Below are 63,829 nucleotides of genomic sequence, written 5' to 3'. Positions count from 1 at the left end.
TGAATCCACCCTGCGTCACCACCGGCACGAATCCATTGCTCGAGTGCGAGTGACTCATGCTTTGGACGAATCCGGCGTGCGTTGGAGGAGGATGAGGAGGCGGTGGCGCTTGTGGATGAGTCCCCGTGTCCATCACAAAGCCTTCTTGCGTGGGTGGAGGCCATGCCTGATTCTCCTGATTGCCTTCTTGATTCTCTACAAACATACCGGGAATGTACCTCCCATCGCCGCCGCCGCCAGCGCAGAGATTGCGCTTGGAGATTCCGAGAGCTCCCGCCGCGGCGCCCTTGCTCAGCACCGGAATGGCGCCGATCTTCTTCGCTAGGAGCATCATGCCCGCCATAGCCACGAGCTCATCACACCAATAAACCCTAAAGCAATCTTAGGGTTTTAGCAAGCCAGGATGGGCGGGAATGTGGGGAGACGCGATTGAGGCGCTCACAGACCGATCATCGCGGCTCGCAAGAGCTTCCAGAGCTTGCCTAGACAATGCGATTGTGGCGTATGATAATCTTCCAGGGCAAATCTTGGAGCTTTAGATGGCATGGCCATTGCCAATGTCCTGGATAGAAGGCAATGCATTGAGCTCATCGATTCGTGCGGCACTTCCACGCTCGCCAAACACATCCACACTCGAATCCCCGCCCACATTCTCCGCTGGGACGCATTCGTCTCCAACAGGCTCCTCAAGCTCCATGGCAAGCACGGGAATCTCCCACAGGCAGAGGAGGTGTTTAACACCCTCGACGACGATGCCAGGGACTCCTTCTCCTGGGATTTCATGCTCACGGCGTACACTCAAAACCGGCAATTGGACAGCGCCAGGGGCATCTTCGATCGAATGCCCGCGAGGAATCTGTTCTCTTGGACCCAGATCATCGTTGCATTCGCCCAACAGGGGTTTCTCACAGACGCGCAAGCGCTGTTCGAGGAAATGCCAGCACGGGACACGATTTCGTGGACTTCACTGGTTGCGGCATTTGCCCAAACAGGGCATGTTTTTGCAGCAAAACTCGTGTTTGATTCCATGCCAGAGCACGACGTTGTCTCGTCAACCGCGATGCTTGGTGCCTACGCACAAGAGGGAAATGTTTTTGATTCCAGGAATCTCTTTGAGCGCATGGAGCAAAGGAATCTTATGACGTGGAACACCTTGCTAACGGCATATACCCAATCAGGGTATCTCGAGAGAGCCATTCAGGTCTTCAAAAGCATGCCAGAACACAATGTGGTATCTTCTACTGAGATACTCAATGCGTATGCAGACGCTGGAAAGCTTGAGTCCGCAAAGCGATTGTTTGATTCCATGCCGGAGCAAGATCTCGTCTCAACAACAGCTATGGTCACGGCATTTGCCGTAAACGGGCATCTGGAAGGTGCCGAAAGAATCTTTCTCGGGAGAATGCCATTCCACGACATGGTGTCTTCGACGGCAATTCTCTCTCTTTACGCTCAAACGGGTCATGTTGCCAAGGCATGGCTAGTTTATCAGAGAATGCCTTTCTGCAACCTGGCCACCACAACTGCAATGCTTGCCGCATATACCATGAACGGGCATCTCGACGATGCCAAGAGAATCTTCTTCAGCATGCCTCAGCGGGACTTAGTCTCGTCAACGGCATTGCTGACCGCATATGCCGAAGCGGGAAAATATTCAGATGCCGAGAGGATGTTCAACGAAATGCCGGAAAGAGATGTTGTAGCCTCGACCGCGATGCTCTCCACATATGCCCAAAGCGGGCAGCTTCATCTTGCGGAAGCTATCTTTCAGTCCATACCAGAAAAGAATCTCATAGTCTCTACTGCGATGCTCGCCGCGTACACGCAAAACAGGCATCTTGAGCACGCAAAGAAGATCTTTGACGAAATGCCAGACCAGAATCTCGTATGTAGAAACGCTATGCTCAATGCATATGCCCAGAACGGGCATCTGGAGGAGGCCGTGAGAATGTTCCACGCCATGCCGGAGCACGACACATTCTCCTACACGGCGATGCTGTCGGTGTGCTCCCAGGCAGGAAACATCAGCCACGCCAAGAAGATCTTTGACAGGATGCCGACACAGAATGTCGCGTCGTGGGGGGCAATGATGACACTCTACACGCAGACCGGATGCTCCGCAAATGTCTTTGACGCCTTCTACACGATGAAGACGGTGGATTCGCCGGACGAGACTTGCTTCGTCCTGGCACTGCTCGCATGCAATCACGCCGGGAAGCTCTACCTCGGCAAGTCGTGCTTCGCGTCCATGATCGTGGATTACGGACTGGAACCCACCAAGCAGCACTACTGCTGCGTGGTTGATCTTCTGGGCCGAGCTGCCCGGCTCAGCGACGCGCAAGATCTCCTCGCAAACATGCCTTTTGTGCCGGATCCATTCGAATGGAGGTGCTTCCTTGGAGCGTGTAGAAGCCACAGCAGCCTCCAACACGGTGCCAAAGCCGCCAAATCGGTTCTGGGCCTCAACTCCAAGGACTCCTCGGCTTATGTACTTCTTTCCAACCTGTATGGCATGACCGCATAGGAAAATTATTGATCTTTGCTAGTCTTACACTACATTCTTCAATAATAATATTATGTTCTTAAAATTCTTAATAATATTATAGATTTGATCCAAAAAATAAAATACCGTGCCAATGTGTCGTTATTAAATGTAATCACATCATCCCATGGCACCAACTTGTTATTTTTTCACTTGTCACGGGCTCCAAAAGTCAATCAAACCCGTGGATAGAATACGTTTAAAGCTGTGTCACTTCGTGGAATCAATTCGCTTTGGCTTTGGCGTCCTTGGCTTGGCCCCTTCGTCGCAGATCGAGATTGCTGCTGAGGCGAATGGCGGAGACGATCCTCTCGGGGACGAGGCTGATGAGCCACCATAGCAAATGGTGTGCCCAGTAAGGCGTGGCCACCGCCTCGTAGCCAATGCTTCTCAGTGCCGACTTTGCGTAGGCCTCTGGGGACGGGACAGTGAGGGAAGTGTTTCTTATCTTGGCCATCTTCGTCTTCACGTAGAGAGGAACCTGGAAATGCAAAGAAAACTCAAGCCTGGAATCTTTTTCTTCTTTTTTTTCCTCGTACCTGACACTGGACGTCGATCCCACAATGCCTGTACTCGTTGTACATGGATCGAGACAGGATTTCTATGTACCTGGGAAGCGAGAAGAGGATACAAAACTTTTCACTGTTAATCAATGCGGTGGAGGTGGTGGAGCATGAAAATTATTCCCTCTGGCCCCTCAGAACCGAGAACGAAAGAATATCAAACTTTAGACAGGCAACATTGATAAAAAGAAAAAGTGAAGTCGCCGATAAACAATGGGATCTTTCAGACAAATGCACAGAGATGTGTGGCGGAAAAGAAAAATGCGCGTGGCAACACGAGAGCAAGAAAAGAGCACCGAGGAAGAAAGCGATACAATCTTTCAGGCAATGAAGGAAAATTCGCCAGCCTCAATCATGTATGAGTGAGAGAGAACACGAAGAAGGAAAATTCAATGTTGGAAGAACACGAAAGGAAGCTAGAAGAAGAAGGCACTCACCCTTTCGTCGCGGCATAGATGGCGTAGAGTGGATCCGATGGAAGAATCGTTCCAGATCCAGAGCCAATGTTGACAATGGCTCCCTTTCTCCGCTTGAGCATCTGAGGAACAAGGAGCTGGCTCATCCGAGTGGTAGCCACCACATTCACGCGCACCAATCTCTCCAGTAGATCCCCGTCCACCTCGTGGAAGTACCTGGCGTAGGGATAGCTCACCCCGACGTTGTTGACGAGAATCCCCACTTCCAATCCCTCCACAACCTCGCCAATGCTCTTCAATCCCGCCTCCAATTTCTCGCTCGCGAAGTCCAGCACCACGAATTTCACAAGCACGCCACTGTAGATCCGCTGGATGTCCCTCACGAGCTCCTCCAGCTTGGATTCCGTGCGCCCCACTGCCACCACATTGATGCCGCGCGCCGCGAGCTGGAAGCAAACCGCCCTGCCGATTCCATCGCTCGCACCCGTCACCACCGCCCAGCTCCCGTAGCGATGGAGATTCTTGCCCGGCCGGAGCAAGACGATCCAGATCGCGGTGGCGAATTGGATCCCGGCTTTGATCGCGCAGTACGTCCCCAGCAGTGCGAAGACCAGGAAGAGGAGCTGCTCCGGCGGGGCGCTGAGAATGCGGCCGAGCAGCGCATGCATCGCAATTCGTTCGATCGAGAGGAAGACAGGATTCCTCAACAAAGAATTAAAACCTAATCCGGGAAGAAGAAAAATTAACCTAACTAAAGTTCTGGTTTAGTTAAGATCCATCCACCATATTCAACGACCATTTAAAACCCTTTACGAGTTTTCGTTCTCACAGATTTGTACGTGTGGTTGGCAGCAGGCTGAAAATCCAAGGAGAGAAGGAAATAAGAGAATGTGCACTAGCTAGAAGAATTGTATTCTTGAAGACATTTTATTAGAAAAATTTCTTGGTCATATGAGGAAATTGCCGTTGTGCTGCATAGGCACACATAATCACAACATCATTTCTTTCCTTATCTTTCTTTTACACTAACACCAAATCTATCTGGTTACAAGCCAGTTAGGGATTGGACCATTTTATGTTTCTCACGAGACCTCTCTAAATTATCAATTATCCCTGCCTTGGCTTTGAGGTACTTTCCTCTAGAATGGTAGGGTGTCTTCTTAAGGTGCCATAACATCAAGATCTTCAAAGTGAAAAGGTTTATCTTTTTGTTTTTGCCATTATGCTTTTTGTTTCTCTACAGGGATTTTGTCATTAGTCTTGAGTTTCTTTTTCAAGACTCTAAAAGATTTTTTGTTTTCTTTATAATTTCAAACCAGTATAGACATATGGTTTCCAGAGCAAATGCATAGCGACAAGAGTGACAGGAGCAGCTAGATCCTCCTTTCTAGAGCTGATGAGTCTCAATAAGTAAATGTGAAGCTTTAAAGATGCTCTGGATTATGTTTCCCCACAAAAGCCAATACTCATGGAATGAGTTGTGTTCATCAAATCTTAATTGAAAATATTACATCTTTTAAAGAGGTGAGTAGACTAAAATTGATAGGCTGCATAACTCTAGATAAACAATATGCAATGTATACTATGGATGAACTGTGACTCTTTAGCAATTTGTGATCTCTATCATTGACTCAAAACATTTTCACTTGATGAGGATAATGATATGCTTGGGATGGGCTTAGGAATCAATGGAGTCAATTATCACTATTAAGGAGGTTATATGCATGTTTTTCTAGTAAAAAAATTTCATATAGAAAATTTCTCAAAGATATCAACCAAATTAGTGAGCACCTTTAAAACAAAAAACTTCCTTAGATCTTAAGTATCAGTCTAAAATTTAAAATATCAACACACTCACTATTACATTAGTTATTGGTATGATGGAAAAGTAGAAATTTTAATAAGAAAAGTAGATGTATAAGCTCCTTCTAAAAATAAAGTTCCAAAGTCAAAGAAGTACCTGGTTAAAGAAAAAGTAATAGGAGATTCTTGAATATACTTTCTGGTTATATTAATATAAGTTTTGGATCTTGATTAAATATAATTGGAATTTTATTTATAGAATTTTTTAAGAATATTTCCAAATCTTGAATGTTTTTTTATTAACACTCTAACGGCTAAACAACCACTGCCAAAATGAGGTGTCTAGGAAGTAGAAAACTAGCATGTAAGGTAATCTATTGATCTATAGCATAAAGAAGCATAAGGAGAAAATTGTTGTATTTATAATAGGTGACGGTAACCAAGGAGAAAAAGAGGCTGAAAAAAACCCAAAATACATGTCTAGATAGCTGGTTAATGTTCTAACCTTGGCTAGAATGATGTATTGAAGAAGGCAAAATATGGTGTAAAATTTGTGACAAAGACAAAAAAAATAAAGTGATTTTGCAAGGGTGAGGGAGTAAGATTATTACAAAATCAATCCCAATTGCAATCAAGAATAAAGAAGCTGGAAATAAGGAGAAAATTGTTGTGTTTATAATAAGTGAAGGTGATGAGATAACCAAGAAGAAAAATAGGGTGAAAAAAATTCAAAATGCATCTCAAGATAGTTGATTAATAAGTTAATCTTAGCTAAAATGATGTATTGAAGAAGGCAAAGTATGGTGCAAAATTTGTAATGAAGACAAAAGGAATAAAGTGCTTTTGCAAGGGGAGGGAGATTGTAAACAAAATCTGGGATTAATTTTGATTTTTAAGATTGCAACTGTAGATTAAAAAATTTAGGATTTATAAGATATATAAAATTGTACAAGGATTAATTTCCCAATCTATTGAAACTAGCCAGTATTAGTTTAGTGTGTGTCTTTTGCTACTTCTCAAAACAAATTCATCAAAAGAAATTTATAAAATAAAATTTAGAAACAAAATACAAGGAAATAACTTGGATTTTTTCTTGAAAAAATTACTATTGTTTATTTTATTTTGGAAAATTATAATACTTCCAAAGCTTTTCAAATATGGTAAGTCGAAGGCAAACATAAGCACACCAAACTTCCAACAATTATCATAGATTCTCATTATAAAGGAAAAAGCCTAAATACTACTAAATTCAGAGATTAAAAAATTAAAGGAATTTTCTATTTTCTATTTATATTTTCTGTAATAAGATAAAAAGCTTGTTAATAAAAGAATTGAACCCTAGTGTTTAGGAGGGTTATTGAAGAACATAAAACTGGTAGTTAAGAAGTTAATACAAATAATAATAGGATATTAGTATGATATTATAATAATAAATTAAGTGATTTTTTATTAATATATTTATGGGTATTGACTATATTTTTTTCACCACATCCTATGTACATATTGATGAGTTAAAAGAACAAAGTATTTTATTTAAAACTATAAAATAATCAACGCAATTTAGCATTATAGCCTCAAGTTAATATAATTAGCCATTTTACATAGCAATTAAAATACTTCAAAAGGTGAATGATAAATTTTATATTTTATTATAATAGTTATATTATTTAGGAATGACTAATCGTAAAAATGTTGATCACATCCAAAATAACACTTTTGATTTTAAAAATTGTGATTTGTAGCGCACCTTATCTCTCTCCCCTTAAGCCAACTGGAAAAGGGGTGTATTGTGAATAATTCACAAATCCAAAAAAAACTTCAATTGCTTGATGAGAGAGCCCTTAATGGCTATTTTATCCCTATTTATCCCCCCAAAGGGGATCCACATGGACAGTATATCTAAATCTCATCCCATGATCACATGCGCTACACTCACCCCCCCCTTAGAGATGTCAATGTCCTCATTGACTATTGACTAACAACCCCTACTGAGCCAAGGGGAACCAGCCCCTACTGAGCCAAGGATCTACGGTGACAGTATATTTAAATCTCATCCCATAATCACATGCGCTACACTCACCCCCCCCCTTTAGAGATGTCAATGTCCTCATTGACTATTGACTAACAACCCCTACTAAGCCAAGGGAAACCAACACCTCCATTTCTGCACTGAATCTACCAATCCTTCCATTGTATAGATTAGCTATTCCATGTGAGGCAATAAAGATCCACGGTGACAGTATATTTAAATTTCATCCCATGATCACATACGCTATACTCACCCCCCCTTTAAAGATGTCAATGTCCTCATTGACTATTGACTATTAACTAACAACCCCTACTGAGCCAAGGGGAATCAACACTTCCATTTCTGCACTGAATCTACCAATCCTTCTATTGTATAGACCAATATATTGGTTGCGAGGCAACTAATCATCCACCCGTACTGCAGTCCCACAGTAGATACCTTCGTCCGTGGATACTCCAGACAAGAGGAAGGACATACGCATAGATGCCCAATTCGTACAATTTCAAATTTAGAGGTAAGAATATACCTTGCTCAAGGGTATATTATATTTTTAAGTAGCCATTAATTAATGGGAATCAAACCTGTGCCATTTGCTCCGATACCAACTATAGCACACTTTATTTCTCTCTCCTTAAGCCAACTAAAAAAGGGGCAATTACTTGATAAAAGAGCCCTTAGTGGCTATTTTATCCCCATTTATCCCCCAAGGTTCCAAGGATCTACAGTGACAGTATATCTAAATCTCATCCCATGATCACATATGCTATAGATTGCACTTTAAAGAACCCTATTGATAATGGGAAAGTTAGCAATAATCTAGCTAAATAGATAAGATGAAAACTCAATTTGCATATGTCAAAAAATAGAAGTGATATAGTATCATATTGTATTGTAACAATTCCATCTAATCAAGATAACTTCAAGATAATCAATACAAATTCATGGCAAGGATTGGCAAGGTTTCTAAACATCATGGCAAGGCTTTGCTATCCATGATGGCAAGGATTGGCAAGACAAAGCTCCTTATAGTTGGATTGCAAATCATCACTACAATTATGGAAGTAAGTGCAACTCTAGTTGCTTTCTTTCTAGTAGAAGAGCAAGAACTACTTGAGAACATAATGCAAAGGTTTAAGCATTTTCACACTTCATCGTGAGATGTCCTTTGTGTTCTTGTTCTTGACAATTCTACTCCAGCACTCTTTGCAGCTTGTATGATCAATAGAAAAGAATTAGTGGGATAAAAAATAGGAGGTCTCTATATCAAACCTAAATCTCTTCATTGGTGGTACCAAATTAAGTTAGAGGTTTTAAAGATTGATTGCATGCGATTCTAAGAAGTGTTTCGCATCTGTATGGGGACTTTCATGTACTTTATGACTTACTAGGGGATGATTTGAAGACTTTATCTTCAACTAGTTTTGAAAACATTTCAGAGGCTTGTTCCAATATTTAACTAGATTGCAATTTCTTTGAAGAGGTTGGTGATAGATGATCATTGGCGAACAATTAGCAATAGTTTTGGGATGGCATCATTTACTACATATAAATGTTTGAAAAAGTTTTATATTGCTTAGTTTAGCAATTCTGTGCATCAAATTACTTAGACTATAGATCCAAGGGAATTATAGAACATCAAACATGCACTTCAAGAGTTGAGAGGCTTCCCAAATTGCCTTGGAGCTATAGATTACACTTATATCCCAATTAAGCTTCCATTAAATATGGATCTAAAGGATTGGTATATTAAAACAAATGCCTGTGCAAGCAATTGTGGATAGCAAAGCAAGGTTTCTAGACATTTCTACAGCACTTCCAGGCAATGTTCCAAATCATCATGCTTGGCATATATCAGGAATAAAGAGGGAAACTTTGATTGGTAATCAATTGGATGGACCAATATTCTCAATTGAATTTGGGGCCATACTAGAGTATATCATTGTTGATGGAAGTTATGATTGTATGCCTCCTCTCTTAGTGCCATTTCCTAGCATTTAGAGGAAGACAAAATACAACTCTTCAACACATATTATCATTGAAAGGGCCTTTGGTTTGTTGAAGACTTAGTGGCATTTGCTTATTAGGAAGGTCTTTTACAACTATTTAGGCATCCTTGCAAACAATATCACAGCTTGTTGCATTCTATACAACATAATCATTGTAATGAACGAATATTTTTATGAAGAATTTAATGTGGATTTATGTAACTATAAAATGTTACTTGCCACAGTGATCCAGGGTAGCACAAATAGATGGCCAGAGGATCAGCTAAATTATTCATGATTATGTTATGAGTCTAGACCAAAATTAAAGGATGTTGCTAGGAGAACTAGAAGCTAAATTTAATTTCCTAGTATAAGTTTTTTACTACTAGAAGCCTACTTCTTCATTCTTGTCTCTCCATAGGTCTTGTGTGCCATTAGTAAAACTGTTTGCATAGAAACTACATCTAGAATTTGAAAAGCATTAAAAATTGAAGCTTACAATAGTAGAAATTTCTTACCTTACATAAAAAATAGGAATGTTATAGATAGGGACCTTGGATTCAATTACTATGCCCTACAAACTATAATTGGCATTCCTGAGATTATGATTGGGGCAAAACTCTCATGGATCACTGTGGGTCAAGAGGATTATTGTAAACCATAAATTTTTCCTTTATAATTTGCTAGTTTACCTTGTCTATTCAACCACCATGGCCTTGGCCTTAGTTAAATTCCTTCGCCAAGGTTCCCACCTATTGTACCAACTCTTACTTGGTCCTACTTAGTTTCAACACCTCACTGCATGAGTAACGTGTAAGCAACTAAAGGGAATGACTCGAGAGACGATCCATGGGGTTCAAATATAGAGGGAAAGAGCCCATGAATAAGAGTGCACCCCCTTTTCCAAATGGTTAAAGGTCTTGGGATATTTGGGGTTAAGCGTCATTAGGTGTGAATAGTACTGGGCTGGGTGACCTCCCAGGAAGTCCAAACTCAAGAGCTTACATTTGGTATCGGAGCGGTCTCGGGTCTGACTTTGTTGGTTGGCTAGGGGAATCACACCACATGTTGATTGACATCTGGCTAGTCCAGTTTGTTCCCGCTGGGCTCGACCCGAGGGGTAGGGTGTCAAGAGAGCGAGGCTCTCGGGAGAGCTGTGGCTCTCAGCTTCCGTTCACAAAGGCGTGAACTTGCAGGGAAGCGTGGTGGATTGTAAGCAACTAAAGGGAACGACTCGAGAGATGATCCATGGGGTTCAAATATAGAGGGAAAGGGCCCATGAATAAGAGTGCACCCCCTTTTCCAAATGGTTAAGGGTCTTGGGATATTTGGGGTTAAGCGTCCTTAGGTGTGAATAATACTGGGCTGGGTGACTTCCCGGGAAGTCCAAACTTAGGAGCGTTAACCATGCATCTACGAATTCTTAAATTCTCTCTTAATTCCCTTCCCCGGGTTAGACTAGACTTAAGGTTCGGCTACACTCTCTACAGGTACAAGCAGCCAAGCACACCAAGCTTTTAGGTTCCTAACATCCCTTGGTACCACAAAACTTGATCATAAGACCCTTTAAATCCCAAGCCTTGGGTGCAACATTTGCTTCGGGACACTAGAGGGAAACACTATAGCCTAATACCCCGGTATAAGTACCCTTATTCCCCCACTTCCATCCTGAAAGAAAAGCCCAAGCCCCTAGAAAGGGTGAGGATCAATGAATTACAAGGTACTCAAGTGGGGCACTACTCCATATGAGCTGGGAGCACTACAGTTAGTTTCCCTTTCGGGAGTAGGAACTTTTAAGCATTTCCTTAAGTGGCCCTTCTGGCACCACCTGAGTCCATGCTCACTCCCACCCAAGGCCCTTAAGCCCCAACCTCAACCTTCAAGTTAGTTTAGAAGCACCACTAGAGAGTTCCTTCATGACTGGTTTATAGACCTCACTATCCCTATCACTATTATACTTTAGAACCCCTTGCAGTGCCCCCTGGGAGACACATGCTTTGGGCTTTCACCCCACGACCTATATTAGTATTTAGAGTTGATCTTGGACTTGGTCTCAGACTCAATCTTGAACTTGATCTCAGATTTGACCTTGGACTTGATCTTGGACCTGATCTTAGACCTAACCTCAGACTTTGTCTCGAACTCGATCTCAGACTTAGTCTCGGACCCAAACTCGAATCTCGAACTTGGTCTCGGATCTCGGACTCGGTCTTGGACTCGATCTCAGACTTAATCTCGGACTCGATCTCAGACTTAGTCTCATATGATGAACTTTTTATCATTTTGGTCATGCTTCAGGGATCCTTCAACCTACAACACCTCGGGGAGTTAGTTCTTTACAACTCCACCACCCATAGAACAACTTCTATGCCCATATTGAACATCTCTTTTTAATCCTATGACTTGTTGACCAAGTTTTCAAGGGCATCCCCCCACTTAGTGGTGTGCCTAAATTAGCCTCTCTAGCCAAGAGCTCATAATAACGAAGTATAAATGTCCCTATACTCCTCACTTTACCATGCCCTAGTATGGGGTTGGGACTTGAACCCAGCTTTGCTTTACTAAAGGGTTGGGATTTGAACTTAACCTCCATAGAATATGTATATGGATTCGACATCCCTGTGAAGAGTCGGGTATAGTTTTCTACGCTTGGTTGACCTAGCTAACCCATGCTAATTAAATTACCTTCGGCACACCTTCAGGTCCCAGCATATAAAATTGCTCAATTTCTCAAATAGATTCTTTAATTGAATTTTGCATAAGTACAGAGAGTTCTACCTTGCAAAAATTCCTCCACTAAATCTCATGCATTCGCTAGATTCCCCTTCGGTTCTTATGTTGCTTCGCAGTGTGGAAATCCTTTCTACTTCACATAGAACTCCCTCACCTCATGTCCTTGTCACTTGCTCTTGTGCATATTGAGGATGGCCTTAACTTTGTATTCTTCTTCCCCTTGGATAACTTCAGGTAGAGGTCATATTTGGTCCTTGCAAAGTAAATCCTCAAAATACAGCTTGAGTAAGTTCACATGGAACACAGGGTGCATTTTCCCCATCTCCCGAGGAAGTCAGAAATAATAAGCCACCTTACCAATTCGAGCCTCAATCTCATAAGGCCTTACGAACTTACTTAAGGAACTCAAAATTAGTTCATTCTAGGAATACATGCATTTTAACTTTGGGTCAACTTCCAGTTGATCCTACTTGGTAACCTTAGGTTTTTAGTGTTCAGCCACACTTTATCCCCAGGTTAAAACTTTACATCCCGACACTTCTGGTTCGGGTATTTAACTTGCCTTTGTTGAGCCCGTTCCAAGGAATCCCTCACTAAATTCCAAATGTTAGGTCTTTCTCTCGTGAACACCTCCACTGCGGGTAACTCTCCATGATACTTGGCCACGTCGAGTTCCACAAGACCTTCAATAACTCACCTATGATAACTTCCCATGGACTCACCCCAGTATTCGAATGTGGTGAGTTGTTATAAAACATTTTTGCAAGTCCCAAATGATTTACCCAATCAGTTTGGTCTCCGGAGACATAACATCATAAATAATCCTCCAATCACCCTTTTTGTTTGTCCATAAAACTTGATTTAATACCCAATACCTGTCTGTAGGTGATAGGCTATGCTAAATTTCAACTTGATCTTATCTTGATTTGAGATAATCTCTTTTAGCCTTCCCCGCACTTAAACCGTTTGTTCGAAGAATAACTTCACCACACCTTCTGCATCCACTTCCATTGTAGTGGATATAAAATGTGCCATCTTTGAAAATTAGTCCATCACTACAAATATCCCATCAAACCCCTCACTTACGGGGAATCCTGTGATAAAGTCCATTGTAAGACATTTCCACAGATGATCTAGAATTGGGAGGCTTTGTAACAAGCCTCCACTAACCTTAATCACGGCTTTGACCTGCTGACATGTTGGATATGTTTTTACATAGTCTTGGACGTCCTTAGCCATATCTAGCCAGTGATACTTCTTCTTAAGTAAGCCTATTGTCTTGGGCACTCCATCATGTCCTGCAAGAGGTCTATCATGACTCTTTTCTAAGGCTACCTTTCTTAATTCCCTTTATGGAACATACACCCTCATTTATTTATAATAGATGAGTCTATTGCGTTCTACATAACTTGTCTTCTCTTTCGTAGGCAGCTCCCTTCTCTGGTGAGCATCCCGTGCCTCCTAGTTCCTTAGCAACACTTCTTATGCTAGACCATCGTTTTTATACATTGTCTGCATATCATCCCAAAAGGTTGCTATCGCACTAGATATCACTAACTTCAAACTTGCTTTTCGTCTTAAAGCATTTGCCATAATATTGTTTTTCCCAAGTTTATAGAGAATCTCGTAATCAAACTTGGCCAAAGTATTGGCCCACCAACCATGTTTCCCCTCTTAGGTCAGGTTGTGATAAGAAGTGTTTCATTGCCATATTATTCATGTAAACTTTGAAGTGTTTCCCAAAGTAGTATCGCCACTCCTTGAGTGCTTTGACCACCACAAACAATTCTTTCTCATGGGCAAACCATATTTGCTAAGCCTTGTCCAACTTTTTCAAAAAGAATGCTATTAAATAGTCTTATTTCGAAATTACACCCAATGCAAAGTTTTAAGCATTCATTTTTACCTCAAAGTCCTTACTAAAGTTTAGTAATGCTAACATAGGAGCCTTCCTCAACTTCCCTTTGAAGTGGACAAATGCCGCCTCACATTTTGTTGTCTATACCATTTTCCCTTTTCCTGTTTAGTCCGTTAAAGGTAGGGCTACTCTTGAATAGTGTTTGATAAACTTTTGATAGTAGTTACATAGCCCTAAGAATGCCCTTAACTCGTGTACATTCGATGGTCGTTCCCATTCCTAGATTGTATGGACCTTCTCAGGGTCCATTTTGAGCCCGTCTTTACCCACCACATATTTGAAAAAATTTACCTCTTATTGAGTAAAGTTACATTTGCTCTCTTTAGCATATAGTAGATGTTCCCTTAGTTTCTTAAACACCTTCATCAAGTGTTCAGCATACTCCTCTAGCGTCTCACTATAGATCAAAATGTTGTTAATGTAGATAACTACGAAATGATCTAGATAGGGTACAAAAATGTAATTCATAAACATCAAGAACGTCACTGATGCATTGTACAACCCAAAGGGCATCACTAGAAATTTAAAACTTCTATATCTTGTTTGATAGATTGTCTTCTAGTCATCTTCCTTTACTAGCCGGATCTGGTAGTATCTTGATCTTAGGTCAATCCCCGAGAAGTATTTTGCGTTCCCTAACCTATCAAATAGGTCCTTAATCCTTGGTAAAATGTATTTATTCTTCTTTGTATACTTATTGAGCAACTGATAGTCTATGCACATGTATATAGAGCCATCTTTCTTTTTCACAAATAACACTGGTGCACCATATGGCGACTTGCTCAACCTAACATACCTTTTTTCCATCAACTCTTCAAGTTAGTATTTGAGCTCCTCAAGTTCCTTTTCGTTCAACCGATAAAGGGGATGAACCACTGCCTTAGCACCCTCAACCAACTCGATTTTATGTTTTATCGGTCGTGCGGGGGGTAACTCCATTGGTAACTCTTCTTGCATGATATCTCAAAATTGATCCAATGCCCGCTAAATCACTAAAGGTATTTCTTCTGTTCTTGTCTTTTTGTTATTCCTCATTGAGAGTAAGCATAAAAATGTTGCCTTGGTTCCTTTAGTGAGTTGTCCTTTAGTGGATACCAAGTTCAAGCAAGAGTCTTTGGCTTTACTTTGCCTTACCTTTAAATCCTGAGCTTCCACCCTGGATCATTCTTCTCGGGCATTTGCCAATACCACAAGGTTCCTACTTTATCCATGCAGAGCTACCACAAACCAATTAAACCAATCCATCCTGAAGATCACATAAAATCCCGCCATGTCCAACATGGAGAAATCCATATCTACTTTCCATGTCCCTACTTCGATTCTTGCTTGTCGAAGTACTTCATCGGTGCTTTGATTACCTTAAACAAACTCTATAGTCCTTGACTCACCCAGCTACTGCACTGTTAGTCCAGTTTGCCAAACTATATCTACAACCACAAAATTATCCCAAACACCCGTGCTAATAAGGATCTTAACAAAGCTACTTTCAAGCTTCCCTTGGAGGGCTAATAGTTGTCGTGAATGACTCTCTACCAAAGTTGTTCGTATAATGAATAAATTTAAGCTAGGGACTAAATCACATACCTCAATTTAGATTTCACCCGATTTAATGGCTATATTGACTCTAGCCTTCTTTGGGTAGGGACATTGCCTCAAAAAGTGTCCCACTTCACTGCAATTAAAGCATATGTTATTTCCCATGCTACTAGCAAACTTAACCTTCTTATCAATAGGTTTGTCCCTTTTCGCTTGACTCCCCCAAGTACTTGTTCGTTAGCCACTGAATCTGCTTTTCCGAAACTTTGAAAACTCATTCTTAGAGAAACTCTTCTTGAATTTCCCTTTGCTATATGTCCTCTTTGGTTTGGCCCCTTTGTTAAATGTGGACCCCAACCCCGTTGTGTTCCCCTTTTGCAAGTTATCATTGAAATGCACTTTGATAGCTGCATCCAATGTTTCCTTGTAGTTAGTCAGGTTCTAACGTATCACCTCGCCTCGAACCCAAGTTTGCAAGCCTGATATGAAGGCATGGAATGCATCCATGTCGCCCATGTTCGTGATAAAGATCCTGCCATGAACGCATTCACATACTCTTGAATGGTTCCCACTTGCTTTAGCATGCTCATCTCATCCCTTAGGTGTAAAGTAGGATTTGGCAGAACATAAGTTGTATGGATCCTCACTTTCATCATTTTTTAAGTGGACATTAGTCCTTCGTTGGCATCTATTGTTCTCGACCAAGACTTAGCATTATCTGCCAAGTATGGTTTTGCACATAGGACCTTCTCCGAGCTCGGTAACTGCAATGCTCAGAAGTAATTTGACCATTCTACCTCAAAGTGCCTAACTACAAGTTACATATCCTTATGAGGCCTATCATTCTTGCTTGATAATTCAATTGGTCTTCAAGGAATTGAACGATTACAAGGTGGTAGAGGATTGGTTTTACGATATAGAGAAGGGGGCTTTGGTTTGTACTTGGGAACCACATGAGGGACTAATTTCACTTTGGTTTATTTGACCTTGTTTGATTCCGCCTCATTCCCCACCAAAATGTCCACGCCTTTTACATTGTCAATCTCTGCAGTCTTTTGCTTTTTCTTCCACTTCTTGTCATGCTTTAACTTACGTACGAAGGTCTTAAGCAGGGCATTGTTTTGTGCTAATTGTCCTTTTAGAACATCCAATCAAGCCTAGGATGACCGAACCTTTCCATCAAACTCCTGTTTAGAAGATTCCTCATTGGAGTCTTCCTCGTGCAAGGATTCCTTATCTATAACTTTTTATTCGACTAAAGGCTCCAACTCTGAAGGAGGTTCCATCTCCGCCTTAGTTCTCTTATACCCTACCTTAGCCATCTCCACCTCTATCCTTCGCTAAAATTGAGGAAAAGGCTTTGATACCAAATTGTAAGCCATAAATTTTTCCTTTCCAATTTATTAGTTTATTTCATCTATCTGACCACCACGACCTTGGCCTTAGTTAAGTTCCCTCGCTAAGGTTCTTGCCTATTATACGAACCCCTACTTGGTTCTACTTGGTATCAACAACTCACTATATGAGCAATAGAACATTAACCATCTATCCACCTCACTATCTCTGCTATACTTTTGGAACCCTACAGCCCCTCCCACCCCCTTTTAGGAGACACACGCTTTGAGCTTTCACCCCACGACCTATATTAATATTCAGACTCAGTCTCAAACTCGATCTTGGACTCGACTTTGGACTCAATTTCAGATCCGACCTCAGACTCGGTCTCAGACCAGTCTCGAACCCAAACTCGGATCTCAAACTCGGTCTTGAACTCGGTCTTAAACTCAGTTTCAGACTCGATCTCAGATTTGGTCTAAAACTTGGTCTTGGAGTCAGTCTCATCTGATGAACTCCTTATCATTTTAGTTGTGCTTTCGGAGATCCGTTAGCTTACAACACTTCAGTGAGTTGATTTCTTACAATTATATCATATATTTTCCATCTCTTTGTATTTGTTAGGAATATATTCACTATTAATAGCCATGTTTGGAAATTAAATACCAAACATTTTACTCATAAGATTTAAACTCAAAATCTACTACATACATAGGACCAAATTAGTTTCTCCTATAAAGGTAAAGTTTTAAGGATTTTATACTAAGAGTGTTTAATATTTTTCTCTCTATTGTTTACTATTTTAGTAGTTTTGTTGTCTCCCCTTCTCTTGATAATGAGCTTATGACATACAAAATGAATTATAGTACTAGAAATAAAAACAATCAAGTTTAATAGATAGATTCAAAAGGTTTTTTAGAGGATTGATAATAAGTCTCTATATTTAATTAACTTCTACTATGTTGCACATGTGAGCCATTCTCAAGATGGTGTCCTCTCTATTAACTCATGTTATTACACACAATATTACTATTGTAACATCTTGAAAAAGTAAAATTTTTGACAATATTCTTTTTTATTATTTGTGTATTTTTCTTATTAGGTATATATTTTCTTTCATCCCACACCACCTAATTCAAGTTTTAAAGATTTTTTATTGTTTTAATAGTCCATTTGTATGTGTGAGAGAGAGTGATACACAAGTATAGATCTAAATTGCAAATTATGAAGAAATATTTTTTAATGCTCAAATCAAATATTTAATATTATAATTAATTATAAAATCTATCAAAATTTAATATTAATAAAATTTTAGTCTTTCTTAAAATTAATAGTTTTGGCATTTATTCATCATATTCTAGAGTGTCAATTTTTATGATATTTCATTTGTATAAAAATAAAATATATATTTTATTTAAATCACATATAAATTTTAAAAATTTTTTTATACAAACTAATTTAAAGAGAGATTTGTCTTTCTTATTGATTTTCTGTGAATTCTTTATCATTTCGCATGCCATTTGTAATTTAACATTAGATTAATCAATATCTTTGAACTTCTTTTCATTTTAGCTTATCACGATTCTTCCATTTTCCTTTATTGGCAATGTTTTGCTAATAATTCTATTCATTTTTTTATTTTCTTATGAAATTTTAGCTAAGTGAGAGAGTAATTAATATAATGAAATTTGCATCTTAAAACTCTATCAGAAAAATATTAATAAAGATCTTACAAAAAGATGGAAAACCTATAAATTTTTATTTTTTAAAGGAATTTATTTACAAGTGCAATAGCTAATTTGAGCATCTTTCCTTTGTTTCTATTTTTTTTGTGGTATGCCACGTGGCAAACCCTTTAAGAGGTTTTATATTATGTGGCAAATGTTTGCATCCACTAAAATACTCTACTTTTACACTTTTAAGTCAATTATTTTGTATAGGAATTTTAGCACTTTTAATATGATTTTTCATTTTATTTCCTCAAATTACTTATAAACTCACACATATTTGAAAGTAATTTATTATGGGATTTTTTCCCATTATTTGATAACCAAATTAAAAGAGAGGCGACATGCACCAACTTGAGTGATGATGATACCGGTTGATATATAGGATTAAATCATATTAAAAAATATCTTATATGGTGTTATTTCCTAGTTTTATGAGTTTTTATAAATTTCATGATTGCATATATATATATATATATATATATATATGTTGTAAATAACATTATTTCTAATCAAGGAAGTAAATAATTGAAAGTAAAATAGAAATTTTATAAGAACTTTTATTGTACTTTTTGGTATATTATCTTTTAAAACTTTTAAGTCTAATACTTATCAGTGAAATTAGCTTATAATTTAAAATAGTTAAATTTATGATTTAATTAGCTAAGTTATTGTACAATTTAGAGAAGTAGTTTTTATTTTAAATGATATTTTTAATTAATAATTAATTTTATTTATTGTTAATTAAGTTTAGTATTTAAATATATAGGTATAAATATATTGAATGATGAGGAATTCATGATTAATAATAGATCTTTAAAATAGTTAACTACCTTCAAAATATGAAAAAATTCATGTATTACAATATATTTTTATTAAATCTAGAATGCATAATGATGAATCTTGTGTAAATTCAATAACTCATTAAATATGAATCTAGAGTTAATATTAAATTTTATTTAAAAATTTGTTCAAATTGTACTATACAAAATTTGTGTGTAATATTTAATTCATTATTATTGCAATTGAATATGTTATTAAAAATTTTAATTGCAAAAAACTTTTAGAAGAAATTTTATTTCGCAATTTTAATGTTTTATAAAACATAACTTTCCTTTTTATTACTTAAAAGCTTTACAATCTCTAAATGAGAGGGTTTTATTATATTTATATATAAGTTTCATATATATAAAAATAAACTAAAATGGTTTATAGATTAGAAAACTTAATAAATGTTAAATTTTTAAATTCAAATTAATTAAATTTTAATATTATATTATAATTATAATATTGTGATTTGGTCTTTGAATAGTTTTTTTTAGAGATCAATTTATGTTTGTATTTTTATAAAATGATTATAAAATTAATATTATATAAATTTTAATAATGTTTTTTTAAATTTATCTTTATATTAAAGTAGTGTGGTTATCAAAATACATATCCTTAAGCATTCAGGACAGGTTGATTGGTTTTTTTTTCATTATAATAATAATGTGTTTAAGAATAATCTGAAAACGTTAAATGCCACTGAAGTTTAAAGCCATTAAATGATATTGCATTTTAAGTTTAAAAGATCGACTCCAGTTTCCCTGAAGTTTTAAAATTTATAGCTGGCTAATTGCTTCCATGAGGTGCTTCTTTTCCTCGAAAAAACAAGTTGTTGTCTCTTTACGAAAGGGAGTTCCTACGAAGTCGAGGCTTGGCTACGTTGTCAATGGCGTCCTTTTGCACGACGTAGCTTGGCCGCTGCTCTGGATCATCCATGCCGTCCTTGTGGAACAAGTTGGAGGCTCGTCTCAGCTTCTTCCACCCCATACTCCACGAAGAGGACGAAGACGAATGCTGGTTTTTCTCCTTTGGCCCAAGTAATTTCTGGAGCTGCTGCCTCACGAGCGAGTACTCGCTTTGGAACTCGGCAAGCTTCTCTTTCACTTGCTCCAAATCGGCTTTCACCGCCTTCAGTTCCTGTGCCCAGCTATCGCTGACGAGAGGATGGAAGCCATCGCCCTGCTGCGGATTGTCCCACCCGTCCATGTCCTTCCCAAACACGGGGCTTAGAGCGTTCTTAAGCTTCACTTGTTCGCTAAACAGCACCTGGACCACAACTCTGAGTGGGAGGCGTTCGTTTTGTGAAGCGTGCAAGCACGCATCCGACGAAAGCCTCTGGCAGTCCATCCCGCGACAGAGTCGCTTGCGCTCGAGTTCGGTCAAGCCTGGATGAACCTGTAAAAACAGGAAGAAGTTTGGTTGTTAAACCGAAAATACTCGTGAAAAAGAAAACCTTGAGGTAAGTGTCGATCGCCTTGTACAGTCCATCGTCACTAGTGCGGACTGAATCTGGAAAAGCTTCCACGAGCGCCTGGAACTTTGCCAGAGGGAGGTTCTGATCTCGTGCCACTTCTGAGAGGTAGCCGTCAAGTAGCTTTGCCACTTTAACTTTGGCACTTCTCATGGCTCCATCGAAGCCCAGCTGCTGCTCCAGAGTCGAAGGGCTGGCCTGAGTTACTTGCTCTTGGAGCAAAAAGTACTGCAGCAGCCTTTGCATGAGATCCACGTCGTAGAGTGTCTCGCAAGTGTGGAGGAAGGACGGGACGAGCAAGTCGGCGAGAGAGGCGTTCTCCAGTTGCATGCCAACACGCTTCTCCAGCTCCGCCCGGCACGCGGTGCTCGTCCCGTGCATGTTTGCGATCCGGAGCAGCCGGAGCAAAAAGCTACACGAGACCGTGTCTTGCTGGAGCGGAAGAATTCCCACGATGTTCTCGAGCAGCTTCTGAGTCTTGTTCTGGAGCACTGTAAAATCGTCCTGTCCTGTGGAGGCTGTCATGTGTATGTTGTTCTCGGCGTTGAAATAGCCAGTGTCTCTCGACAACCCCGGCACCCACTTTAGCACGTAAGACGTAACCACGGCTCCAAGTAAATCGGACCTCATGCCTTTCACCTTGATAGCAGCGATCACCTTGAGAAAATGGTCGACTGAGAGCGTCAGCAGGTCCTCAAACCACCAGTCCGCCGGAACACTCTTGGAATCCTCCGAGCTTCTCATCTCGTTCGACTCTGGACTGTCGCTCTTCCTGCTCGAGGACTCCTTTCCGATGGTGGACCAGTTGATGCCTCTCGTATCTGTGCAGGCCTTCCACGCAATTGATTCACTGCAGCGGCGGACCAGCTGGAGGTTTTCACTCCAAGGTGAAAGTTTTTCGCAGCACTTGAGCACTGTAAGAGAATCCTTCCACGACCCCAGTACCATAAAGCTCAGAAACGCCTCGGTTTTCGAGATAAGATTCCCCTCCTCAAGGTCTTCAGTCATTTCCAGGTACTCTGCGGCGCATCTCAGTCCTGCTACATTGGCTGCCGTGAGGTCAATCGCCATTCCATAGCAGAACTTGGCCGCAAGTTCAAAAGAGTCCGGGCCTCCTGGTATCCCAGTAAGATCAATATGGTCCTTTTCAGTGTCTCGGGACTCAAACACTAGCCGGTTCAGACGACCGCTCCGGGACAGAAGAGGAAACTACAAAAACAACAAGTAAGCTCACAATTCTCGGCTTTCTTTCTTTACTGCTTACCTTGTGAAGATGAAATTTAAGATCATCTACTTGTACCACCAGGTCGCTCTGTAGCTCCGTAGCCACAAACCTGGTGAAATGCATAGCAAAATTATCAGGGAAACGAGTATGAATACGGTCTAGATCAATGCAAGGAACTATCAGAAACCAGGCACCCGGCAATTATTATGGCAAAGTTTCTTTCCGAATTTATGTGTGGCTATGCGGCTTCATTCTATCCAAGCGATGCAAAACTGAGAGCCAGAAAATACGTACCATGCTTGTCCTTGCCTCTCAAAGCCATCAACCTTGCTTCCCAATTTCATCTGCTTCGACTTGTCCTGCTCCTGCTTGTATAGCCTATGAACATTGCTCTTCCCGTTGGCCCGGAACTCCAAGTCCGAGGAAGAAACCCGTCTGAATTTCCCCGCAAGCTTGTCTCCATCCTCGGAGCTTGTAGACCGATCGTCGTTCATTCTGCTTCACTGCCTGTCCACTACTGCATCCGAGCTTCTCGATCTGATGTCCTGAAATCACCAGCGGGCATGTCTGGAAGCCTTGAGCAATCGAAAAGGCTGTCGGGAGTGCCGACGACGCAGCACAGCAGCTAAGTAGCGATGGAGGCCAGCGAGCAGCAAAACCTGTGGCGGTGGAAGAGGCCAGTTTCCATACATAGCTCGAGCAGCAGCACTCCTCACTGCATAAACGGAGCCGGATAACGGAGGAGCAAGGGATGGACCAAACTGTGGAGTGTCCCGTTGAAAGCGATTGGTAAAAGGAATCCCCGCTCAAGGACAAGCTTCCCGATCGTCACCCGAGTAGCCATTCCTCCTCCTATTGTCCCCTTGTTTTTGTACTGCCAACCTGCTATGAACTATTTTGTCCCCGCGGCAGCACGGCACCGCTCCACCCAGTCGTTTAAAAACATTTCTTCTGATTCTGATGGCATTCCGGTAGCTGGATTCTCCAAGTACGCAGGACAATCCGAGCGAAAACTAATGTAAAAATGCTGAATATCTCTTTTTCCCAGCTGCAGCTCAAGATTCCCGCCTCTCGGATAATCCCTTCTATAGCTGTGACGCCGCAGGCAGCCCACACTTCGTTGCAGTCTTCTCCTCCAGTAGCACAGTGGCAGAAGCAATAGTGGCCAAAGGGAAAAAAGTGTCGTGAGGAGGAGCCTCGGTTGCATGGTGATAATGAACCTGCCTGTTCCAATCACTTTTGCTGCTATCACTGTTCTCGCTGAGAAAACTTCTCAGATGAAAGCCACCCGACCATTCGTTCGAAATTATGGCAGTGGCAGCACCGGTCCCCACGGTTTCAAAGACTTCGCAACCCACGGAGTGAAGTCCGTTCGGCCAGCTTTCGCTGTAACCACGATGGACCTCACATCTCAGTGAAATGGGCCACGAGATTATTAGAAGCCAGCTCCCCACAAGTTTGTTCTCGACGATGACTGCCGAGTTTCAATTTAATGCTCCTGGCCATCTCCATCTGGCAAGGACTTGTCCTACAAAACTTTAGTTAGCCTGGATAGATAAAACTGATTCATCGTCGAGACGACTTTACCTCGATGGATACTGCACTTTCATATCGACGTCTTAATGGAGCCATCTTATTATCGCACCTAGAAGTGACAAAACCAAACAAACAAAACAAAGAAACCTTTGAGAAGAAAAAACAAGGAGTATTATAAATGGCACCCTCGTATATTATCGGCTCAGCGTACCCACATCCACACCGCAATGACCACAACAATCGTTACGATCATTCCCGTGTAGGATATCCACTTGTCAATGCGATGTCTCTTCTCTATAACTCTCAAAACAGCGTTGGATAATCCCACCGTTGTGAGAATGTCCAATGCCTTACGCTGAGCACTCTGCGACAACACACGCCAACAATTATTTACACGCTTCTCTCGAAGTCCAAAAACGTGCGCTTACCTTTAAACGGTCACGCTGGACACTATACTTCGAAAGAACTGCCACTCCAGCGGCCATGGCTTCCTCGAGCATATTGGACGAGCGTTGCAAGGATCGCATAGCTTGCTGCTCATCGTCAAAGATTTGGAGCACTTGTGCCGAGTCTCCATTCTAAGAAAGCCACCAAACGAGTTTATAGATGAAAGGAATCAAAAGGCCAACCATTCTCCTGAAAAGATCCGCTCGCTCTTGTGCCTCTATCTGACGTCGATGCTGGCGACCAAGATACTTTTCCAGTCCAAGCCTCAAGGAATCAGCTTCCTCAAGGACCTGTTCTACTTTCCTATCGATCCACAGCAAGATCAAGTACAAACCAAGAAAGAGATCTAAAACTCACCGTTTCCACAAGTCTCGCTGAGATTTTTGGAGCTGGAGCCGCCACAGTTGATCGAGTTCCTCGCTATACTTCTGGAGTTGGCCTAGATCACGCTTCACTGACTGGGTGATCTCGGATCCGGAGAGAGTCCCATCGCGGGGGCTACTGCTACTGCTACTGGTGGAGCATTCTAAGCGCTCTAGCCTCTCCAAACCATCGCGTACTTTGAAGAGGGAGACGCGAGCTTGCTGGTAGACATCCGATAGCGTACCGCCACTCATCGATCCAAACCCTGGAGAAGACGAAGAACCCTAAAATTCTTGGGGCCAAATAGGCCTAGTTCGTTTTCCTTTTTTTTTTTTTCTCAAGGGACAAGCTTGGGCCTGGCAGCGGCGGCCTTGGCCTTGATGGCTTGATCGCTGATATCCGCCAAGCATTTGAAGGAGTAGGGCTCGTTCATCGCGATCTCGGAAAGAACCTTGCGATTGAGCTGGATGTTCTCGCGATTGAGGCCGTGCATGAAATTACTGTACCTCAGCTGCGAGACCAGCGATGAATCTCTCGAAAAAATCTCTCAAAACGAGAATGTGAGAGCTTACCCCATAGATCCGCGCGCCCGCATTGATCCTCATGATCCACAGGCTGCGCATGTCCCTCTTTTTGCTGCGCCGATCGCGATACGCATACTGCAGCGCCTTCTCGACGCGCTCGCGGGCGATTCGGATGCAGTTCTTGGCGCGGCCCCGGAATCCCCTGGCAAGCTTCAAGATCGTGTCCTTGTGCATTGCTCTCCTCTTTCGCTAAAACCCTAGCTCAAGAACCCTAAACATTTCAAATGGGGATAAGGTTTTAGAGCCATGGGCGACTACTGCCTGTGGCGGATGCGCCATGACGGGCGGAGGAGCGTCGATGCGATCCGGAGATTTTCGGTGCCAAATGCGCTGCTGTGTCGAGGTATGGCAGAGCAATTGCCCGTTGGGAGAGGGCATTTGATGCCCCTCAAGAAAGAGGGGCTTGCGATGAAGAATGCGGCTGGCAAAATGGCCTGGCTGGGCCAGAATCTGAGTTCTAAGCCGCTGGCAGAGCCTCAAAACGCGGTCGATGGACAGGAGAGATTGCAAGAAATCTTCAAGGTATTAAATTTTTTTCTCACAAGACTCTGTATACTTAGCTCTGGTTTCTTTTTGTGTGTTTCTTAGAAAGTATCCGAGGGAGAGAAGGAAAGGATTGACAAGCAGCTGGAAATGGACAGGAAAGTAGCACTTCAGATCGACCGCGAACAAGAACAGCTCGAGTTATGGAGAACTTTTCACAAGCGGCTCTCAGGCGCTCTCAGGGGAACACACTTGGATCCCGAGCCCGGGCAAAACATTGCTTTTAGCAAATTCTGGAAGCTCTTGGAAGCAGGAAAGGTGGAGTACGTCGAGTACGCGAATTACGGGCAGCACATTGCTGGTAAGTGTTTGCGTAGCATTGTTTCTCTTCACTTGGCTTACTTGCAAGCTTTTCATTTCGCCAGTTCTACTGCCACATTTTGTGGATGGAAAGGCCGCCGACGAGCCTGCTCGAAAGCTTGTTGTCAAAGATGGAGTGACAGTCGTAGAGCAAAGGCCCGTCGTCTACAGGCGCCACTGGGTTGACAAAATGCCGGGTGATTGCATGAGCGATGTTTGGAAGCTTCTCCATCCGCAGCTCAAGGACATAAAAGTGATCAAGACGAACACCATAGCGAACCAGCTCTATCCACAGGCTAAAATCGTCACCGTGTGGGGAATGCGGGTGGCACTGGCAGCATCAGTCTTTTTCTTTCTCAAGTGGTCCTTGTCTTACTTCACCAGGTTTAGAGATCCTTTAGATCGCGGATGGAATGTAGAGCGCGATCTCACGGCTGGTAACTACGTGCTTGGCGCACTTGGTGAGAGCAGGTAAATCAAGCAGTGAATCTTTTGGTTCTAATCTAGTAGTCTTTCTTTGAATTTCCAGAGCAAGATTTCTCTCGGCCGAGGAGAAAACAGGCGTAACTTTTGACGACTTTGCCGGACAGGATTATATCAAGGCTGAGCTTCAAGAAGTTGTGAAGTTGCTCAAGGAAAGCAAAGAAGATCCTACGGTCTATGTTCCCAAAGGCGTGCTGCTGCATGGGCCTCCAGGGACTGGCAAGACATTGTTAGCTAGAGCAATTGCTGGCGAGGCTGGACTACCGTTCTTTTCTGTTGGTGGTGCCGAGTTCGTTGAGGTAAGCTTTCCATATATTTCGTATCATGTCTTGTTAACCGAAACTTGCGGTCACACTCTAGATGTATGCCGGGGTTGCCGCAGCTCGTGTGCAAGATCTGTTCTCCAGAGCAAGAAACTTTGCTCCATCAATCATTTTCATTGATGAAATTGATGCTATTGGTGGAAAGCGTGGAAACTATGATGTTGGAGGGGTACGTATGCCGTCTTCTATTACTTGATGAGTTATTCACTCTTGAAGTGCAGGGAGGTAGGGAGCGTGAGCAGGGCCTTATACAAATGCTAACCGAGCTTGATGGATTTCAGAGCGGCCTCACGTCATCAAGAGTGCGTATCTTACGTTACTTGCAGTTTTGAATCCGGCACTGATTACAAATGTTTGTCCAGGTGCTGGTCATCGGAGCGACTAACAGGCTTGATATGCTTGATGCAGCTCTCCTGAGAAAAGGACGGTTTGACAAAATCATGGCAGTGGGGCTTCCTTCAGAAGCAGGAAGATTAGAAATTTTAAAGGTTTACTTTTCTCGCCAAGTTTCATCCATCGCTACTTACTGTTCGTGCATCAGGTTCATGCTAAAAACAAACCGTTTAAATCGGAGGAAGAGAAGCTCAGATTGCTGAAAGATATTACCAAATTGACCAACCGTTTTAGTGGAGCGGAACTAGCTAATATTCTGTAAGATTGCACAGCCACTTGTGTTCTCACTCTTTCTAGTCTTACAGAAACGAGGCAGTCATTCTAGCAATACGGCATGACAAGGAATTCATTGAAAAAGCGGAACTCGAAGAAGCAATAAGTAGAGTACGTTTCCTGCCACGAGCATTTTAGTTGCCGTGCTGAATTCTTTTCTCCTGCAGCAAGGAGGGTCTTTTGCTACTGGCCAGGAAGACGTGCTAGATCAAACTGGCGAAGCTCGCACTAGGTTAGCGTATCGGGAAGCTGCTGTTGCTGTACTAGACTGCTACTTCCCGAATCCTCATACTCCATTCATAAAGGTATATTGCCGTTTTATCTCCAGGAATAATGTTTCTTTTTATGCTTCAGACTAACATCCGTAAAATGGATACCACTGTTAACATGCAATACGCAGAGCCCCCGGATTTTGTTTACTCAAAGAAGCAAGAGTATGTAGATGCTGCTGTCCGACTATGTGCTCGTAAGTTTCCTTCCATTCGTCCATCAAATTTATTGCTCACTTTGATGAACCCGCAGCCAGAATTGTAGAAGAGCTGATTTTTGGCAGAGACAATACCTCTTGGTTATCAGGATCTTTCCTTGGCCAAGCTGGAGCTCTCATTGATCGGCTAATCTTTCAGACGGGGTTCACTGCCTTGGGCAAGACATACTACAAGACGAGAAAGGACGTCCTGGTTCATGTAAGAGGACCCGCTTGCTCTAATCATGGCCTAACAACGGAGAACTTCTTGCAGCTGAATCCAAAAATTCAAGCGCTACGAGATGAATACATGAGATACGCCGTTGAGAAGTGCACGTCGGTGCTCTTGGAGTATCGGTCTGCTCTAGAAACCATGGCAGGTAATGCATTTCCTTACTATTTTATGTTTTCTTTCTTGCTCAAGCTCGCAAGTCGGTTCTTTTCGTAGACCGACTTATGGAGAAAACAGAGCTTCAAGCTGCAGAGATGTGGGAGGTTTTCAACAAATCACCACGAATTCCCCAGGTACGAGAAGTTTGTTTTTTCTTCTTTTTTCTTCTGGATAATCACTATTTGGATTGGATTGCAGCCTGTTGTTTATCCAGTGGACGAATACGGTGCGCTTATTTATGAAGGCCGTTGGGGGATTTATGGCGCTTCTCTTCCTGGAAGAGCAAGTTATTATCCTGGAAATGTTGGATACGCAACATTCGGTGCGCCAAAGCCACGACAGGTACTCGAGATACTCGTGTTGATCAATCACAAGCTGATATATATTTCTTGTCTCTCCCAGGTCCAACGCGTGCGCGACGAAGCCTGGGAGTACATGGACAAAAGAATAAAACAGAACAAAGAGAACCTGGACAAGCTGCTAGAGACTGAGGAGGGGAGGAGGTTTTACGAGGATGATCTCCAGCAAAGGGTCATGCTCAGCGACTACTATTACCTCTAGTCTTCTTGGTAACGGAGTTTCACCTTCTTCTCGATGCTGGACGAGAGAGACACAAATGCGGCTGCCGGGACAAATCACATCCGTGTTGGAATTGTTATCAAATTTACATGCCTGTACGAGACGAGGGATCCATCAGCAACGACAAGAGAAAAGAAACAAAGTCGGTTTTTTTTCCAACTCACCTGGCTCGCGACGAGCATTGCACCTAAAGCACTCGACCCTGTTGGCGAAGTTGTGCTCTTTGCAGCCGGTTCTGGCAAAATCCAAAGAAAACCTTGTCAGCCTCCATTGAAGCATCAATTCACGAAAGAAAATGCCAGTTCCATAGCCAAACAAAACGGAGAAACAAAGAAACTGTAGCAAAGAGAAAAAGAAGAGAGAGAGAAAAAGGAGAACCTTTCTCTCGAAAGATAAAGAATCCTGGCAAAAGAGAGTTTTGTGAAGAGAAGTACCTCGGGCATATCCAGTCCCCCGACTTCCACACGGACCTGCCAAAGCCGCCGCCGCCACCACCACCCCCGGCACCGGCGCTAGCATACGAGGAGGCCGAGGAAGAAGGCGAGGTAAAATACCTCCTGGATGAGAAGGACGAGTCTCGGCGGTCCGAGGAAGGATCGAACCTGCGATCGATGCCCACTTCGCCGTCGTGGTCGCGGAACGCGCCACACTTGTAGCACCCCGTCCTGCTCGCGAAATTGTGCGCATTGCACTCGACGCAGTACCAATCCCCGGGCCTCACATCCTCGGCCGGGAATCCGGCCATGGAGGAGCGGCCGCCGCCCCCGCCGCCGCCAAAGCCGTAAGATCCACCCCGCATGCCGCCGCCGCCGCCGCCGCCGCCGCTGCTGTTGCCGATGAACTCCACATCGCGGGGGCGCTCGGACATGGGGCGTGGCTCGCCGCAGCGCTGGCAGGAATCGCGGCGGCTGAAATTGAGATGGTCGCAGAAGGGGCAGTCCCAATCCCCGGGCTTCCTGCTCATTCTCGCCAAAATGGAAACCACAAGGCAAACAAAAGGGAGAAGAACTGTTGCCCTAATTTTCACTCAACCGCGCTTAAAGAAACGGGGTTGTAAAAACTAATTACATTAAGATAAACCTACCTTTCAAACCAATTATTTCAACGTGTTTGGCAACTTAACACTCTCTCACAGCAGCGTGCCTAGTATAAATTGCTTGATCGCTCCAAACATCTAAACCCAAGCAATGGCGCTCTTTTCCCCAGTATTCTTGTCAACACTGGCTCTTGTAACTCTGATGTGTATGGTCGATTCATCTGCTGCTGGGACGAGCCCAGGTTTGCTACTCAAACAATTCGCTTTTCCTTCTGTTTGTCGCAACTCGGCGAGATTTTGAAAAGGGTTGACTATGGCAGCACCAAGTTCAAGTTCAGGCAATTGTTCGACAGCAGCCCTCCAAGATCTCCTTCTCATGGCCGGCGGAGCTGATGAGTCCCTCACTATGAATGTGCTCCCCATCTTGCAGAGCTTCCTGAATGGAGGATCAATAGCTGCGTTGTTGAAACAGCTGTTAAGCTTCCTGCTTGCATTCCTGTTAGGAGGTTTGGCTCCTGTCAGTCCATCCAGTGTTCCTTTGATCACCACTGCTGTAAAGCAGCTGCTAGCTTGTGCTTCACGGATTGCGGATCTAACACAGATTACTCGCCTCGTAATTGTTCTTCTTGCTCTGCTGCTGGCCATCGTAAAGAGCGGATAAAATTATCCAAAACATGTAAAGTTTAATGCCTAATATATTTTACCCTTATTGAAGTAACATCAAAGGTAGATATCACATCAAAAATTTCCCAAGTTTTTGTTGAAGAAGATATGTATTTTACCATGAGAAAAACTCATGGCTAAACTAAACTGGTAGATACACAACAACTAAATGATTAGATTTTGCAGAACTAGAAGTCCACAGTACACAAGCAAATCAATAAAGCTGCCCCAACGTAAATCTAGATAAAATATTTATGGAGAAGTGTTATAACTCTCTCTGCTCTTGCAAAAAGAATAAGGAGGCGAGCAATTTGTGTTGGATCCGCAATGAAGCTAGCAACTGATTTACAGCAGTAGTGATCAAGGGAACACTAGGAGCCAAACCTCCCAAAAAGGAATGTAAGCAAGAAGCTTAGTGAGGGGCTCATCAGCTCCGCCACTGGAGAGCTGCCGTCAAGCAATTTCCTGAACTCAGGCTTGCTACTGCCACAGAAAGCTTTTCAAAATCTCGAGTCACGCACGAAAAGAAAGAGAAGCGTTTGAGTGCTCTAATATAAGTTGCTTGATTCCAAACATCCAGAAGTCCGTCAAATGGATGAGTGTTCTATCACGAAATAATATAATTAAATGTATACAATATCTAAATTAACTATTTCATTAGTAAACTTCAATATCCTAGTGTATTCTCAAAGATGGCATGCACAGAAGAAAGCTTCCTTCTCATACTTCGAGCCTTTGAGAATCTCGTTCTGAAATTGGGAAACTATTAGATGAGCTGCTGCTGCAAGTGAGCAGTACACTCATCCATTCAACACTGGTGTCCATAACAAGCAAGAATCTTGAAAGGAGCTCTATATAAATTGCTGCTCGGATTGCTCCAACATCAACCCCAAATGGCGCGAGTAATGACTATGGTTCTTGTAGTTCTGGTGTATATGATGAATTCATCCGTTGCGCAGACAGGTTTGCAGCTCTTTTCTCTCTTTTTTTCTTTTAGCTTAAGTGTGAACTATGGCAGCACCAAGTCCGACTTCAGGCAATTGCTCGACAGCAGCCCTCCAGGATCTCCTCCTCGCAGTTGGCGGAGCCGACGAGTCTCTCACCACGAATGTGCTCCCCATCTTGCAGTCCTTTGTGAATGGAGGATCAATCTCGGCGCTGGTGCAACAGCTCTCGAGCATCCTGCTCGCATTACTTTCGGGAAATCTGGCTCCTGTCGGTGCATCCAGTCTTCCCTTGCTCACCACTGTGATAAATCAGCTGCTAGCTTGCGCTCCACAGCTTCCCGATCCAACGCAGATTACTCGCCTCCTCCTTGTTCTTCTCGCGCTGCTGCTGGCCCTCGTAAACAGCGGATAGAATTGTGCGCACAACTACGATCAATAAAATTTGTATGAAAAAATTTGTATGAATTGTTTGATTAAACTTGAGAATAACTACATGCTCTTTTTCATAAGCCCTATGTATTTATGAAGATTGTATGTACACTAAAGGACGAATCAGAGCTCACAAGCTGGCTACTTCAACCTGAGAGAAGGGGAAAGATAAAAGAAGAATGAAGAGAACAAGTTGAGCTAAAACCACGGCTGTCAGTTTCTTACTGGGTGGTCCGTAGCAAACTCGGAGGCGGTCTGGGAGATTTGAATGACTCGCAAGGCACATTTGTAGTCGTCTTCGAGGACTGCAGTATTGCTCGTGATTTCAACCACATCCTGAACCTTCTCGGCGCTCCCTAAATCTCACAAATAACATTCTCTCGTTCTGGATCAAACTCAAGACACGAAAAAAGAACGTAAAACTCACCTTCATCCTTGACGATCTGCTCCAGTTGTGGCTCCGTCGCATCCAAATTGCAGCTTCCGGGAGTGCTACACCTGCATTCGCAATTCGCACAACCTTGAGAAACTATCCAACGTGATTCGAAAGAACACATGTGCATCCGAAAGATAATGAGAAAACTCTAGACAAGGAAAAACTCACCGAGAAGCACTTGTCTCAGAGTTGGAACTTACTGAAGCAGCAACTTCCATTCGGCTCAGCCTGCTCGGCCTCGTCGTCTCATGCGCACTAATGCTGCTTCGCACCGGGACGAACTTCTTAAAAGGAAGAACAGCCCCTTTGCTACTGCTGCTGGTGGTGGTGGTGGTGGCGGTGCTGGACGATGATGACAACACGCCTTCGCTGGTGCTCGGCCTCGGCAATGTCTTGATCGCGGAGCTGAGAGGCCTCCCAGCCCATTGCCTCTGCCTGGAGCGGTGGAAGCGGCAGCGAAACGATCCGGGATGGCTCGTCGGCGCGCAAAGGCAGGATCTCTTGACCACCGGAGGAGGCGGAGGAGGAGCGGCGATGGCGGCCTTCTTCACCGCCGGTTGAGAGGGCGAGTTTGCAGAGCCTTCCCCGCCAGAAACCTCGTTCTCTCGCTTTGCTATTACGTTGGGTGGCAGATTCCTGTGCTTGAGTGCCGCCTTGAGAAGACTCTTTGAATGCATACTTCTCTCCTTCAGCCTAACAAAGAACAAATTTTTTAGCTCTCTTCTGACTAAACAGTGCTATAGATCGAATGCAGCCTAGCAACGAACAAAAAAAAACGATTTTTTAGCTCTCTTCTGACTAACAGTGCCGTAGAACGGATGGATCGACCCACAAAAGAAAGTGCTATCACGGTCAAAAGTAAAACCCTGTCCTAATCATCCCAAGAGACCGAGAAAAAAAGGAAGAAAGGAAAGAAAGAGAGGAAATCCTTTTGATTCCACTGTGCAAGAAGATGGCGCAGATGGATGGAAGACCTAAAAAACTGACCTCGTGGCCGATGGACGATGGATGGATCGATCAATCGCGAGGAACCACGAGCGCCGCCCCGGCAAGAAAGACAAACTGAAAATCAGGGTTCGATTCCGACAAATCGCTTGCCGCGCTCGCGCGCGAACTGGAAAAATCGCCCCGCCCAAATTGCTTTGTGGATATTTAGCCTAAACGTTGCAATGTCATTGATACACGTGTCGCAAGATTCTAGAGTATAAGCTACAAGGCAAGATTCTGGAGCATATGCGAGGGCAAACGTTCGCGGAATATTCTCTCGCATTTACTTTGGGGGCAAAAATGGAGTCCACCATCCAGTCTCATACTTTGGATATGGCGCTGTCCATTTGTCCGGCCGATCGAACTGGACGTCGATTGGATTCGATTCCGCCACTTCCGACAAGCTCTCCGCCTCGATCACGCCTTTCAAGACGCGATCGATCCTGAGCTTCATGAATCTGTGCTCCATGAATCCAATCCAATCCACGAAGATCGATTGATTAGAGAGGAGAGCGAAAGAAAAACTAGCGAGAGACTAGAAGAACTTACGTGATCCAGACGGGGTCAGTGGACACGAGAGCCACAGCGGGCCGGTTGAGCCGAGCCGACATCTCTGGGAATTTCTCCACGAACTTGGGCTCTATCACCAGCCAGAAATCTTGCTCCTTGTTACGCTCGTCGTAGTTCCGGAGGCGCTCTCTCAAGAGCTCCTGCAAATGCTCCTCCTCGTCCAGCATGAACTTCGCGTTGGCCAGCAAGAAGTGATACTGCTTCTTCTGGAATCACAGTTTCGTGTTTGCTTTCTTCCATCAATCTAGAAATCACGAACCTGTTGCACTGCCGACGATGGGGAAGAAGAAGCCGTTGGATCCGCAGTCGCAACTGCTCTGAGAGGCCGAAATCCTCCAGCGCTGGTGCTTCCGAGAGCGTGAGATCGCGAAATCGGCCGTGGACAAGCCCTAGGAGCGGCTACTCTACCACAAATTCCAGCGGCATTGTAATGCCGCGCTTGGGGCATCGTGCAAGCCATCGCCCCAGCCGTAGTAGTGGCCATCGCCATGCTATCCTACACCGCACCCTAATGACATGAACTTTTAATGACTAAGCAAACACTGAACGTGGCATGCCACATCACCAATATATCAAGCTGACGTGACATCTGATGTGTATGGCGAAGATGTAGATGAAATGCCGGGACATCGCTCGGCGATCTTTCTGCAAGGAATCCAGCCACCGCGATGAATCGATCTATGCGTCGCTGCTTCGCCAGTGCTGCCTGTCCAGGGATCTCGCCAATGGCAAGCGCATCCACTCGGAGCTCCGGCGGCTGGGCTCGGATCGCCACACCCTGCTGGGCACATTACTCGTGCAGATGTACGGAAGATGCGGCTGCGTGGCCGACGCCGTCATCTGCTTCGATTCTATCCGGAATCCGACCGCATTCTCTCACAATGTCATGGTCGCAGCATATGCCCAGAATGGGTATCTGGATCTCGCAGCAAGAACTTTCGATCGGACGCCAAACAAGGACGTCGTCTCGTGGAATGGGATGCTCTCTGGCTACGCCCGCTATGGAAGCTTTCGAGATGCAAAGCTTTTCTTTGACGAGATGCCGTACAAGAACACCGTGTCGTATAACACCTTGATATCAGCATTTGCCCGCCAGGGGAACTTGGCCGAGGCAAGGAATCTCTTCAATTCCATGAAGATCCGCGACGCAGCGACGTGGAATGTGCTAATCGCGGGTTACACACAGCGATGCCTGTGTACCCACGCGCGAGAGATCTTTGACCGGGCGCCCGTACGAAACGTGGTGACGTGGAATACCATGATTGGAGGTTATGCCCAAGCCGGGCATCTTGATAACGCCACCGAGCTCTTTGGTTTGATGCCGCAGTGGAACGAGGTGTGCTGGAACGCCTTGATCTCGGGGATGGGTCGCAACCGTCGCCTCCCCGACGCGCTTGAGCTCTTCCAGGCGCTGCCCTTCCGGGACATGGTATCCTGGATCGCGATGATCCAGGGCTGTGTCCACAGCGGCGATCTCCACCGGGCGTGGGATCTCTTCAAGCGGATGCCGCTCACGGACGTAGTGATCTGGACCGCGATCGTCACCGCCTTCGCCCACAGCGGCTTCTTGCAAGAGGCCCGGGATCTGTTCGACGCGATCCCGATCAAGGACGCGGCAGCGGTGAATGCGATGATCGCGGCCTATGGCCTCCACGGCGAGATCGCTCGCGCCAAGGATCTCTTCGATAGCGCCGGGGATCTGCGCGACGTGATCTCCTGGAACGCGCTCCTCGCGGCGTTCTCCCAGAACGGCCACGCTCGCCAGGCGCTGGGGATCTTCGCGGGCATGGATCTGGAAGGGATCCACCCCGACGGGATCAGCTTCGTGAGCGCGCTGGATGCGTGCACGATCCTCACGGCGCTGCGCGAGGGAAAACTTCTCCACGAAGAGCTCCTCCTTGCAAGCCAGGGCGAGATCTTCGTTGAGGCCAGCCTCGCCACCGCGCTCGTGAACTTCTACGCCAAATGCGGCCGCCTGGACGAAGCGCGATCGCTCTTCGACGCCATGGCCTTCTGCGACGCGATCCTCCTCAACTCGATGCTGGGCGCCTACGCCCAGAGCGGCCGCGCCGGCGAAGCTGCCGATCTCTTCCAGCGCGCGATTCTCTCCGGGATCCATCCCGACGCCGTCACATTCGTCTCGATGGTCAGCGCTTGCAGCCACGCCGGCCTCCTCGATCTCGGCCACCGCTACTTCCTCTCGCTGGTCGGAGATTTCGCGCTCGCTCCACACGCGGCCCACTACACATGCATGGTGGATCTTCTGGCCAGAACGGGCCATCTGATGGACGGCGAGGATCTCCTCGACGCCATGCCATTCCAGCCGGAATATACCGCGTGGAAGTCCCTCCTCGCGGGCTGCCGTACGCACGGAGACGTGGGCCGTGGCGCCAGGCTCGCCCGACGGGCCACAAATGCCAACCCGGTGTGCTCCTCTCCGTACGTGCTACTCTCAAGGCTCTACGATGCCGCTGGTAAGCACGGCGATGGGATTTCCGTTAGGAAGGCTATGGACGCCAGGCGTTTAAGAAAGCCCGCGGGTCTAAGTAGCATCACGATCAAAGGTAGAGCTCACGAGTTCGTGGCGGGAGGGAAAAACCACCCCGAAATCAGCGCGATCCTGGACGAGCTCCATAGTCTCAATGCAAAGATGAGAGAGGCCGGATACGTACCCGATACGAGCAACGTACTCCACGACTTCGACGACGAGGAGAAGGAGCAATCGCTGAGCTTCCACAGCGAGAAGCTGGCGGTGGTGTTTGGGATGATCAGCACTCGCGGGAGGAGCGATCCTCTCTTCGTGGTGAAGAACTTGCGGATGTGCACCGACTGCCACACCGCCACGAAGTTCATGTCCCGGATCGCCAAGAGGGCGATCACTGTGAGAGATGCTCATCGCTTTCACCACTTTCAAGATGGAGCGTGCGCTTGTGCCGACTTTTGGTAGGCTTTCTCTCCGATATAATATTTTTCTCGTTCTCCCATTCTAGAAGTCTAGAAGAAAAAAAAAAGTACAGCAGGAACGCGGTTACAAAAGTCTCAATTCTTTCAACAAGCGGCAAGAAACGATCGTACCAAAGTGGACAAAGTCGTTTGCTGCGGCGGCTATAGAGCTCCTACATATTACAGAAAACTCTCGCCAGTGTTGTGGTCATGGAAGCCTGCCTGCACCAAAACAGAAACCAACTTAATTCCTGGAAACAGGACTGAAAAGCATACCTGCTGTGTTACACTGCAAATAACTCGAATGGTGGTAAGACTGCTGCTGCTGTTGTAAAGATTTCGAATGAAGATACTCTTCTACTGATTCCTGGTGTCTCGGTGATACTACTACCGCGTCATCGGTCCTAATGTTGTTGTTGTTGTTGTTGAGTAAAGTGTAACTGGCTCCCAAAGGATTTGGGACTGACGCCGGCGAGTTTTCTCGCGACAAACTGTTGTTAGCTGCCATTGATCCCAGTGCCGAAAGCGCTGATGTGATCGCTGGCAAAGCTCCTCCTCCACCTCCTCCTGGTGGATCCATCAGACCTGGTACGCTCTCGGTCAATTCATATTTGAGATCTGAGCCTTGGACTGTTATATCTGAGCTAAAAACTTGCGTCGATCCGGGACTGGCACCTGGCTGGTTGTCAAGACCCCCACTCATCTTCTTCTGCTCGTCAATAATTTTCTGCAGGTACTTCCCTTGCGCTTCGATTCGCAATTGGAGGTGCCGTTGCACCTGCGTTTCAGGTTTTTCCATCCAGGACATATTAAGTCGGTGTCCCTCTGTCCTCGCGGGAGGAGAAGAAATCATAAAAGCACGGAAAACAGCTTACCTCGAGCTGCTCCTGAAGCCTCTTTTGTACCTCCATTTGCATACGCAATGCCTCGTTGATCTGAACACTGTTGAGAGGAGAGGGGGAGTTGTAGCAAGTTTACAATGAAAAAACCCATTCACCAACTTACGATCCTCCGAGACTCGGCAAATCCGGGTGCCTCCTTTTGTCCGATTTCCCTGTCAGACATAGTTTAATTCCAAACTGGATTCCCTCGGGGCCATTCCCATGCATTCAAACACAGGAAGCAGACCGGTCAGAAAATCTAACTAGTTGAACTTACCATCGCCCATCGGATCTGGTATGTACTTCGCAAGTCGGTACTTCTGCGGAGACACCAGAGATCATGATCACTGGCAGAGGACAGGATAGAAAAAACGAGCTAAACCAATCACCCCCTACCTGTAAATGACTCTTGACATGATAGATTGTGAGTCCTTGCACGCCCATTACGCGAAGAACACCCTTGGGAGTAGCTCCTGACCGAAAGCAACACACAACAGTGTTTCGGAGATCTAAGAGAAACTTACTGTCGGCTCCTCCCAGCTGCCCAACAGCCTCTACGAATCGCTCGTGAAGGTCCGGCGTCCATCGGAGGCGCTGCTTAGCGGCGGCGGCCGCCGCATTCGAGACGGCGTTGCTGCTTGCTCCTCCTCCGCCGCCAGAGCTCGTAGCGCCGGGAGAAGAGCCGCTCGCAATTCTCTGTGGATCGGACAGCGCTTGGTGATGATGCGGGGAAGGAGATGGAAGCGACGGCCTTTGGTGTTGCGACATCTTTGTCGTGGATTGCTTGAGAGCCTCATACAGCATTTCGGCTGTAGACGCTACAACCCAAAACGCGCGATACGGACATCACAGATTTGGATAAGGCCTTGCCAACTAATAATCTTTGTGATATAGTATACCGCCTGTCGAATGAGAAAAAATTGAGAAAAAAAGAAGAAAAAAAGCCCAGGGAAAAGAAAAATTTCTAGGCGAGCGAGCGAGCGAGTTCGCGATCCTCTAGGCTAGAACCCTAACCGCTTGGAAATTCGCTTTCCAGAGATACACATTAAGGAGGAAGAAGAAGAAGAAGAAGAAAGAGCGAAGAGGGAACGGCGCTAGAACCAAGAGGAAGCTCCGAGAATGCTACAGTAATCTAGAAATTCTTGCGATCTTAGCCCCAAGATTCCAGCCTTGGAGCGCAAGAATTGAAGCTGCTACCGTCCCCTGCGAGAGTCTGGCGCCCCTGCTGGAAGAGGAGATGCCAAGAAACACTGGAAACGCGGCAATTCCTGCGAATTCCCTCCTTGACCTGCGATGGAACGCTCAATGGTCGAAATCCAGATCGTTGCACTGTAGAGATTGATGCCCCGCCTGCTTGAGAGAGAAATCGAAGTGAAATGCGGGGACGCGAAGCAGGGAGCGAGCTCGATGGCTATGGCGGAACACAAGGCGAAGAAAAAAATTATTAACAAAGACACACACAAAAAAAAACTGGTGCCCACCGACACGTGGCGGGCGCAGCCGGTGGCTTTTCAATTAAGCTAAGTTCCTCTTTTGAACTTTAATGCATTACGTTGCTTGCGAGATGGAAAGCCAAAATGTATCCTAACATTTTGTTTCCTTTTTTCGTTAACCAGACCAAGAAACACGAGCCACGATAGAGGATAACCCTAAAAACGTTGTCACTAGTACGATTCTCACGCTCGTATGCCACCTTCTCGATCCATCCAGACATATGGTGGATCGCTGCCACCTTTATGGCTTCATTCATATAGACATGGATTGGAAGATGGATATATATAATCTCGCAAACCACGCAATTCTTGGCAGAAGGTTCTCCCATGCTTCTCCTCTGGTGCGCCTACAGGTCATCAATCATGCAAGTTCAACACTATCATTACGCTCAAACAATTCGCAAGAGATTCCAAAACCACCACTTTGTAAATCACCAAGAGATATCCAAACTAATGTAATCTATTAACAAGAAATTGTCAGTATAAATATACCTTTTTGCTCGCGTCTTGTCCCTCTCTTGGTGTAGATATAGATGCAGTCCAGGGGTTTATTAGGGATTGGGCCCTCCCCACCTTATCTTGCAAACGAACATTGTGTCATTGCAATGCACGAATGGGCTCTTCGTCGCATTCACTTCAATCCATCCAGGCTTTAGGTCAATTCCCTTTGGCAATCAGTAACTGTCATGCAGAAAAACATCAACGTATCCGTACAGTTCATCCTCTAGAATTAACATAAGCAAGAGGAATCCCACAAAGTTTCGCCGCATCTTTTTTCTTTCTTTCCGGGACAGTGGAACCGCACCAAATGGAATCTTTTTTCTTTTTCTGTCGAGAATCGAATCATTTCCTCTCGCTTTTAGGGCTTTTACTTGTTCACCCTTTTTTCGTGGAGCTCTATCTTAGCTAGCCATTCAAGTCTAAGCCGCGACCGCTACTGAGATTGAGCCCCGTCGAGATCTCGGCAGTGGAGCCTGATGCATGCTGCGCTTCGTCGTCATCCCACACTGGCTCCTTCTTCCACTGCACTAGCGACTTTGTCACCCTCTCTTGCTCCTCCTCGAGCTGGCGTTGGGGATCATCGTCGTTGGGGCGCCTCTTGATCCCCGCGGTGTTGTTGCTCGTCGCTTGATCCAGCTTGCCGTGCTGCTCCACCGCGCTCTGGAGCCCCGAGTACATCTTGGACAGCTCCATGATGCCGTCGAGCTGGAGCTTTCGAGCGGCCTCCAGGTCCGCCATGATCGATTTCTTCTGAGGGCTCGCGCTCTCCATCAGCTTGTACAGGTGCTGGCATTGCTCGTCGATCCGGGCCTGTAGCTGCTGCTGGATCTGTCCATGGATCGTGTAAAATCACCAATCAAAATGAGAATGGATCCTCCACGAACTTAGTCATTACCTCCATCTGCTCCCGGAGTTTCTTCTCGACCTCCGCGTGCACCGCAATTATCTGCGTGAGAGGCAAACTCCTGGTGGAAAACCATCAAAGTTTTGATTTTCCAAGATCGGCCAAGATAAATGAATTAAATGCTCACTCTTGTTGTTTGCTGCTGTCCTCGGAGTTACTCCTGCCTGTTGATGAATTGTTACTTGTGAGCTCGAATCAACGACAAGAAGCGGGAAAAAGAGATTTTTTACCATCGCCGCTAGTCTCGGGTCGGGGTATTTGCATTCCAAGTCTATACTTCTACGATCACAGGAAAAATTGTGTCCAATCCTCCAGAAAAACGAGATTTTTTTACCTGGAGATGGCTCTTGAGATGGTAAAGTGTTAGCCCTTGAACGCCCATTAGCTTCAGGACCGACTTTGGTGTAGCTTCTGAAATCAAACGTTCTTTTGGTTAGTAAAAGACCAAAAGTAAAAACTCTGAAGAGAGAAAACTACGGACTCTCGGGGCCACCGAGCTGCGCCACGGCCTTGACAAACTGATCATGCAGCTCCGGCGTCCATCGCAACCGCGGCTTTTGATCGTTTCCAAGCCCGGAGGCGGAGAGATGCGCCGATGCCTCGCCCGACGATGGAACGTAGTAGAATGTAGAGCACGCCTTGTCCTGGTTGAATTCACCCCCGGATCTCACCAGCGCCTTGACGCTGTGGGACAATGAAGCCGAAAGATCATTCCCACAAATGCTAGACATATGATATCATCGAATTTTCGGGAAGATCTCCCCTAGAGCCTCACCTCGCCTGGAGCTCCGTGACGCCCATCCGCGCAATTGATCAAAAATCCTACAGCCGCTGCGCAAAGCATCAACAAAAAATCACCAAACCGCGCTCCCCCGCCCTCTTTTTGTGTGTCGCCGAGCGAATATTCCTTTCGTAAAAGAGCAGCATATACTTATCCCGCCGAATATGCCGCGGCGCAGAAGCATATTCGTGATGATGCGGGCCCAGTACGAACATGGGAATCTTTGTACGGCATGCCGGTATTTCTCCAGGCTTTGTCGCCTTTCTAGTTTGGGGACTATAGTTTTTGTGTGCGACTCTCGTTCACAGATTTGGGCTATAATCGTTTTCTATGGCGCCACGATTTATTTGCTCTCAGTGAGTATATTCTCACTGGTAATGGGTGGTGAATATTCATCCATCGTGCGTGGTCCCCAGCGCGAATATTCGCGCGTCACTGTCCCCATCGAATATTCAGCCGCCGTTGCTGTCAAGAAAAAATCTTTGATCTAAAAGCCCGAATCTCAGGACAGATGCCATGACACGTTGGATACACGTGTCGTCCAAGCTGGAACCTTATGACACGTGGCTGGCATGAACATTGTTGTTAGGGCTTGGCGAGAGAGTTGCGCGCATTCCCTGTAAGAAGGTGTTCCATGCTAGGGCGTTAGAAATCGCGATATTTTGCAGGGAATGGACGTGGCGTAGGCGTCGATCGAGGTCGCGGTCGTGGTAATGGCAGGATTGGCTGCCCCGGCCCTCTTGCTCCCGGCGCAACCAGCGTATAACAGGTACGCTATCGGGAGTAGCGAGCTAGCGCGATTAAAGACCGGGTCCAGGAGCTCGCTCAAGCTAAAAGGAAGGATTGCCGCTACTCCAAACCTCTCGAGTCGACTCACTGCCGTTGCTCCAAACGTTTCTTCCCGATTGATCACCCCAGCTTTGCATTCTTCGCGACTAGAACGACTCCGAGGTGGATCAAAATGCCGGTTGTCTCGTGGAGTCTCTCTGAAAGACGAGGTGACGAGCAGCAACAGCCCGCAAGAATTCGACTCGCAAGAGAAGCCTGCTGGAGAAGAAGTAGCAGCAGCTTCTCAAGAACCCGATCACATCGACTTGGAGTTTTTGGAGGACGCAGATATCAGCGGCAAAACTGGATTCGTTTCGTTCTATAGCGGAGCTGCTGGAGAAGATCGTTTGCTTACAGGAGTGAAGCGACGATCGCTTCTCTGGCTGCTTGGACCTTTTGTGCTGGTTGCTTCGGTCGTGCTACCGCCATACGTTTTTCGGACCGTCTTTGAATATCTTCTCGACGATACAGTAGTAACAGGTACTTCTCACCATCTTTCTTCTGTCTCGCTTTTCTATTTTCCATCTCCATTGAGATCGACTTAATCTCTCTCGTGAATGCAGATTTTATCATTTTGTTCTTCACGGAAGCCTACTTTTACATCGGAGTATCAGCATTCCTTTTCGTTGCTCATAAGTTTCGAGGACCTGTTCGTGTTCGCGGTTCCAAAGGCGATGCTTTAGCTGCTGCTTCCTACACTTGGGGATACAATGTGTCGGCCACGGTATGCACTGCCCTCTCCACGGTCTTGGCTGTTTCGAGTTTCTTCGTGGCCTGGAAGTATACGGGCCCCGCGGCCATCGCTGCTCTAGTTCCATATGTGTCGGGGCTGGTGGTGCAATTTTGCGGAGAGAAGTTTGCCGAGGACAAGCCATCGATTCGACCTCTAGTACCGATGATTTTCCAGGTTTGCTTGGCAATGAGTTTTTCGTAGAGGCCAGCTTGTAAAGCTTGATATTCCAGGTTTATCGTCTTCACCAGCTAAACAGAGCAGCACAGCTTGTCGCGGGGCTTATATTTTCCATGAAAACTCTGGAGGCATCAGTGCAGACCACGGCAATTACGAGCTCGCTACAGATGCTCCTGTCATCGTTGCAACTTCTGGGCATTTTCTCCTTGTGGTCGCTGGCAGCCTTTCTCACGCAGACGAGCTTGGCTTGGCATCATGGCAAAGGCGTCTCTTTGGTCCCGTTTTGAAAAGGGACACTTTACACAGGGGATAGCGGGGTGATTGGGGGGGAGAACAACAGACTAAAGTCGTTTTTTCTTCTGTATATCATCAGCAAACAGAGTTTTCAATGATCCGACTTAAAACGACCGGGTTTGGTTCCAAAGTTTTTGGCAGCTTCGCTTCATTCAATTCTGCTTTGTTTTCTCTGTTTCCTTCTTTCGTCCTTGCGGGGGACTTGGTTTTTTCAAGGTGGAAGAAAGGAAGCAAGCAAGCAACAAGGCGATTGACATCGACTGGTGCAGTTACGGGGTATGGGCTGTTTGTTGAGAGCCTGAAGCTTTTGATACTTCTTACATTTCTTTGTTGGTTTTGGCACCTACTAATGCTTGGCTTTTGGATCTTGTTGAAGGTTGCAATCTGTCGATCCACGGGGATTGTCCTTGGTTTGGTGCAATATATTCTGGATTTGGTAGAGGCAACTATCGGATGACCCTTTGAGCATCCATCTCAGAGATGGTGGAGGAGAACGACTGATTCTCTCATGCAAGCGCTTATAAAGTTTCGTGAGTGGAATTTCTCTTTATATTTCTCGCTTTGCTTGATCTGATGGTGATGTTCTCTTTTTTTTTCTTCCTTTCTTTTCCGGACTTGTAGCTGCTGCAAGGAACAAGGAATAACCGAGAGGGAATGTTATATGCGCGGGTACGCTTTGCTACTTTTCTGATTTAGGAGCTTTGCTTACGCTTGACTGGTGACTTCTTTTTTATCAGTCCCTCTACCTACCTAATTCCTTCGATGCCTCGCAGTGAAATTACGAGACAAAGAAAGAACAATCAAGCACGTCCGTGGTGGTGGTGGCCAAACACTCAAACGTTGACATGCTATTGTGAATGGAGAATCTAGACCCTGGAAATAGAAGACGAAGAACAAGTAAGTATAGAGGTATGTGCCGAGTACACACACCCCTCCAGTCATTTAATATGTTTCTTGCTTTGTTTGTTTCGGGTGGACTCTGTGGAGTATGACCATCGTTTTCCTGATGCGCAGCAGCAAATGCAGCAGACATAGAATGTCAAGCATGGCATATTTAAGGTTCTAACGGGCAGCCGGGGCCGGCTATGGATATCTGGTTCGTAACGCACCCCTGTTTGTTTTCTAAGACATGACTCTCGAGTCGAGTCGAGCCGGGAGGAAAAAACTAGTGTCGTTCTGTATCGCTTCTGTGCATCAGGGGAGAAGTATAGAAGCAGGGCCAGAATTTTGCAGCTGCTACTGCAGCACGTCTAGGCAATCAACGAGGAGAGATTTTAATGACACCAACCTAGACGCACGTCCAGGAAGTTTCTTTTACCACTTTTTTTTTCTCTTTTCTCTTTCGCTTTATATTAATTCCTCCTTTTGGTTTTTAAAGATAAAAGGCTGAAGCGATCGGATTCGAATGGATGTGAAGTGGAAGCATCGCCTGCTTCTGGGACAGAGACGTGCACTGGGGAGCAAAGAGGGGAAAAGTTTGGTGAAGGAGGTATGTTTTGCGTTCGTTGTTGCTTGCTTTGCGCACTGCTCTGTTTGGAGTGTGCCCGTTTGTTTTTGCTCATGGTTTTTATTACATCGTCCGCAAATGTGCTAAGATGGAGAATGTCGTTTTGCAGTCGAGGGTGACACTCGATCGAGGCTGCTTTGGAGCGACATTAATGTCTCGAACCGAACATCTATGTTGTTCCAAGGTATGTGACATGATTTTGCTTTATCTTTTCTTCCTGGTTTCTTGTCAAACTCTTTTTGATGAGTTCTCCTGTGTGGGTGTGTGTGTATGTGAGTCTTGTGTGTAAGGAAGTCCTCTACCTTGTGTGACGACAAAGTGCACAGCACAGAATAAATGTTGGCATTCAAGTTCTTCATGAATGATTCCATCCTTCCTTCCTTGCAGGAAGGTGAAATCTGCTGACTGCCTGGTGTAGTATAGTGTTCTCTCTATTCCTATAGATTGTAGCTAGCTTGCATTTGCTCTGATTTTAGTGTTTATTCGTGGTTGGTTCTTGGTAGAAGCTAGAGGTGCACAGTCGGCTATGCTATTTTCTGGTAGGAATTTTTTATTTCGTTTTTTGTTTTTCTCTTTTATTTTTTGTTTAGAGTTCTCTGTGGACATTGACCAGGAAACAAACGTGAGGCTCTGCAACAGTGTGAAGGATATTGACTAGCTATCATCCAAAACGTAAGTTCTCTCGTTTTTTTTTCTCTCCGGGTTCGTAAACAAATCTTTTGGCAGGAAAGAAGCGTCCGAGAGAGCATTAAAGCCCCCTCTCGTTCGGCTAGGAAGCTTGAGCTTCTTAACTTTGGATTTAGAGAGATTAGATTGATGGATGGTGATCTCTCGAGTGCCTTGCTTGACTCTCCCTGACGACCCACACTCTTGTGTTGGAGTCGGATAGATGGATCGATCAATCCCTGCAGTGTTGCATGGATCGATCAATCATCTCCGTGACATTCTCGGGAATGAAGAGAGTTCACGGCAGGATTCTTCTTCTTTTTCTCTTTCTTTTCTCGCATGGATGAAAAGTCCACAAGCCAAGTACAGCTAGCCAGCAGAAATACTTTGTTTGTTTGCTCTTGAGGACCATGTCCGGAGCTGCAGCATGCAAATGATGGCATGATAGACAATCGTCTCCCTCTTTTTCTTCGATTAATCTCCTGTGATATGAGAACTTTTTAGAGATAATCACCGGAGGAGGCTTAGGTAACGCTTCGCGTCTGCTCGCTCCTGCAGCCGCATATAAACAATGGTGAAGTTATATGTGCAGTCCAGCCAGAGCCGATTAAAATCACGCTAGAGTTTCTTAATCCTTCCATTTCTAGTTGCTTTACATTCCGTGGTTTCTCATTTTCTTTCTATTTTTCTTTGTGTGTAGTTTGACCGACTGCTCGAGTGTTCGTAACGTAAGCTCTAACAGAGAAGAGGAGCCAACTGTACAACAACTGTGGAGTGTTGCAGTACGAAGGTGGTGACGACAGCCATGGGGGAGCTACGATCTCCATTTCAATGGTTCGCTTCCATTTAAACAAAACAGACTTTTCAAGCAGTTCCTTGCTGTGGATCCAGAGCTTTGCTTTGTCAAATCAAAGAAAGCTATTGCTCGGCCGTGGCGCAGAGTTCGTAAGTTTCACTCGGGAAGTTTTGAATGGATCAGCGACGAACAGGCCCTTGGAATCCACGCGCAGGAGAATTGTGTCTGGCATCTCTCACGCTCGAAAGAAAAAGGAACCAAAAATCCCTAGGTGACTAGGTTCATGAATAGTAGATTAGCAAAATATTCAGTTCGAGTTAGCTTCCAACTTTAGTTGAGTTTGCTGTTGATTGATTGATTGATCACGGTGATTTGTGGGCGATGGAGAGCGTGAGATCCAATCTTATGACCGGCTCCCCGCGATTTTGATCCGGCTGCCCGCTACTAGTGCTGCTGCTGCCCCTGCGAATGTATTTCCCGTTTCGCCGCTTTGCCTTGTTCTTCATGCCAGCGGGGGAACTTGTTAGTGACAGTGATAAGTTACTGCCATCATCATCGTCGTCATCGTCAGTGGAGTCGGGGCTTGATCTTCGATTGTTCATCCGGTCCTGTTTCCAAAAAGAGAAACGATGAGAACCGATCACACCGATGTGTGTGTGTGTGTGTGTGTGTGTGTGAGAGAGAGAGAGAGAGAGAGAGAGAGAGGACTGGTACTGACCAGGAGTTGCATCGTTGCGTGGGTGCTGTGCGAGGAGGAGTCGAGAACAAGTCTCTGCTTCCTCAGCTCCTCGAAAACTCGATGCCTGTTGTTGATGTTGTTGTCAATTACGTTGTTGTTGTTGTTGTTAATCGCTGCCTGCTGCGCAGCTCGGTGGTGGTGGTGGTGGTGGTGGTGATCGATCTGCATGAGATGATTCTGAGTCCACTCGGATCGGCTGCTGTAATTGCTGCTGCTGCTCCCGGGGCTGATCTGCTTGTGCGTCTGCAAATTCAGCCAGTAGTCGTTGAGGTGGACGAGATCGTTTGGCAGGCTCCTGTGGCTTCGCAGGCCCGACGAGCTCGAGCTCTCCACCATAAACCCATGCTCCTGCTGGTGTTGGTGGTGGTGGTGCCTTCAGGATTGGATCGAGAGGCACGGTTCCCCGGATGAGCAAAGCAGGAAATCACTCGTCAGACTTGGGTGGTATCCCAGTGAGATTGAAATACCTCGCGAGTGGCTGAAGCACAGGACGGCAGAAGAAGTGCTGCTGCTGCTGTTCCTGTTGCTGGAAGGCTGCAAAGCTTTCGTGTGGGTGATGGTGTCCAAGATCAAGGTGTTGCTGTAGAGAAGATGCAAAGGCGGTGCCGACGAGGGAGCTCCGATCGTCAATCAACGCCAGATGATCCTGGCCTGCCTCGGAACTCGCTACAGAAAAAAAAAAACGAAAAAACCAGCGAAAACCACAAAGCTTTTTACTTGGGATCGGGGAATGAGTCTGACTGACAAAATAAATTTTGCACTGACCTTGGCCGTGATTCTCATCATTCTTCATGCTCCGATACATCTGCGAAGTTGAAACCGAATTGCGGTTTTTCCCAAAATAAACGAATGCAGAAAAAGAAGTGGAACCTGCAAATGGCTCTTGACATGCGCAATTGTCAATCCTTTGACATCCATGAGCTGTAGAACCAGCTTGGGAGTGGCTCCTGAGCAACACAAACGAAGCAAAAGTGATCAAGATCTTGAAAGGAAAGAAGATGGTACTATGATATAAAAGCCCGTTTGATGATCCATGAGAAGATCAAACAAGCGCGAACAAGATACTCACGGTCCTGGCCGCCCAGCCGCTCCACGGCATTGACGAAGCAGTGGTGGAGGTCCGGCGTCCATCGGAGGCGCGGCATTTTGGATCGCACGTACTGCCGGACGCCGCCCGCGGTGGCGGCGCTGCTGCTGCTGTTCTTGCGGCTACTGCTGTCGCAGCTCTTGCCTGAATTCGTCCCCGCTGAGGAGCTCTCGGGCGAGCTGACGCTCATGCTCTTGTGTGCCTGTTCCTCCTCCTTGTTGCTGGAGCTGCTGTTTGCTTGCGAGTGGCTCTTGGCACAGTGTTCCTCGCGGGCCATGGCTTTGTCCTTTTGATCGAGCTGCTGCATCATTCCGGGGGAGTGATTTGATAGTCGACCGTTCCCCCTTCTCGCTTGTTTACTTCCTTTCCTCTCCTAGGATCAAGATCACTCCCAAGATGTGTAAGTGATATCAAATCGAAGTATCACTCAGTGGAGGTGACTGATCACTACACAAAGCCATGGATGGATCGACGAGTGGATCAAAACCGAGACTTTTGGACAGAAGAGGAAACTTTGTCGCCCCTCGAACTCGATTGTAGCACGGCAGTGGTGGCGGTGGTGGTGTTCTTCCTGCTCATATCTTGGGATCTGTGGGGAGCAAGTGGTGGTGGGATCGTGATCGAGGAAGCTGTGACATGGATCTCATCCAAAGGAAGCCGCATGATCACTAGGAAGAAGAGGATCATCCCCGGCAAAGCGCGCTGCTGCTGGTGGCGAGCTTCTAGAGCCAGCGCTTGCATACTGCTGGATCATCGAAGTGGGCGCGCAAGCTTGCGATTTTGGGAAGGGCAAGCCGCAAGGCAAAGATCACCCCAGAGAAGAGAACTAAAGCGCTAAAAGAATGTAAAGGGAACTACGAGAGAGAGTGTGTGTTTGGGTGTGTGTTTTTGTTGTACCGTGTACAAATGAGATGGGATGTGTGTCTTTTGCGAGGATTTAAAATGTAAGTCCCGGAATTAAGCAAACCGCAATCAAATTATTGTTAAGCGCCCTCACTCACAAGAGTCAACTTTTGATTCTTCCATTCGAATGTCCGTACTGTTTCGAGAAACGGGAGCACGAAAAAAAAGAAAGCAAATAAGTTTGCCACGCAAAGTGGATGAGTTCTTTCTTTAGCTCACTCCCGTTGACAATGATTTGATCCTTTGGGTTTATCTAGCCGCAATGCATGATCCCCATTTTCCTTCGTGAAAATGGTTTCTTCTCTTCAAATTGGCATGAAAGAGAAAAGAGAGAAAGAAAAAGAGAGAAGGATGATGCTTTGGTTTTCCAATAATCAAGTAGAGAATCACCTAAGATCATTGCTTGTTGTAATATTCGAAAGAGAATGAAGTGGTCCTCTTGAAAACTTGCAGACACTGGTAGTTTTGCCAAATCACAAAAGAAGAAAAACTTGTATGGAATGAATCTTTGCGCCGATCCGCTGTGTCGACACGGATCGGAGCCGCGAGAGCGACTGGGAACCCAACTCCAGCAGCGGCGGCAGGAGCGTCGCGATTTGATCGAGCGTCTGGTGCGCGAGGTGGGTGATCTAACGCAGGCAAGGCTTCTCCACTCGCGCATTCTGGACAGCGAGTTCCGGGACGATAGATTCGTGGCCAATATCCTCGTCCAGATGTATGGCGACTGCGGAAGCGTCGAGGAGGCCCAGAGGATCTTTGCCAGCATCCGGGACCCCAACGTTTTCAGCTGGAGCATCATGATCCAAGCATATGCCCGGAACGGGCATGTCGAGGAAGCAAGAAAACTCTTCCAAGCCATGCCCGAGAGAAACGTCGTGTCGTGGACGAGCATGCTTGTAGCTTTTGCACAAAGCAACTATTTGATAGAAGCAAAGATGGTTTTCGATGAAATGCCGGAGAGAAATCTTGTGGCATGGTCCGCTATGGTTGCAGCATTTGCCCAAAACGGGCATTTAAATGAAGCTGTGGGGCTGTTTGTCAAGATGCCTTTCTTGAGCTTGGTCTCGTGGAACTCCATGATCTCGGGGTATGGCGAGAACTCGGACCTCCGCCAGGCCGAGCGCTTGTTCCACCGGATGCCGGAGCACAACACCGCGTCGTGGAACGCTCTCTTTCAGGCTTACGTCTTGAATGGCGAGCTGGAGGCGGCCAAGAGGCTCTTTGCGGGGATGCCCGAGAGGAACATTATTTCCTGGACAGCCATGGTGGACGCATACGGGCAGTCCGGCTACTTGCAGCAAGCACAGCGGACTTTCGACAGGATGCCCGAGTGGAATGCCGTGTCATGGAACACCTTGATTGCTGCTTACGCCCAAAACGGGCATCTCCGCCAGGCCAAGAGGATCTTTGATGCCATGCCCGAGAAGGACGTCGTCTCATGGACGGTGCTCATTCGAATATATGGTCAGCAGTGCCGGGTCGAGGAGGCGAAGTTGATATTCGACACGATGCCCGCGCGAAGCTCCGTGTCGTGGAACTCGATTATTGTGGTCTTTGGCCAGAGCGGCTACGTCGAAGACGCCATGAGGATCCTCACGCAAATGCCGCACTCTCAGGTGGCGTCGTGGAACTCCGTGCTGGCCATGTACGCATTGAACGGCCAGCCGAGCTCCTCCAAGCGGGTGTTCGAGAGGATGCCCGGCAGAGATTTGCTGTCGTGGAACTCGCTCATTGCAGCGTTTGCGCGCATTGGATGCGTCCACGAGTGTGTGGAGTTGCTGCTGGATATGGTCGTGCAAGGATTCAAGGCGAACCAGGTATCATTTCTGGGCGTAATCATCGCGTGCAGCCATGCGGGGCTTGTAAAGATCAGCTGGTGGTGCTTCACAAGCATGGTGTCGCAGTTTGGATTGACTCCCGCGGCGGAGCATTATGCTTGCATGGTGGACATACTTGCGAGGTCGGGGGAGCTCAGTCAGGCCGATGAACTGATCAACAACATGCCATTCTTTCCCAACGATGTTGCATGGAGCACTTTGGCTGGTGCTTGCAAGCTACAACAGGAGCTCAAGCTGGGAAATTACGCTGCGAGCAGGGCCTACAGGCTTTTGCAGCTACAGAATCGAAGCATATAGGAAGAGGTTTAAAGCTAACAGTAAAGGATTTATAAACCATAAAAGCAATGTCTAAAAGTTGCATAAAATAGAACTTTTTTCAAAAATATAATACGTTAAACTAAGGGATTTAGCTAACTATATAATATATGGAAAGAGGCCCAACGTCTAGAGCTTCAGTCATCTTTTTAAAATTGTTTTTAACATTGAGCAATCTCAAATATCACAAGCCAAGGCCAACGATTTGTGGGTGGCTCACAAAACAGAAGCCCAGTGCCAGATAGATAGATAGATAACTGTTTATGAAGGTTATGGGGACTTGGGGTAGAAAAGGCTCCAATATGCATGATCTTGTTGAGAGTGGCCCTGTGCCACGTGGCAAGTCCACGTAGAGAGACACGAGTCTTCACCGGTTCACCATGTCACATATATGTACATTTTCCATTCCATATATGCTATGACGGATCTTGAGCACCATCACACGGTTTCACCTTTCGTTAGATGGTATCGGAGCAATGCCTGGGAGAGCGAGAAGAATTCGAAACCGTAGGATCAGGGCGACACTTGCTAGGGTGAATCGGAGCCTCCGTCTACGTAGACAGAGGCGTGCCCTAATCCAAACGCTCCAACTAAGAACCTGGACCTAGACTTGAACGAGTGGTGGGATTGGGTGTCGGCACCCATGGCAGCCACTGTTCCTACAAATCCGCCTCCAAATCCACCACCTATTTCCCCTCCCATCACAAATCCGACTGTGCCTACAGCGGATATCGTTTCAGTGGACGCAAATCCACCAAAATTTGATGGGAGGAACTGGCGCTTCTGGAAGACAAAATTCGAATCCTATATGGATGAACGAGGCCTCTGGGACATCACCACAGGAACTGAGACACTTCCAGATACAGCTACAGTGGATGAAACTGCGAAGTATCGCAAGAAGGACCGGAGAGCTTTGGGCAAATTCCATGCAGCGCTGGAGGGGCGAGAATTCCATTGCATTGGACGGTGCAAGAGTGCAAAGGAAGCGTGGGAGGCCATGAAGCAGACTTACCAGATCCCTTCAACATCCCATCGCATTTTTTTACGGAAGCAGCTTCATGCACTGGTGATGGCTGAAGGGGACGACCTCAAGGATCATCTTGCTGCTGTGAGAACCATCTTAGATGATCTTAAGGATGTGGGAGCAACCATAGAGGATGAAGAAGAAGCAGAGCTGGTGCTCGTCACACTTCCTCCATCCTTTGATCCTCTCATACGTAGCCTCACTACCACTGGAACTCCTCTAACCCTGAATGGCGTGATCAGTAGCCTCCAGGACGATGATCTGAGACGAAGAGCAACAACAGGATCAGAGGCCGTTGCATTCTACTCTTCTCTCAGGAAAGAACCAGTGAACAAAGGGAAACAAGGAGCCTCTTCATCCAAGAAGCCCAAGTGTTCTCATTGCAACAAGAAAGGCCATGACGAAGCTCAATGCTGGGTGAAAAATCCATCTCTCAAGCCTGTAAGGAACAATGCAAAGAAAAAGGTGGTACACGCCTTCATCTTGTCACGAGCTATGGCTGTGGCAGCACTGTCTGCAGAGTGCATCTACCTGGATTCTGCTGCTACAGACCATATGTTCAACAGTGATAAGTACTTTGAAGCCTATGTTAATAGTCGTAAAGATCCACGAGGTTCTTTATATTCCTGGTTTATGTGCTAATTTGTTCTCTGTGGGACAATTTGCTGAGGATGGGTATCAGTTCGCCATTACACCTCGCCAATTCCAGCTGATCTCGACCACAGGAGCCATCCTCACAGCGTCCCGGCCTGGACGGCGTGATCTCTACCGCCTTACCATGCTGCCAGATCTTGCTGGACGGAGTCTGGGCCTACACGTACAAAAGACAACGACCAGTCACTCACTGGAGCTTTGGCACGCACGCCTGGGGCATCCTAGTGCTGATAGAATCAAGCAGCTCGCACGCGAGCAGATGGTTGAAGGTCTAGACCTGGACCCAAGAGCCGTTCTTCCATTTTGCCAGGGCTGTCAGCTCGGAAAATCTACTCGCCAACCTTTCCCCAAGACTGGAGCATCTCGAGCTACAGAGCTCATGGAACTTGTACACACTGATGTGTGTGGCCCGATGGCCACCACAGCAGTGGGAGGTATCCAATACTTTATCAGTTTCATTGATGACTACAGTCGTCGCACTATGATCTACCCTATGGCTCGCAAATCCCAATCGTTACACTACTTCCAGACTTTCAAGGATATGGGCGAAACACAAACTGGGAAAATGCTCAAGCGATTGAGAAGTGATGGTGGAGGCGAATTCACTTCCAATGCTTTCAACCAGCTGTGTGAGCAAGGAGGGATTGTGCGAGAACTTACAACGCGAGAGACTCCACAACAGAATGGCGTAGCTGAGCGCAAGAGTCGCACACTAGTGGAGAGTGCTCGGGCAATGCTACTTTCCAGTGGTTTGCCTCGCAGCTTCTGGTTTCACGCTGTCTTGACGGCGAACTATCTCCTCATGGAGTGGCAAGAAACCTACAGTTACGCATCTGAGAATATTCGGGTGTGAAGCGTGGGCACACATCCCTGATGGAATGCGCAAGAAATTGGACCCCAAGAGCCAGAAGTCTGTGTTTGTGGGCTACAGCCTCGATCACAAAGCCTATCGTCTCTGGAATCCAATCACGAAGCAGGAGATCCTGAGCAGAGATGTGGTTTTCAACGAGAATTCGTTTCTTCCTTCTAGTCAAGGTTCTACTTCCAGACCTACCTTGACCGAAGAAAATGACGTTGAAGCGGAACAAGATCAGTTGACTGTCGGCACGATCACTGTGCCGCTTCAAACAGTCCCTACGCAACAACCCATGCCCGCTTCTACTCCAACACCACCAACCCCACCGCCTCCTCGGTTCGCTACAAGGCGCGATTGGTGGCGAAAGGATGCTCGCAAGTTCCTGGACTTGACTACAACGACACCTTTGCTCCAGTGGTTAAGCATTCTACTCTTCGTTCCTTGATTAATTTTGCTGCGGTGGGAGACTTTGATCTGGAACAGATGGATGTGACCACGGCATTTCTTTATGGTGCGCTTGAAGAAGAAATCTATATGGCACAGCCAGAAGGATTTCTAGCCGCTGGAAAAGAGGATCATCTCTGGCTTCTCAAGAAAGCTGTCTACAGCTTGAAACAAGCACCCAGATCTTGGTACAAACGCTTTGACGATTTTATACTAAGTGTGGGCTTTTCCCGTAGCGAGGCAGACCCGAATCTTTATATTCGGGTGGAGGGTGAATCATTACTTGGCTTGGTGAAGATAGATAGTATCACGCACAAGTTCCATGCCAAGAAAGTAGGAAGCCGAGCCAAGAGTTTTCATCTCAAATTGGCTGCAAAGATCTCGCTTAACCTGGAGAAACATTAAGCGATGATTATGGATGACAAGAGTATCATCAACATAAAGAGCGAAGGTTTTCTATGACGAGCTCTAATCCAGTGGCGACACCAATGGAACTAGGCTGCCAGCTTTCACGAGCCATGTCTCCTGAGACAGAGGACGACAAGAGAGCCATGGACTCCATCCCTTACAGACAAGCTGTTGGCAGTCTCATGTATCCAGCTGTTTGTACATGCCTAGATATTTCTTTTGCCGTGAGCAAAGTTAGCCAATTCCTGGCTAATCCTGGATCTCAACATTGGGCAGCGGTGAAATGCATCTTCAGGTACCTTCGAGGTACTACTTACCTTGGATTGTGCTACCAGTGAAAAGTGCTTACCCTCACAGGCTACTGTGATGCTGATTTTGGGGGAGACTGTGACACATGCAAGTCCACCTTTGGCTATTCGCTCAAAGTCATATTGAGAATATAAATGCCATAACAATAAGTAATGAGTAAGTGATGTAGAATTTATAAACCCATCACATTAACTTTATAAACTTTATAAACCTACCTTTTGTTATAAAAACAAGCTTGAAAGTAAACACTAATAAATTTGTACCAAGTGAATCCTTTGATAATACTCCCCCAAAAAAGGATAAAAAGGTCACTAACTTATTTGTGTAAGAACCCCCCACTAATTGCATGATTCTTTATTTCCCAAAAGAATCTCTGTGTTAAAACCTTCCATTGTAACAACACCAACATAACATTATTAACACCAAGAAAATAAAGGATGTCAATTCAGAAAATATTGACAACGCTAATATATATGGCTAACCTTATCACACACTTAATAGTGAACATTATGGCCACAACCACATCCTCACCTTTTTTTTTGAACTTGGGCAATAACAAAGTCAACCTTCATCAAAACAAAATTATCTCCTATAGAAAGTCTATGCAACGATAAGTGGGAGAGGTGATGTCTCATAATATTGTTTTAATTGAAGAATGGTGTCAAAAACACCTTAAGCAAGTTCATGCACAAGTTCCATAAGATATTAATGAAACGTTAACTACAATATTCCCAACTTAATTTTTTTTGACATATTTAGCCTCCAAATGAAGCAAAAGAATCTAAAAGTGAATGCCAAATTGCATCATTGATTCAAGATGATACAATTGCTAAAAGGCATCATCACAATTATAGTATGCTAAATATACGCTTGAAGATATCTAAGAGAATGTTTTAATCCGCACGAGTGGTTACGCTCAAATTATTGTACTACTGTAACACTATCCTTTGAAAACAAGTGGGAAAGTTGAGCAAGACATTAGGTATTATCCCAAGAATGATAGGTGGTAATCACTGTAAATTGATCAAATCAATGGAAAGGATTCCTATAGAAGAACATTTGTTGGACATGAGAATTAGTAGGAGGAGTTGCACCATGTATTATAAATGCCACTATCAATTGAGTTTAATTGTTCAATTACAATAACATAACATCAAGCAACTGCACCAATTGATACTCTAAAGTCATTATATGTGGTGATTTTTAATGGCCTTTAATTTGCCCTAATTCACCTTAAGTTTTTTTGTTTTTTTTTGTGTACTACCAAGGTTTCTCCATAGTTGACTCGAATGATCCCAGACTCGGAATCAAGGCCTAGGACATTACCAAGTTGACCTGGACAAATCTCAAGCCCCAATTACCTAAAAGAGGCATATATAATATGGGAGGACTTGAATTTTTTGTAGGTACCTATATATAACACTACTCTTAATTGTAAATATCCCAAGACCCATAAAAAAGGGATTGCACTTTTGTTTATGAGTCATTTTCCCTCTATATTTAAATTTTTGAATTGTCTATTTAGTTGCTTACAAAAGTTAAATTTAAACCAAAAGCACAAATCCAAGCACTATTAAGGGACAATTAAAGCTATTTTTCACCTCCACTAATGTGACTGTAGAGAATATTGAAAAATATGCATATTCAATTAGCTCAAAACCTTAACTTATATATAGGAGCAAATGGTTGGATTTAAACCAATTCAATGGCTACCAAAACCAGATTGAAACAAATTTAATAGCTACCAAAATTCTATTAAACTAATAATAGTATATGGCATTGTAACTGTACACTTAGGCCTCACACATTTCAAAAAATAATTATCAACTATTTATACTAGCTTAGGGGCTTAGTTATCATATCTGTTAATCAAGAAAAAAATTAATATACTATAATTTAAATATTTCAAAGAAACATAACAAAAAATATAATACTTTACAATATTTATTAAATAAAAAATATTTTTATTGTTAATTTCTCTTCATATTGTTTTAGATTCTGACATGTATATTTTCAATAGTTTTCAATTTAGAAAAATCAAAAGCCATGAGGGCATTAAATATAGAAATATGCATCTTTGTGGTATATTACTTTGCACTCATAAGATAATTTGTAGTTGTAAGGGCCAAGTGTACGGCTACGATGCCGTATACTAATATTAGTGTAGTAGGATTTTGGTAACTTGGATTGGTTTCAATCTAGACCACTCACTCCTGTATATAAACTAAGGTTTTTGGGCTAATTAATATGCACATTTCTAAATTCCCTTTCCATATTCTAAACACTCACATTAGTAGAAGTAAGGGGCACCTTTGATTGTCCTTGAAGAGTATTTGGATTTGGGATTTTGGTTTATATCTAACTTTTACATTGTTTAGATTTAGCTTTTTCCATTTCCTTCATTTTGTTCTTTCTTTTCAGGATTTTGGTTTAAATCTAACTTTTTCATTGTTTAGACCTACCATTCCTTCTAGCTTTTTGTCATTTTTCTTCTTTTGCTCTTTCTTTTTCGTTCATCTTCATGGCAGATCAGCAATCTCCTTTTTTGACTCTGGAGCAATACTTGGTATGATGCTATGCGTTTGCAATTGAACAACCAAACTCAGTTAATGGCAGCGTTCACGGCACATGGTACAACTCATCCTGCTCTTGGTGCCAGTCCTCACGTTCGGCCAGAGTTCTTTTGCGGGAATCCTGGGGATGATGTGTACCATTAGTTCGATCACTTCACGGTGATTGCCACATATTATTTGTGGGACGATGCTTGACATTTGCATGAGTTTCCCACGTGCCTCCAAGGGATGGCATTGCAATAGTACAATAGTTTGAGCGCAGCCACTCGTGGGGATTGGAGTGTTCTCCCGAACGACTTCAAATGCGCCTTCGGACATACCGACGATTGTGATAATGCCTTCCAACAATAGCATCGTCTTTGCCAAGGGCCATCTGAATCGGTGATGCAATTTGGCATTTGTTTTCGAAGTCTTTTGTTTCGTGTGGAGCCAAATATGTCAGAGCGGTTCAAGCTAAAAATGTTGTGGCCAACACTTCGTCAAAATCTTGTTGGACTTGTGCATACACTTGCTCCCGCCACCTTTGACGATGCTCTTCGCTTGGCACAACGTTATGAGACGTCACCTCTTCCATTTATCGTTGCACATCCTTTAGCTCCACTTCCTATGGGTGATAGTCCTGTTCCAATGGAGATTGATGCTGCTATTGCTCGAGTCCAAGGACAAGGGTGAGGATGTGGTTGTGGCCGTGATGTTCACTACTGGGCGTGTGATGAAGTTGATCATATTTATCGGTGTTGTCGGCATTTTCTAAATTGGCAACCTCTATTTCCTGGGTGGAGACCTTGGCGTCAGCAACGTCCTATTGGTGCTGCTACAGTGGAAGGTTTGGACACCGAGATGCATCCAGGAAATGAGGAGTCACGTGAGTAATGGATGGACCTTGCACGAATAAGTCAGTGACCCCTTCATCTTTCTTTTGAGAGTATCATCAAGGGGTTCACTCGGCACTAGTTTATTCTATGTTTACTTTCCAAGCTTGTTTTTATAACAAGAGGCCTCCTATTATTCTCTCCGTGTTAATTGATATAGGTTCGAGTTTATCTTTTATTGCTTGACCTGTTGCCACACGTTGCTGTCTACACTTGCATTGTGCGGCGGAACCAATTTTCATTCTTTATAGCAATAGCCATACACATGCATGTGCACGGGATGAGGTGGATCTGGTTGTGCATGTGGGCAATTTCGAGCTTGAGTTACAATCATTGCGGGTGGTGCCAAGTTAAGCTTTTGACCTCATTCTTGGTATAGATTAGTTGCAGTGCAATCATACCAAGTATGACATTGAGGCTTCTCCCCCTTGTTTCATACTTTCTTATGTTTCATCCATTCCTCTCACTTCCATACTTTTTTGTCCTTTTACTTCTACTTTTGCTTCCATTACTTTTATTCCCCCACTATTTCCTCCTATGTTTCCGTCTTGTTCTGCTCTTCCCTTATTCAATCCCTCCAACAATCTTTGTGTGGTAGCCGGCTCATGAAGGAGTATTCTAATCTCTTTGAATTTGACTTATCGTCTGCCACACATCATCCGATTCCAATCAGGGATGCTTGTCCAATTAAAGTTCCTATTCATTGTCGGTCACTCAAGGAGATCAAGATTTTACCTACAAACATTAAGGAGATGTTAGAGAAGGGTGTTATTAGAAAGTCGTAAAGTCCTTGGGCATGTGAACTTCATCTTATGACGAAGCTTGATGGGAGTATTTGTTTCTATATTGACTATCGTCCATTAAACGAAGTGACAATCCCCAATGTGTACCCTCTTCCTTACACTGCTGATCTCTTGGATTGTTTGGGGCAAAGTCGTTAATTCACCAAACTAGATCTTACTTCTAGGTGCTGGCAAGTATTGATGGCCGAAGAAGATATTCCTAAGATTGTTTTTCGTATAGCATTTGGTTTGTGCGAGTTCTTGGTGATGCCGTTTGGTTTGAACAATGCTCCAGCAACTTTCCAGCGGATGATGGACAAAGTTCTTTGTAATATACTGGAGGTGACTGCTGACTTCATTGATGATGTCTTGATCCACTCGGAGGGGACGTGGGAGGAGCACGTTCGTGATGTTTGTAAAGTGTTAGATCGATTACGCGACGTTGGTTTAAAGCTAAAGCGATCAAAGTGCATGTTTGGGTCCAAGGACACGACTTATCTTGGGTACCGTATTTCTCGTGAAGGTTTATAAGTTGATCTTGACAAAATTGTGGCTGTTCTAAAGTTCCCTACTCCGAAGTGTGTGAATGATATGCAACACTTCTTGGGCAAGGTGCAGTATCTCGGTCGTTTTGTGGATCATCTCTCTAATTGCACTGCACCGTTACGAGCATTGCTAAAGTCATTAACGTCATCTTTCATTTGGTTTTCGGATTGTGAGTGGGCATTCATGGATTTCAAAGAGTTATTGACGACTCCTCCAATTTTGGCATATTTTAACTATACTCGACTTTTTATTTTGCGCATGGATGCTTTCTAACATTGGTCTTGGAGGTGTGTTGATGCAAGAGAGCTCGAGTGTGCTTGGTCAGTGCTATCCTATTGTGTATATAAGCCATACATTACAACCAGCAGAGATGAATTACTCCACGACAGATAAAGAGTGTTTAGCAGCAGTCTAGGGTTTCAAGAAACTTCATGCATATCTACATGGTTCTCAGACATTATTTGAAGGTGACCATGTTGTTGTTACTTCATTATTGAAACAGAAGAACCTGGTTGGTCGTACTGCTCAATGGGCTTTGAAGCTTCAAATATATGATTTTGATGTTGTTCATCACCCAGGGAGTTCTATGGCTAATGTTAATGCCCTTTCTCGAGCTCCTCTTCCCTCTCCACTCTATTCTCATGTTTTTAACGAGCTTGTTGTTCCAGCATCTGTGGATTTTCTAAACGAGGATTCTATGCCGTCGGTGGTTGCTGTACTTGACGTTCAGTATCCACAAGGCGCAGAGCAAGATCTACCTTCTCTTGATAAGCTTCGTGAGGCTCAAAAGATTGAGCTATGGATTTGAAGGCTTCGAAATGGGTTTGAGAATCTTGCATCACTTGCTGATGACTTACCTTTCCGGCATTTACATTTTTAATATTGCCTTGAAGACGGCCTTCTTTATTTTGTGGGGATAGATCCTGATGATCATTTACGGCTAGTGGTGCCTTCTGTCTTTATTCCTGCAGTTTCTTCATGCCTACCATGATTCTTCTGTTCTATGTGGGCATATGGGATATCGTCGGGTAACCAAGAAACTGCACAGGTCTTTTTATTAGCCGGAGATGTGACATGATATTATCCGGTATGTGCGAAGCTGCGTTTGGTGCCAAGCTCATAATACTCCCCCTCGTGCTACAGAAGGACTGTTAGAGTCAATTGCAATTTCCCGTTTGTTTGAGTTGGTGGCGTTTGATTTTATGGGACTTTTTCCACGATCAACAGCTGGCAATAAGTATGTTATTATTGCTTCTAACTACTTAACTTGTTGGGTGGAAGTTGGTGCTCTTGCTAGCGCCTTTGCAACTGCTATTAGATACTTCTTTCTCAATTGAGTGGCGTTCCAACATTCTTGTCTAAAGCGGATTCTTTCGGATAATGGTCCTGCATTTATGGCTGAGGCACTTCATGTTTTGATATCTCAGTTGGGGATACGCCACACTTTCACGAATGCTTATCATCCACAATTAGACGGTTTGGTGAAATAGCTTGTTTGGACATTCAAAGGGATAATTGTGAAGTATGTGAATTTTCAGCATTCGAATTAGGATGGTTATTTGCCATCTCTTCGGTATGCATATGTCACAAGGGTGCAAAGTTCTATTAATGCTTTACCATATAAACTCCTATATAGTTATGATCTAATATTACTAACGGAGCTAGGTTTACCTTTGCCATTGCCACGAGTTGCTAATGCTAGGTCGTGGGATCAGTATTTAATGAGCATTCTTCCATTTGTCTGAGCAGAGTCTACCAAACACTTAGGCCATGTATAAGTGGGACAACAACAACACTATAACTCCCATCATTATCCTCCTGCAAAGTACAAAGTAGATTATTTAGTGTTTGTCTGTTTTCCCCATCTTATGGTACGTGGTTTATCTAAGAGGTTATGCAATGGAAAAGACTATATCGGGTGTTGCATCAAGTGGGACCACAAGTTTATGAGGTTCGGCATGACGTCTAGCAAGCCAATCCTCTAGAGATTGTGCATGTGTAGCAATTGAAACATTTCATACAAAGGGATTAGAAGTAGTTAATACCACCTATAAATCTGCCAATGCCTCCTCCTGATGTTCCTCTAGATCTTGGCCCATCTACAAGAGAACTCTAATAGTCTTCCATTATTCCAAGATGAGGGGATGATGTGAGGGCCAAGTGTATGGCTACAATGCTATATACTAATATTAGCGTAATGGGATTTTAGTAGCTGTCGAATTGGTTTCAATCTGGACCACTCACTCTTGTATATAAATTAGGATTTTTGGGCTAATTGATATGCACATTTCTATATTCCCTTTCTATATTCCAAGCACTCGTATGAATTAGATTCATTTTTTATCATATTTAATATATGATTATAACTGAACTCAATTTCATAATTGCATACTTTTATCTTATACATAAACTGAAATAACTTAATCCCTAATATTGTAACAATTATTGCCTATCTTCCTTGCTGACACTCCCATAGCCGTTATCCACACTTGCACACAGATTATTTCACTTTGGATATGGCTAGAGTTGCACCAGAAGAGAATTATCTCCAAGATCTGAAAGATAGGTTTCAAGAGGCAGAAGTTCTTGATGATTCTCAAGTTCCAATAATTGATTTCTCTGGTGATCCCAAGTATATAGTAGATGCTATAGCTTGGGCTTGCCAAGAATGGGGTTTTTTCCAGGTAGGGAAAAGATTCTTCATTTTATCTCTTGCAATTGTCCCTCTTGTCTAGGCAATAAATCATGGTGTTCCAATTGCTAGTATGAAAAATGTCCTCAAACTAGCCAAAGAAATTTTCAATCAGACATCAGAGGAGAATGAAGCCTATAATTCATTGGGGAATAAACTCAGTGACGATCCATCTGAAGCATACAGGTAGAGAAAGATAAAAGATAAAAACTAACAAGAATCTCATGGCATTTCAATAGATATGGCTCTGGATTTAACAACAGGAAAGACGCGAAACCAATCGACTTAAAGTATTTCCTCAGGCTGGACTATAGTCTTGCTCAACAGGAGGACATTTGGCCAGAGTCACCGAGTTACTTCAGGTAAAGTTTTTTCTTGCGTAAAAGTCCTTGAATCAAAATTGATGCAACAGGGAAGTGATGAAAGAGTACCATGACCAGGTCTCAGCCTTTGGACACTGCTTGCTCGATAATATTTCCAAGGGCCTTGGCTTGGAGAATAGTTACGATCTTAAGGTAATGGGCGAGAAGATCATATGCATCATGAACTACTACCTTCCATACCACACACCGGAGCTCGTCAAGGGCGTGTCGGCTCACTCGGACCCCCGTGCTATCAGCATCCTCATCCAAGACGATGTTGGGGGACTGGAAGTTTGCAAAGATGGTCGATGGTTTGCGGTAAAGCCAGTGAAATATGCCTTCGTCGTCAACATTGCTGATCAGTTACAGGTAAATTTCCTTCTTTTTTTCCCAATACCATTGCTGAGGATCTAAGTTTCCAGATAATGACGAATGCAAAATACAAGAGCGCCGAGCACCGAGTTCGAGCACACCCTGAGAAGTCGAGATTGTCCGTGGTTGCGTTTTTTGGGCCTGGAATGGACACAGTGGTCGGCCCCCTGCCAGAGATGGTAAGCGAAGAAAATCCTCCTCTCTACAGGGAATGCGCCACCAAAGACTATTTGACCCAGTTCTACGCCAACGGGCTTGATGGCAAAAGGAGCTTGGACTATGTTAAGCTCGACCGTGCTAAAGTTTGAGAAGAACAATGCCATGAACATATAATAATCTGTCTTTTAAGAAGTTGGAAGTTTGCGTAGGAAGACTAAAGACTTTGTTTGCTCTGCATGGCATTGTTTGAGGCTTCAGTTTTCTGGGCGTTTTGAGTTGTGGACAGACTTCTATATAAGACATTGTTTCTCCTCTCAAACATCTACAACGTCGCAGGCGTGAATTACTCGAGTTATGGCAGCGTCGCAAGCCAAACTTGACCCGGCAATTCCAGTGATTGATTTTAGTGGCGAACGCTGTGAGACAATCAAGGCGGTGACCGATAGTACTTACATTCTATCGACAGGATTTTTACACATTTTCAGGCTACAAACCATGGAGTTCCAGCGTCCAGCGTCCAAAGCATCGAC

The 63,829-nt window shown here is 44.7% G+C and overlaps 16 protein-coding genes across 27 annotated transcripts in view; 6 read left to right on the top strand and 10 right to left on the bottom strand.

Moving 5' to 3' along the window:
• Positions 1-415, bottom strand: part of LOC9643708 (proline-, glutamic acid- and leucine-rich protein 1) — a 2,600-nt gene extending 2,185 nt beyond the window's left edge. For all 5 annotated transcript variants that reach the window (XM_024668305.1, XM_024668306.1, XM_024668307.1 and 2 more), the window contains exon 1: positions 1-415. This exon is cut by the window's left edge. In XM_024668305.1, the coding sequence (XP_024524073.1) occupies positions 1-343 (343 nt within the window). In that variant the 5' untranslated portion in view covers positions 344-415.
• Positions 416-544: 129 nt separating this feature from the next.
• Positions 545-2,524, top strand: LOC112344218 (pentatricopeptide repeat-containing protein At4g02750-like). The gene has a single exon (XM_024668541.1). The coding sequence runs from the start codon at positions 545-547 to the stop codon at positions 2,522-2,524; it is 1,980 nt and encodes a 659-aa protein (XP_024524309.1).
• A 62-nt stretch (positions 2,525-2,586) lies between these two features.
• LOC9643707 (very-long-chain 3-oxoacyl-CoA reductase 1) lies at positions 2,587-4,269 on the bottom strand. Its single transcript, XM_002963451.2, has 3 exons — positions 3,543-4,269; positions 3,082-3,151; positions 2,587-3,023 (listed from the first exon to the last, which is right to left on the bottom strand). The coding sequence occupies exons 1-3, from the start codon at positions 4,187-4,189 to the stop codon at positions 2,766-2,768; spliced, it is 975 nt and encodes a 324-aa protein (XP_002963497.1). The 5' UTR covers positions 4,190-4,269; the 3' UTR covers positions 2,587-2,765.
• Positions 4,270-20,120: 15,851 nt separating this feature from the next.
• On the bottom strand, positions 20,121-23,299 carry LOC9643706 (root phototropism protein 3). The gene is made up of 4 exons (XM_002963450.2): positions 22,406-23,299; positions 22,151-22,220; positions 20,869-22,095; positions 20,121-20,810 (listed from the first exon to the last, which is right to left on the bottom strand). The coding sequence occupies exons 1-4, from the start codon at positions 22,603-22,605 to the stop codon at positions 20,256-20,258; spliced, it is 2,052 nt and encodes a 683-aa protein (XP_002963496.2). The 5' UTR covers positions 22,606-23,299; the 3' UTR covers positions 20,121-20,255.
• Positions 23,300-23,384: 85 nt separating this feature from the next.
• LOC9643705 (membrin-11) lies at positions 23,385-24,711 on the bottom strand. Its single transcript, XM_002963449.2, has 5 exons — positions 24,452-24,711; positions 24,277-24,397; positions 24,076-24,225; positions 23,699-24,011; positions 23,385-23,639 (listed from the first exon to the last, which is right to left on the bottom strand). Exons 1-4 carry the CDS (start codon positions 24,709-24,711, stop codon positions 23,850-23,852), a joined length of 693 nt encoding a protein of 230 aa, XP_002963495.1. The 3' UTR covers positions 23,385-23,639; positions 23,699-23,849.
• Positions 24,712-24,736: 25 nt separating this feature from the next.
• Positions 24,737-25,252, bottom strand: LOC9655490 (50S ribosomal protein L20). The gene is made up of 2 exons (XM_002963448.2): positions 25,030-25,252; positions 24,737-24,968 (listed from the first exon to the last, which is right to left on the bottom strand). The coding sequence occupies exons 1-2, from the start codon at positions 25,213-25,215 to the stop codon at positions 24,795-24,797; spliced, it is 360 nt and encodes a 119-aa protein (XP_002963494.1). The 5' UTR covers positions 25,216-25,252; the 3' UTR covers positions 24,737-24,794.
• LOC9655489 (probable inactive ATP-dependent zinc metalloprotease FTSHI 4, chloroplastic) lies at positions 25,251-29,096 on the top strand. Its single transcript, XM_002963853.2, has 16 exons — positions 25,251-25,563; positions 25,630-25,885; positions 25,950-26,355; positions 26,414-26,666; positions 26,728-26,859; positions 26,912-26,992; positions 27,053-27,178; positions 27,232-27,341; positions 27,389-27,467; positions 27,524-27,661; positions 27,711-27,822; positions 27,879-28,042; positions 28,097-28,202; positions 28,271-28,347; positions 28,412-28,555; positions 28,616-29,096. The coding sequence occupies exons 1-16, from the start codon at positions 25,288-25,290 to the stop codon at positions 28,772-28,774; spliced, it is 2,619 nt and encodes an 872-aa protein (XP_002963899.2). The 5' UTR covers positions 25,251-25,287; the 3' UTR covers positions 28,775-29,096.
• LOC112343223 (RNA-binding protein FUS-like) lies at positions 28,777-29,797 on the bottom strand. 2 transcript variants are annotated; one of them, XM_024666354.1, is made up of 3 exons: positions 29,227-29,797; positions 28,957-29,027; positions 28,777-28,885 (listed from the first exon to the last, which is right to left on the bottom strand). In XM_024666354.1, the coding sequence occupies exons 1-3, from the start codon at positions 29,754-29,756 to the stop codon at positions 28,878-28,880; spliced, it is 609 nt and encodes a 202-aa protein (XP_024522122.1). In that variant the 5' UTR covers positions 29,757-29,797; the 3' UTR covers positions 28,777-28,877. The 2 variants fall into 2 exon arrangements, with proteins under 2 accessions (XP_024522122.1, XP_024522118.1); XM_024666350.1 differs by having other exon boundaries at positions 28,777-29,027.
• A 3,657-nt stretch (positions 29,798-33,454) lies between these two features.
• LOC9655488 lies at positions 33,455-34,389 on the bottom strand. Its single transcript, XM_002963447.2, has 3 exons — positions 34,120-34,389; positions 33,840-34,066; positions 33,455-33,748 (listed from the first exon to the last, which is right to left on the bottom strand). The coding sequence occupies exons 1-3, from the start codon at positions 34,348-34,350 to the stop codon at positions 33,574-33,576; spliced, it is 633 nt and encodes a 210-aa protein (XP_002963493.2). The 5' UTR covers positions 34,351-34,389; the 3' UTR covers positions 33,455-33,573.
• Positions 34,390-34,468: 79 nt separating this feature from the next.
• Positions 34,469-36,860, top strand: LOC9643703 (pentatricopeptide repeat-containing protein At4g02750). Its single transcript, XM_002963851.2, has one exon. It carries the CDS (start codon positions 34,474-34,476, stop codon positions 36,805-36,807), a length of 2,334 nt encoding a protein of 777 aa, XP_002963897.2. The 5' UTR covers positions 34,469-34,473; the 3' UTR covers positions 36,808-36,860.
• Positions 36,861-36,881: 21 nt separating this feature from the next.
• On the bottom strand, positions 36,882-41,466 carry LOC9655487. Its single transcript, XM_002963445.2, has 17 exons — positions 41,358-41,466; positions 41,064-41,266; positions 40,917-40,993; positions 40,813-40,861; positions 40,710-40,746; positions 40,574-40,643; positions 40,089-40,506; positions 39,670-39,755; positions 39,298-39,524; positions 38,882-38,972; positions 38,209-38,530; positions 38,081-38,157; positions 37,962-38,004; positions 37,809-37,857; positions 37,679-37,745; positions 37,080-37,581; positions 36,882-37,021 (listed from the first exon to the last, which is right to left on the bottom strand). The coding sequence occupies exons 1-17, from the start codon at positions 41,381-41,383 to the stop codon at positions 36,984-36,986; spliced, it is 2,382 nt and encodes a 793-aa protein (XP_002963491.2). The 5' UTR covers positions 41,384-41,466; the 3' UTR covers positions 36,882-36,983.
• A 488-nt stretch (positions 41,467-41,954) lies between these two features.
• Positions 41,955-46,040, top strand: LOC9643701. Of its 7 annotated transcripts, none has more exons than XM_024668552.1 (11): positions 41,955-41,982; positions 42,032-42,132; positions 42,181-42,671; positions 42,755-43,098; positions 43,155-43,671; positions 43,772-43,925; positions 44,017-44,064; positions 44,133-44,884; positions 45,012-45,086; positions 45,493-45,574; positions 45,629-46,040. In XM_024668552.1, exons 2-5 carry the CDS (start codon positions 42,077-42,079, stop codon positions 43,386-43,388), a joined length of 1,125 nt encoding a protein of 374 aa, XP_024524320.1. In that variant the 5' UTR covers positions 41,955-41,982; positions 42,032-42,076; the 3' UTR covers positions 43,389-43,671; positions 43,772-43,925; positions 44,017-44,064; positions 44,133-44,884; positions 45,012-45,086; positions 45,493-45,574; positions 45,629-46,040. The 7 variants fall into 7 exon arrangements, with proteins under 7 accessions (XP_024524320.1, XP_024524317.1, XP_024524316.1 ...); XM_024668549.1 differs by having other exon boundaries at positions 42,032-42,671; positions 44,133-44,292; positions 44,410-44,884; XM_024668548.1 differs by having other exon boundaries at positions 42,032-42,671; positions 44,133-44,304; positions 44,410-44,884.
• A 579-nt stretch (positions 46,041-46,619) lies between these two features.
• LOC112344160 (probable myosin light chain kinase DDB_G0284661) lies at positions 46,620-47,445 on the bottom strand. Its single transcript, XM_024668434.1, has 2 exons — positions 47,083-47,445; positions 46,620-46,972 (listed from the first exon to the last, which is right to left on the bottom strand). Exons 1-2 carry the CDS (start codon positions 47,437-47,439, stop codon positions 46,727-46,729), a joined length of 603 nt encoding a protein of 200 aa, XP_024524202.1. The 5' UTR covers positions 47,440-47,445; the 3' UTR covers positions 46,620-46,726.
• Positions 47,446-47,527: 82 nt separating this feature from the next.
• On the bottom strand, positions 47,528-48,497 carry LOC9655486 (protein PHR1-LIKE 1). Its single transcript, XM_024668540.1, has 4 exons — positions 48,173-48,497; positions 47,974-48,050; positions 47,869-47,908; positions 47,528-47,769 (listed from the first exon to the last, which is right to left on the bottom strand). The coding sequence occupies exons 1-4, from the start codon at positions 48,495-48,497 to the stop codon at positions 47,528-47,530; spliced, it is 684 nt and encodes a 227-aa protein (XP_024524308.1).
• A 1,096-nt stretch (positions 48,498-49,593) lies between these two features.
• Positions 49,594-51,228, top strand: LOC112344217 (pentatricopeptide repeat-containing protein At4g02750-like). Its single transcript, XM_024668538.1, has one exon. The coding sequence runs from the start codon at positions 49,594-49,596 to the stop codon at positions 51,226-51,228; it is 1,635 nt and encodes a 544-aa protein (XP_024524306.1).
• A 10,944-nt stretch (positions 51,229-62,172) lies between these two features.
• Positions 62,173-63,613, top strand: LOC9655485 (protein DOWNY MILDEW RESISTANCE 6). The gene is made up of 5 exons (XM_024668620.1): positions 62,173-62,398; positions 62,450-62,592; positions 62,646-62,768; positions 62,819-63,137; positions 63,191-63,613. Exons 1-5 carry the CDS (start codon positions 62,231-62,233, stop codon positions 63,446-63,448), a joined length of 1,011 nt encoding a protein of 336 aa, XP_024524388.1. The 5' UTR covers positions 62,173-62,230; the 3' UTR covers positions 63,449-63,613.
• Positions 63,614-63,829: the final 216 nt, after the last annotated feature.

This window comes from Selaginella moellendorffii, unplaced genomic scaffold (genome assembly GCF_000143415.4).
Source record: "Selaginella moellendorffii unplaced genomic scaffold, v1.0 SELMOscaffold_3, whole genome shotgun sequence".
NCBI classification, from domain to species: Eukaryota; Viridiplantae; Streptophyta; class Lycopodiopsida; order Selaginellales; family Selaginellaceae; genus Selaginella; species Selaginella moellendorffii.
The sequence above is the reverse complement of the archived record's forward strand: the minus strand, read 5'-3'. Positions and strand labels throughout refer to the sequence as shown.

Coding starts and splice junctions, on each gene's coding strand:
- LOC9655488 (XM_002963447.2), bottom strand. CDS start 34,350: ATGGCGATGGCCACTACTACGGCTGGGGCGATGGCTTGCACGATGCCC. Junction 34,067..34,119: donor CATCGTCGGCAGTGCAACAG/GTTCGTGATTTC, acceptor CTGTGATTCCAG/AAGAAGCAGTATCACTTCTT. Junction 33,749..33,839: donor ACTGACCCCGTCTGGATCAC/GTAAGTTCTTCT, acceptor CATGGAGCACAG/ATTCATGAAGCTCAGGATCG.
- LOC9655486 (XM_024668540.1), bottom strand. CDS start 48,497: ATGCAGCAGCTCGATCAAAAGGACAAAGCCATGGCCCGCGAGGAACAC. Junction 48,051..48,172: donor GCGGCTGGGCGGCCAGGACC/GTGAGTATCTTG, acceptor TGTGTTGCTCAG/GAGCCACTCCCAAGCTGGTT. Junction 47,909..47,973: donor ATGTCAAGAGCCATTTGCAG/GTTCCACTTCTT, acceptor TCAACTTCGCAG/ATGTATCGGAGCATGAAGAA.
- LOC9655487 (XM_002963445.2), bottom strand. CDS start 41,383: ATGGGCGTCACGGAGCTCCAGGCGAG. Junction 40,507..40,573: donor AACTCCGGGAGCAGATGGAG/GTAATGACTAAG, acceptor ATCCATGGACAG/ATCCAGCAGCAGCTACAGGC. Junction 37,746..37,808: donor TTGCCGAGTCTCGGAGGATC/GTAAGTTGGTGA, acceptor TCCTCTCAACAG/TGTTCAGATCAACGAGGCAT.
- LOC112344160 (XM_024668434.1), bottom strand. CDS start 47,439: ATGGTGGAGAGCTCGAGCTCGTCGGGCCTGCGAAGCCACAGGAGCCTG. Junction 46,973..47,082: donor ACGCAACGATGCAACTCCTG/GTCAGTACCAGT, acceptor TTTTGGAAACAG/GACCGGATGAACAATCGAAG.
- LOC112344218 (XM_024668541.1), top strand. CDS start 545: ATGGCCATTGCCAATGTCCTGGATAGAAGGCAATGCATTGAGCTCATC.
- LOC9643703 (XM_002963851.2), top strand. CDS start 34,474: ATGAAATGCCGGGACATCGCTCGGCGATCTTTCTGCAAGGAATCCAGC.
- LOC112343223 (XM_024666350.1), bottom strand. CDS start 29,756: ATGAGCAGGAAGCCCGGGGATTGGGACTGCCCCTTCTGCGACCATCTC. Junction 29,028..29,226: donor GGGGACTGGATATGCCCGAG/GTACTTCTCTTC, acceptor GGATTTTGCCAG/AACCGGCTGCAAAGAGCACA.
- LOC9655490 (XM_002963448.2), bottom strand. CDS start 25,215: ATGCACAAGGACACGATCTTGAAGCTTGCCAGGGGATTCCGGGGCCGC. Junction 24,969..25,029: donor CGGGCGCGCGGATCTATGGG/GTAAGCTCTCAC, acceptor CTGGTCTCGCAG/CTGAGGTACAGTAATTTCAT.
- LOC9643701 (XM_024668550.1), top strand. CDS start 42,077: ATGGCAGGATTGGCTGCCCCGGCCCTCTTGCTCCCGGCGCAACCAGCG. Junction 42,672..42,754: donor CGACGATACAGTAGTAACAG/GTACTTCTCACC, acceptor TCGTGAATGCAG/ATTTTATCATTTTGTTCTTC. Junction 43,099..43,154: donor TAGTACCGATGATTTTCCAG/GTTTGCTTGGCA, acceptor TTGATATTCCAG/GTTTATCGTCTTCACCAGCT.
- LOC9643705 (XM_002963449.2), bottom strand. CDS start 24,711: ATGAGTGGCGGTACGCTATCGGATGTCTACCAGCAAGCTCGCGTCTCC. Junction 24,226..24,276: donor CGGATCTTTTCAGGAGAATG/GTTGGCCTTTTG, acceptor TGGCTTTCTTAG/AATGGAGACTCGGCACAAGT. Junction 24,012..24,075: donor TCCAGCGTGACCGTTTAAAG/GTAAGCGCACGT, acceptor GTGTTGTCGCAG/AGTGCTCAGCGTAAGGCATT.
- LOC112344217 (XM_024668538.1), top strand. CDS start 49,594: ATGAATCTTTGCGCCGATCCGCTGTGTCGACACGGATCGGAGCCGCGA.
- LOC9655489 (XM_002963853.2), top strand. CDS start 25,288: ATGGGCGACTACTGCCTGTGGCGGATGCGCCATGACGGGCGGAGGAGC. Junction 26,667..26,727: donor GTGGTGCCGAGTTCGTTGAG/GTAAGCTTTCCA, acceptor GTCACACTCTAG/ATGTATGCCGGGGTTGCCGC. Junction 26,860..26,911: donor GAAACTATGATGTTGGAGGG/GTACGTATGCCG, acceptor CTTGAAGTGCAG/GGAGGTAGGGAGCGTGAGCA.
- LOC9643707 (XM_002963451.2), bottom strand. CDS start 4,189: ATGCATGCGCTGCTCGGCCGCATTCTCAGCGCCCCGCCGGAGCAGCTC. Junction 3,152..3,542: donor ATCTATGCCGCGACGAAAGG/GTGAGTGCCTTC, acceptor CTCGCTTCCCAG/GTACATAGAAATCCTGTCTC. Junction 3,024..3,081: donor GGATCGACGTCCAGTGTCAG/GTACGAGGAAAA, acceptor TTGCATTTCCAG/GTTCCTCTCTACGTGAAGAC.
- LOC9643706 (XM_002963450.2), bottom strand. CDS start 22,605: ATGAACGACGATCGGTCTACAAGCTCCGAGGATGGAGACAAGCTTGCG. Junction 22,221..22,405: donor GAGAGGCAAGGACAAGCATG/GTACGTATTTTC, acceptor GCATTTCACCAG/GTTTGTGGCTACGGAGCTAC. Junction 20,811..20,868: donor CGATCGACACTTACCTCAAG/GTTTTCTTTTTC, acceptor CTGTTTTTACAG/GTTCATCCAGGCTTGACCGA.
- LOC9655485 (XM_024668620.1), top strand. CDS start 62,231: ATGGCTAGAGTTGCACCAGAAGAGAATTATCTCCAAGATCTGAAAGAT. Junction 62,769..62,818: donor GAGTCACCGAGTTACTTCAG/GTAAAGTTTTTT, acceptor TTGATGCAACAG/GGAAGTGATGAAAGAGTACC. Junction 63,138..63,190: donor ACATTGCTGATCAGTTACAG/GTAAATTTCCTT, acceptor CTAAGTTTCCAG/ATAATGACGAATGCAAAATA.